General features: G+C 40.3%; 1 protein-coding gene across 1 annotated transcript; it reads left to right on the top strand.

Annotated features, from left to right (window-relative positions):
• Positions 1 to 36,169: 36,169 nt before the first annotated feature.
• On the top strand, positions 36,170 to 37,447 carry LOC147636462 (zinc finger CCCH domain-containing protein 17-like). Its single transcript, XM_086802122.1, has one exon. It carries the CDS (start codon positions 36,170 to 36,172, stop codon positions 37,445 to 37,447), a length of 1,278 nt encoding a protein of 425 aa, XP_086658248.1.
• Positions 37,448 to 58,644: the final 21,197 nt, after the last annotated feature.

Below are 58,644 nucleotides of genomic sequence, written 5' to 3' on the forward strand. Positions count from 1 at the left end.
ATGGATGGATGATGTGAATAGAGGTGATGAGATGTGAGGTGAATAGATATGATGAGATGTGATGTGAATCAAATAAATGTGAATAAATGGATGGATGTGAGATGAATAGAGGTGATGAGATGTGAGGAGAATAGATGTGATGTGACGGAATGTGAATCAGATAGATGTGAATGGATGGATAGATGTGACGTGAATAGAAGTGATGAGAATATGAGGAGGTGAATAGATGTGATGAGATAAGATGTGAGTCATATAGATGATGATTGGATGGATGGATGTGATGTGAATAGAAGTGATGAGAATATGAGGTGAATAGATGTGATGAGATAAGATGTGAATCAGATAGATGATGATTGGATGGATGGATGTGATGTGAATAGAAGTGATGAGAATATGAGGTGAATAGATGTGATGAGATAAGATGTGAATCAAATAGATGATGATTGGATGGATAGATGTGATGTTAATAGAAGTGATGAGAATATGAGGTGAATAGATGTGATGAGATAAGATGTGAATCAGATAGATGATGATTGGATGGATGGATGTGATGTGAATAGAAGTGATGAGAATATGAGGTGAGTAGAAGTGATGAGAATATGAGGTGAATAGATGTGATGAGATAAGATGTGAATCAGATAGATGATGATTGGATGGATAGATGTGATGTTAAATAGAAGTGATGAGAATATGAGGTGAATAGATGTGATGAGATAAGATGTGAATCAGATAGATGATGATTGGATGGATGGATGTGATGAGAATATGAGGTGAATAGATGTGATGAGATGTGATGTGAATCAGATAGATGGGAATGAATGGATGGATGGATGGATGTGAATAGATGCGATGGATGGATGGATGTGAATAGATGTGATGAGATGTGATGTAAATCAGATAGATGGGATGGATGTGATGTGAATAGAGGTGATGAGAATGAGAGGTAAATGGATGGATGCAATGTGAATAGAAGTGATGAGAATGTGAGGTGAATAGATGTGATGAGATGTGATATGAATTAGATAGATGTGAATGAATGGATGATGTGAATAGAGGTGATGACATGTGAGGTGAATAGATGGGATGTGATGAGATGTGATGTGAATCAGATAAATGTGAATGAATGGATGAGATGTCATGTCATGTGAATCAGAACGTAAATGAATGATATGGGATGTGAGTGAATGTATGTGATGATAATGGATGTGAATGTGTATGTGAAGAATGGATGTGAGTGTGTATGTGAAGGATGGATGTGAATGAGTATGGGAAAGAATGGATGTGGATGAATGAGATGAGATGTGTATGAATGAGATATGATGTGAATAGAAGTGATGGATATGAATGAATGTGAATGTGATGGATATCAACAATGAATGTGAATGTGATGGGATGTGAATCGGGATAGATGTGAATGAATGAGATGTGAGGTAAAATGAATGAGATGTGATGTAAGTGAATTGATGCGGTCTGAATGAGATGTGATGTGAGTGAATGTGATGTGGTCTGAATGGATAAGATGTGAATGAATGTGATGTGATGAGATGTGGATATGGGTAAATGCGAGAGAATGAGATATGGATATGGGTAAATGCGAGTGAATGGATGAGATGTGAATGAATGTGATGTGATGAGATGTGGATATGGGTAAATGCGAGTGAATGAGATCTGATGAGGTTAAATAGAGGAAAGATGTGATCAGATGAAAATGATGTGACTGGATGAGAATAGGAATAATTATGAAATGATTGTGGAATTAAATAATGTGGATTGATGACGAAACAATGTGGAAAGATGAGAATTTGTTATAGAAACTGTATTTATGACCTGTTTTTAAATGACTGTTTTATGTTAAGAATGCTGGAGAAGCATTTTGACCGTCTTGTGAATGAGGTCGTGGAGACCTAATCCGATAAAGTTGCAATAGCTGACGGAGAGTCAATGGAGGACGTCTCGCATAGCAAGGTCGACCGAGGTCTTAACCAGCCTCGGTTCGATTAAAAATGGTGAGCTTCCAGTACGGTGGATGAGGGACCAAGGAAGCGACCTATGAGTGAAGTGCTAGGTCACCTGCGAAGGATCCTAGAGGGTGCTGAACATACGGTGCTCGGGCTATGGGTCGCCGCCGATGATACCCACACGTGCATCATGGAAGATATTGGAACAAGAAGTAAGAGTTGTTTTCTGAATTCGGGCATGGATCTGGTTGATTGACCTTGCTGGTCCTCAACGGCGGATGAGTCCACCAAGGCTCTTTTATATGGATCCGTTGGTTGATCTTGCTGATCTTCAACGGAGATTCCATTATGGTTATGTGAATATATTGTCGGTTACTATGAGCTAAGAACTATGGAAAAGGCCCCTGATGAGTGGTCAGGTGTGGTGAACGTTCTGGTTGCCAATGATGCCATAGGTATACTGATGAAGGAATGATAAGAAATAAGGATTCAACCAGAGATTTTGAGGATTATTATGATCAGTGACACAAAGGTTTCATTAAAAGATTGTTTTTATAAGATGCTGATTCTGTGAAAAAGGCAATTTCATATTGGGTGTGTAAGTGGTGTGACTAGTTTTAAGTTTGCATGAATATCCGGTAAAGGGGGCCTAGGAACTCTTTTCCCTGGTACCCGAGACAAAACCTAACCAAATTCTTAATTGGATCCCATCACTACAGTGGTTGGACGGTTGACTCTAACCCATGGGTCTTAATGGGATTAGGCCTAGACTGATGGATCCCTAAATTGAGACTCAATTCTTTTATGGTATGATAGATGAAGTAAATCCTGGACAAAAATTATTCTATGGAAAAGAATCAACAGCTATGCCTCTCAATGAGGAAGAAAGCATTGGTCTTTATGATCCAAGTGCAATCTTTTCCCTGATCTGACTTGGGACTTACAGGTTTGGTCAGATCAGTTCAGTTAGTTAAGGCTTTTGACTACATTAGAGAAAAATTTATCCTCGAGGAATCGCCCATGCTTTTCGGGCAAGGGAAGTTTTTCCGGGTTCGGTTTTGGAAGAACCGATGGATTAGTCTCTTGTCCGGATATCCATGGCTGAGGCCTCGAGTGTGGGACCCTACCCCGTGTAAGAAGTACTATTTCCCCTACTAGCACCCCTGAATTTGTTGCGCGCAGTGGGGACAGGGATCTTACACAAAGTAAGTGGGCTCAACCTCTTGTATTGCTTTTACCATGTAAGCATAATGATGGGTTGTATATCCATCATATCTCAACCTGTCAACAAAGTATCTAACCCTCATAGATCTGCGTACACCTGGATCACTGCCAGGTATGCTCAAAACAGCCCTGGTTCTCCTTACACCAGGAGTAACCACAGACGAAATGCCAAGCTCCTCAATCATCAAGGCTCTTCTCAGAGCCACTAGAGTCACCATCCACATATGAGTGACCCGGTCTCACAGATCAGGCACAAAAGGTTGATCTACCTTTTCCTTCCCTTTCCATGATACATGTGTACCTGCATCATTCCTCAACCTGCCTGACCATGGGCTAACATTGGATCCACTACTCAAGGACTTCCCAAGTCCACTTAGCACCTATGATTGCTGCTCTACATGTGGTGCAATATCAACACTTCTTACATCTGCATCTTCTGTTACCTTCACTACTAGTGCATCCAGCTACTCATCTCATTGAAGACAACATCTCTGCTTACTCGCATCTCATGAGTGGTAGGGTTATAGAATCTATAACCTTTTTGCTCCATAGCATAACCAATGAAGATGTATTTCTCTGCCTTTGGATCCAACTTTGTTCTCACTTCATCAAGAAAATGTACATATGCAATACACATCCGGTCTTATGCCTGTAAACTTTTGTTCAGGAGTCATACCACATGAACAGTTGTGCAGTGATGTCCTATTTATAATGTACATAGTAATTTCTACTACTTCTACCCAAAAGTAATGTGGCATATTCTTTTCAGCCATCAAGGCATGTGCCACTTCTGCAATGTACCTGTTTTTTCTTTCTGCAACACCATTCTATTGCGGAGTGTACCTGCACACCTGTACATTCACACGACCAATGTGCTTGTACCGTATGTCAATATCTGCAAAATGACACCTGTTCCATGTGCAAACATGTATGCCTTTATCTCAGGTATGTTCACATCCAAAGTAAACATCCTGCCATTTTTGTTACCCTTTGTAACCTAGCGACACTTATTTTTGAAGTCTTCCACAAAACATCCTTGAGGATTAAACCTCACTTGCAGACCCTGCTCAACCATCTGTCCAACAGAAATCAGGCTCTTTGTAATATTAGGAACATGAAGTACATCAACCAAGTAGTTCATTTTGTCATCCTGCATAAACAATGGCACTTTACCAACATGCACAATGGGAGGCACAGTATCATCACCTGTTTCTACATAACCTAGTTTTTTCATTTTTTGCATATATGTTATATGTACATTATGTGTGCTATGTTATATACACATTATGTGTGCATATACTAGGTGGCTAACCCACATTAGGCTTGTGAGCATGGGAGCATGGAAACAAGCTCTAGTGGAGCATGGGTTAGAACTAACCTTAAGGGTTAAGGTTAGGGTCAAGCATCCAAGGGTCATACATGGGGAATGGAAAGTCAAGAGTCACCTGAGGGCTCTCCTATAAAATAGGGGCATGGGGCACACTCAAGGAAGGCTTGGAGGCTTGGGCTTATAAGCAAGGCCAAGGCTATGTTATGCTCTCTTGTGTAGAGGTTCATATCTACTCATCTACCATTTCACACTATAGCTACATGCTATTGGATTGGAGTTATACCTCTTGATGGTATGGGACATCAAGGTAGAGGTATGATGTATTTCATTTATAATTCATGTGTGCATCCCTTGGGCTCGGGGATGGTTGGGTGGTTGAGTTTATGCCTGATTTATGCATGTTTATGCATAACAATTATCTAGAGAGATCTTAGGGTTTTAGCAATATCTCTAAACCACTCAGCATGAAGGGTCATGTGGTTAGAGGCGCCAGAATCCACATACCATATATCTTGAGATCCTGACACATCCCTTGTTATGGGACTAAGCATGTGCTGCATAAAAAATAGTTGCTCACTTGTCATCAAAAATAGCTGCTCACTTATGTCATCACCTCCATGTTTACTAGATGATGCATAGTTGCCTTGCTGACTTCCCACTTTTAATGTCATCACCTCCATGTTTACTAGATGATGCATACTTGCCTTGCTGCGACTTCCCACTTTTAATGTCATTCTGCTTTTTGTAGCAGTCCTTTGCCATGTGTCATGGTTTCTTTGCCAACCACCTTAGACTCTTTGGCTCCCTTGCCTCTAGACTGGCCTCTTCCACACCTGTGTATGATTGCTGTTGTTGTCCAAAATTATGATTTTCGTGTCTGCCACCACCTTGGCCTCGACCACGGCCTCTACCTCTGCCTCTACCTGAATTAGAGTAGAAGACCTATTTCCATGTGTTCTTTCTTTGTGAAGAAGAATCCTCACCTTAAGCCTTTTCTACTATGATCAACATAGATATCAAGTCCTGAAAGTTGGGAATATTCTCCCTAAGTGCAATGGAGGTCTTGAATGGCTTGTACTCTTTGCCAAGCCCATTCAGACAGACACTCACCAAATCATCATCCTCCACACTGATACATTGATAGACCCAAGGGATTCAATAATGCCCTTGATATTTAAGGCATATTCATTGATGGACATGCTTTTCTTTTCCACAGTATGCAACTCTTGCTTTAACTGCAACTTCCTTGCCTTTGTGTTAATCTGGAACATCTGAACCAGATTCTGTCATGCAACTATTAGAGTGTTTGCATCCTGTATGTGTCCTATCATAGTGTCTGTAACACTAATTGAAAGCCAGTACATGACTTTTCTTGTACCCTGATTCTAATCCTTGAATGCCTTTATATCTGCAGGAGTGGCATTCTCCTTAGATAACTAGTGGCATTCTCCTTAGATAACTCTGGAGGCTCCTCATTGTCTCCTTCTACATAATCCCAAAATCCTTTACCCATTAGGAAATTGGTCATTTTGAAATTCCAGGCATGGAAGTTATTCTTATCCAACTTCTCATTAACAATCTTATTAATTCCGTCAAACATGTTTTCCTACAGCAATCAAATAACTTGCAAAAAACAGGCAACTTCTGTATGCAACCTGTAATACAGCAGTATCTCCTGTAGCTGCTACACAGCAGCAGTACTTCAGCATAGCCTATGTGTCACCAAATATGACCAGAGTACATGTACAAACACCTAGTAGTATCAACAATACATGTGCAAACCATGTCTATACTTCCAAAATAATGCAGTGTTGCACTGCAAATAACCAGGGTGCAAAATCCTTATCCAAATGCTTCCAAGATGATTGTGCCATGCCTAAGGAATTAATACGAGTTCAAGGCTCAATCAATGGCTCCTTATTTTATGATTTTTATAAATTTTTGAAAAGAAGGAAAAGCAAAACACCACCCTGCTCGTTCACGTTGATGATTCTGGTGATGCAAACATCAAAATTAACTAGAAAAAATAGTGGAGCTGACTTCCAAGACCACTCCACCACACAAATACACAACAAACACAATCGATTTCTCACAATTTTTCACTTTCACTCAAATCTTATCCATTCATTTCCTACACAATGCACTACCAGAATGCAAAGGCAATGATGAATCTTATATAATGGGAGGTGAAACTCAAAGAGGAAAGAAACAAAGGTGTTTCCTCAGCATCGGTGCAAAAAATGTTATGGGCTACCACACTCCAAGAGGGAACTCAATGCATTCACCTAAGGGAAGAGCAATAGAACACAACTATCATAGGGCACTTACCACCAATGCTTCGAACTTGTGTCCCTTGAGGCCTCCAAGATCACTTGAGAAGCTCCAATCCTCCAAGCTCCACCTCCACGCTGTCACCATAGAGTCGCTCGCACCACCACATAAGGCAATCACTCTCTCTCACTCCTCATCAACACAAGCATGCAACATACAAGTATAGAAGAGGCACAAGTTCTAGAATGCTCTCTCTCAATCTCTCTCTCAAGACACAAACAAGAGCTCTCAATAGCACAAAGGGGGATTGTGTCCATTCATTATGAGAAAATGCCTTATATACAATTGGCCCTTATTCACACTTGGGCACCTAAAACTTACTTAACTAAGGCCTTGGGTGGCCAATATCTCATAATGTACAACTTTTATAGTGCCTTTGCATGACACTTATTAATGTCTTCAAATGGAGGATCATATTTGTTAATCCAAAATGGGATTAACACTCTTATTTTGGGGACTTGCCTAATGCTCATATCACTATATCTCACGTCCCTATTTTTGGGGAAATTTCTACTAACCCTTATTGGAGATTTGCCTAAATCTTATCTCACTATTTTCAATTCATAGCTCACCCCAATTAGGGAGGATAATTGTCCAAATCTAACTGTAATTCATAGCTCACTCCAAATCTAACTGCAATTCATAGCTCACTCCAAATGGGGACTTTCAAAATTCTCCTCTCACTAGACTTCACCCTTATTGGAGACTTGTCTAAGGCTAACCCTTATTGGGGATTTGCCTGCTTCTCCTCTCACTAGATTTTACCACACATTACATATAGATTTGGACAATTGTCCAAATCTATATGCAACTCATAGCTCACTCCATTGGGGACTCATATAATGCTCCTCTCACTAGATTTTACCAACCATTCAATATAGGTTTAGACAATTCTCCGAATCTATAACAATTCATATCTCACTCCTATTAAGGACTTACCTAATTCTCTTCTCAATAGATTTGGCCAACCATTCAATACAAATTTAGACACTTGTCTAAATCTATTTATAATTCATAGCTTACTCCTATTAGAGACTTGTTTAATAATCCTTGACTAGACCTCACCTCCATTAAAGAATTTCATTAACCACAAACTTGGCCAATAATTCAATACAGATTTGGACAATCCAAATCTATCTACAATTTATAGCTCACTCGTATTGGTGGCTTGCCTAATACTAACCCTTATTGCAGATCCACCTAATGCTTCTCTTGTTACTTCCAATTTATAGCTCACTCCTATTGGAAATCTGCCTAATATTTCTCTCACTTATTTTAATTCATAGCTCACCCCAATTGAGGAGGGTAATTGTCTAAATCTAACTGTAAGTGATAGCTTATTTTATGATTGGGGGCTTCCAAAATGCTCCTCTCACTAGACCTCCCCCTTATTGGAGACTTATCTAAGGCTAACCCTTGTTGGGGATTTGTCTAATGCTCCTCTCACTAGATTTGACTACCCATTCAATATAGATTTGGATAATTATCCAAATCTATATACAATTCATAGCTCACTCCTACTAGGGAATCACATAATGCGGATTAACCTAATGCTCCTATCACTATATTTGGCCAACCATTAAATATAGATTTAGAAAATCCAAATCTTTCTATAATTCATAGCTCACTCATGTTGGAGACTCTCCTAATGGTCATCTCACTAGACCCCATGTCCCTATTGGGGTCTTGCCTAATAGTAACCCTTATTAGGCATTTAGCTCACCCCAAATAGGGGCTTGCCTAGTTCTAACCATGGGGGGCTTGCTTAATACTAACCCTTATTAGGGATTTATCAATGCTTCTCTCACTATTTTTTATCCATAGCTCAGTCCAATGGGGACTTGCCTAATGCTTATCTCACTAGATGTGGCCAACCATTCAATATAGACTTGGACAATTGGCTAATTGTCCAAGTCTATATTATCTATCTATAATTCATAGGTCACCTCTATTGGGGACTTCCATAATGCTCTTCTCACTTCTCACTTCTATTGGGGACTTCCATAATGCTCCTCTCACTTCACATCACCCCTTCTCACTTCTATTAGCACTTCCATAATGCTCCTCTCACTTCACATCATCCCTTTTTGGAGACTTGCTTAAGACTCACTCCTATTAATGATCTTATCAACAATTTTAGCTAGCCCCATTAAATAATTTTCCAAGCATACCTACAAAACATATATATCACCCCTATTGGGGACTTGCCTAATGCTTCTATCACTAGATTTGGCCAATCATTCAATATAGATTTAGACAATCCAAATCTATCTCTATAATTTAGAGCTCACTTATATTGGGGGCTTGCCTAATACTAACCCTTATTGGGAATTCGCCTAATGCTTCTCTTATTATTTTCAATTTATAGCTCACTCCTATGGGGGACTTGCCTAAGACCTCACTTCCCTATTGGGGGCTTGCCTAATACTAACCCTTATTGAGGATTTACCAAATTCTTCTCTCACTATTTTCAATTCATAGCTCACCCTAATTGGGGACTTGCCTAATGCTTTTCTCACTAGATGTGGCAAACCATTCAATATAGATTTGGACAATTGTCTAAATCTATCTACAATTCATAGGTCACTTCTATTGTGGGGACTTCCATAATGCTCCTCTATCTACACATCACCCCTTGGACTTGCCTAAGGCTAGTCCTTTTTGGGGACTTTCCTAATGCTCATATCACCAGATTTGGCCAACCATTCAATATAGATTTGGAAAATCTTCCAAATCTAAGTTAAACTACAACTCATAGCTCACTCCTATTGGTGGGGACTTCCAAAATGCTACTCTCACTAGACCTCACCGATATTGGAGACCTACCTAAGGCTAACCCTTATTGGGTATTTGTCTAATTCTCCTCTCACTAGATTTGACCAACCATTTAAATAGATTTAGACAATTATCCAAATCTATATACAATTCATAACCCCCTCTTATTAGGGACTCACCTAATGATCCTCTTAGAGATTCTACCAAACCGTTTAATATAAATTTAGACAATTCTCCAAATCTAGAAACAATTCATATTTTAATCCTATTAAGGACTTGCCTAATGCTCTTCCTTATAGATTTGGCCAACCATTCAATACAATTATCCAAATATATATACACTTCATAGCTCACTCCCTCTCATATCCCTTTAAAGTATTTAACTAAGTTTAATATTTTAACTTCATCCCTCTAAAGTACTCAATCATGATCTGATTAATAGATTATTTTTCTATGTAAATGTTAAATGATTAAAATTTATAAAGAGCTGAAAAATGTATGAAACTAAGTACGCTGATGACATCAAACTTTGAATAGGTTCAAAATGTCAAAGAGGAAGACATCATCCCTACTGCTAAAAGTTCCAAGGGAAGCTCAAGGTTTGAGATTTTTGATGGCATTAATGATGACAAGGCATGAACTTGGTACCTTAACTTCTACAATGAAGAGGAGAAGCTAATAAAACATGTGCAATTGTTTGCATTACAACCCAAGAAAGAGACATTCAAAAATCTTGGTGCAGTACAGGCATTATCTGAGGGGATTACAGGAAAAGAAGGAGTTCCATGCATTCGTGTGGATATAAGAGACTAATATAAATCGTACTTGTTAGATGCATTTTCTTATGGTGATGCAAAGATGAATATCGATGGTGCTCAGTCTATGTTAACAATGGATTGGTGTATACACAAGGAGGAGGATGAGCCTATGATAAAATAATATATAGATGTCTTTTACAAGGTTTAAGCCAATATTTCAAAGGATGAGAATAGAGGTAAAATAAAAATAGTGAATCGGAAACCACAAGCATCATCTACTTTGGCGAGAAATATAGCTGAAGGTTCTGCCATTGTTCCATTTGGTGATACTGCTATTGTGGTGGACTATGATCAAACAAAGAAGAAGCTTGTAAAAAAGAGTAGTGAAGGCCATTCTTGATTGGTCACTTATGAGCAATATTACCCATTTGAACTACAAGAGACTTTCCACATCCCGGTGAGAAAAATGTGTACAAGCTCCTGCAATATATGTCTATAGAAAATTGACCAAGAAGCATGTCAAAAAAATAGCTCTCAAATTTGGATTGAATTCTAGACCACCTACATCATCATGCGCGCTGATCTAATGCCTTTTGATGAGGCCACCGGCAAACCTTTGGAGATGAGACCATCTTCATTAATAGAAGTATTGGATACTTTCAGGTCCATTCGTGCAGCCAAATTTTTCACAGAGAGTGACTAATGAAGCCATGAATCAAAGAAAGAAGTATTATATGGAAAGGGCTGTGAGGATAGTGCAAAATTGCGCTCCAAAGGAGAGTGGAACTATCTCGAATGGAAAACCTAGAATCTCAAAATATAATGCGATAATCTCCACATCATGATAATCTAAAGCAAGGAAGGCATCAATGGATTACATTCAATAGACCTGCGAAGCCTCACCAAAGGAGTTGCAAAGGGAAGTGAACAACAGGTAGAATGGGATTATGTAAGTAATTATCAACCTTCAATATTTGGTCTTTTTAGAAATACCTCAGTATATTATTGGTTATCATTGATAAATTAGTTCGTAACATTGCCTAATGTTGAGATTATTATGCAGTAATTTATCGAGCTAGCACGAGTTGCATTTGGTGATAGTGTTGCAACAAAGGATGCACACATGATAATATGCCCAAATAACATGTTTGAGACATGGATGAGGATTATGGATGCATAGAGAGATGGATCACTAACCTATCACGTTGAGCATAGTAATGATATTAATAAGGGTGGGAGACAACCAACTGCTCACATGTTCAAGTGTTTACAAGTTTTAGATAAGGAAAATATTAAGATTATCCAAGAAGAAATATTGGATTCCAAGATTGTTCTAGTTAGGGAAAAGCATGATATAGACAAGATGGATATGGCAGAAAGACCACGTCAAATGAAGGAGGATAAGGTGTTGCAAGAAGAGTTTATGAAGGAGTTCAAGGAAACGTCAAGTGACAAGGTTGTGATGACAGACCATGGGATCAGTGTGTGACTTACTACAACATCCAACCAAAATACTATGAAAATATAGTTGGATCAAGTCAAATATGGCTGAAAAAGAAGCTTGCTCGTAGAGATCACAAAGATGCATTACCTCCATCGGCACACACAAGAATACATTCAATGGGTCATAAACCAAAAGGAGGAAACTAGCTTGCATTCTGATAAGTATCCTTGGAGTGTATATACTAGGTTGGACCAGATATAGAAGGGATGGAGTTCATGTACAACACATTCAAGGAACCAATTAGCATTGTCATAGTGGTGATTGATGCAGTTCATTAGGTTTGTAGCATGACATGGAGCTCAAACAGGTTTAAGATGATATTGCATGGATTGTTAAAACTAGTTGGTTGAACCTGCACAATTCGTCCTCATCACATTTGTAACATTCAAGCAACTTGTAGCCTTGGAGAGTGCTTTAGAGAAGGTAACTGGAAAATATAAGATGACAATTGGTAGCATGGATATTAACCCTCCTAATACAGATCATGTGGACGGATCAAAGAGGAGGAATTAGTGAGCAAAGAGAAGGAATTCATGGACAATTGTCGCTACCAAGATTTGGAGCATAGACCATATATTTTAGATATTGCTGACAATAGTGATAGTGATAGTGGTGAATTATTAGATGGACATGAAGAGCAAGCCAGTGCACATAGACTATTACTAAAGATGGAAGATGTTATTTCTACAACTATATGATCTTTTTGTGGGGATGATGAGTATGTTTTTGATGTATTCTCATTGGAAAGTGCATGTAGAATGGCTCTTGCAAACAAATGGAAGACATTGGCAATGGTTCCAAGTTTACAAGAATTACGTGAGATTGAATCAATGTGTTCAAGATTTGTTGAGGGGAATCTTGAAATTAGTTCATGGGCTGGAATCATAAAGCAAGGAGATAATTCTATGTTTACAAATGAGAAGCTTCTGATAGAAGGCCCCACACTAGAGCATATAACTACACTTACAAAGGAGCATGAAGAGGCAATGTTAGACTTTGTTGATCAACTTCTTCCTGATGAGCTAGACACAATAGGTGTTTAAAAATCATATTTAGTTATCATTTTATTGACAGGATAGTTTTTTCCATTGTGATATGTAAGTAAATGCTCTAGGAATATCATCAGTTAGATTTATAACTATGGTACTCATGATCTTGACTAGAAGAACTTCTATTTTATTTTGTAAGACACTATTATTGAGCTAATTTGACTTCTTCATAATTTGTTCATAATGACAGAGGGACTTTATATCATCATTTGTTCATAATGACAGAGGGACTATATCATAATTTGTTCATTTTTATAAAGTAAAACAATGCCATGCTCATTAGATCAATTAGACCCCATGTGTTTATGATTTTTTTATTGACACCCCAAACAAAGACTTGGACACTTATTTAAATTTAATCCACATATAGTTGATCATTTAGGTATATCAATAAGGCCACATAAGGTTGATAGTCATACATAAGATTTGGACAATTGGCCAAATCTATAGCATTTACACCCATGACATAGATTTGAACAAGTGACAATTTAGAAATTCACGTCCATCTATAAGATTTGACCACTAGCATTACCCACACTTAACATAGATTTGAATCTAGGTAATAACACCCATGCACAAGATGTCTACTATCATCTAATGAGATTTAGACAACGGACCAAATCCAACATTCAAATCTATCCAAATATGTGAACAACTAACTATATGATCAAATTTAATTCTATGTACTTAGAGATATATCGGGTCTTTAAGAGTAATGAAATCATGTGTTTGTGATTTTCTAATTGAGTTTTAGTCAATTGACTTAATGTCTTCTATCTTTTCTTTTCCCTATAACATGCATGCACAAGACGTTATCTAGTGAGATTTGGATAACTAACTAAATCCAACATTCAAAACCATTCACAATATGTGGAAAATTGATCATATTACCAAATTTGATTTTTTTGTAGTGAAAAATATATATAATATTGTGAGTTATATGTGTGTGATTTTTTAATTGTGTTTTGGTCGATTAACATGTCTTTCATCTTGTTTTTTTGACAGATAAAGTATATCACAAATGTGTTAACAAAGATAATGACAACATAGGATTGGATATAAGGAATATGACAAGACAAATTTCTGTAATACTGGATTTGAATGGATTATTGTTAGAATGTTGCTTCACGAAGTCAAATAAGCATACAAGCTTACGTTGTTGGAAACAATGGATTGTACTTCGTCTAGGATGCATAGAGTTTTCAGCCATTCTATTCATAAAGTTCCATGTTGGGATATGGTCCACAGCTTTGCATAGAAATGTGGTGCATATGGTGGAAACTCTAGAATTACATCTAGGGAGACAATTGCCATTTTTTATTTTGTGGGGACAAGAGCACTGTTATGTCTATGATTGTGAGAAGATATTTTGGCTAGAAAATATGGGTGTGGAGGCCATGTTCAAACCCCTCAAAAAGGCTTGGCACCATTGTAATACACAATGCTATGTAACAAGGAAAGTTCTCATTGATGATAGTCTATACAACGGATGTGCAAGTCCACCAGAGAATTGCATTTTTCCACCCAAATTTGATATTAATGCATATAACAACACATTGGAAGACATACAGATACTTGTTCCACTTGACATTCATACAATGATTTCTTTTTATAGATATGGATGGTTGCAATCCAACAAGGACATACCTTGTATGAACACTTTCAACATGTGATTATAGAGTGGGAGGAGATGTACAAGGATGAATCCAAGGAATATGTAACCTCAGCATGTGATGAAAATGACGTATTCAGTTCATGCCAAGGTGTTATTAAACATGCAGCACGTGATCCTGAAGTTACATTTTCAAGAACAATACACTCTCCTCCATCAACTCTAAGTATTGCTCAAAGATATTGAAAAAAATACCACCAGTGTCAAAACTAAGTGAAATGGTTGTAATGCACTATGCCAAACAACTAGGTTATAAGAAAAGATTCATCATAGGAGCTGTAGCTAAGGGTTTCATATCATAACTCCAAGCATACTACAAGTGTAAACACTAATTGGGTTCTTTTATATTGTTTATCCTAGTGTAAACACTAATGATTATGAAATTTTGTTATTTTTAGCAGTAAGGATATTTGAAGTTTCTCCACTTTGCCTTCGCGACCATTTACAACCATATCATTGGCCAGTTCAAAATGGTGAAGTATTTTACATTAATGAGGTTTCTTTCATGGTTAAGAACTCGACAATTGTGGGTGCTAGTCAAGGGCTATTCATCCAATCAAGTGTTCCTCTTGGGGCCGAGCGTTGTTGCACTATTGTGGATCTAAATTTATTCATGAGATGAATGGAATTTGTCGTGTTCCATGCACCCCAGATCAAGGAGATACTCCATTCTTGAGGACCCAACAATTGACATTGAAGAGGAGGATTGAGTTTATATAGTAGATGATGTTCAAGATAGAAATGTGGCAGGTTACATAAATAGTTGTAGGGGTTCCAATGAGAAAGGAAATGTGAGATACGTGTTTTCTCCATCTTTGCCACCTTGGCATAAATAAACTCACATGTCAATCAATAACCTTGAATATGGATATGTTTATGTTGAATCTATATGTAACCTCAAGGCAGGAGATGAGCTCTTTGTCGACTATGAGTTTTGATTGCAATGTGTTATCAATATTAAGTTTCCATCATTTGTCATTATGTTTCATTAAATCTATTTTGCAAAATGAGAATTGGTCCTTTATGGTTATGGCAATTTGTAAGTGTTATTGTTAAGGCATTATCTTTAATAATTGGTCTATCTACAACTATATTTGTATGACCGTTGGTCCTTTATAGTCATGGCAATTTGTAAGTATCATTGTTAAGGCCTTATCTTTAATGATCAATCATTTTTTCTATCTCCATTATTAACTTTGGCTCACTTACAAACAAATATGATAATTGATACCATATTGGTAATTATATAAATGGACATAAGGATGTAATCAAGTTGACACACTCAATGATTAGTAATGTTCATAGATGTAATGTTGAGTTCATGGAAGTGAAGATATTTGTGAACTAAGGATATTGGTAGCTATATGAATAGACATAAGGATTGCATCAAGTTGACACACTCAATGATTGAGTAATGTTCGTGGATGTAATGTTGAGTTCATGGAAATGAAGATATTTATGAACTTTGAGTTTGGAGTAGGGCATGTTCTCCTTGTTTTTGCAAAGGGTTTGTCATTAATTAATAACTTTGATGAATTAATCAAAAAGTCATTTTCTATATTTTTTGCTGTATTGTTGAGGCAACATGATGAATGTGATCACAAAATTTGTGGTATACAATGTGCATTTTAAATAAAGCATTCCTATAAGATTGTCACCTTAAATATGATATAATTTGAGTATTGTAAGCCTCACTATCACAAATATACACTTTGGAGAAAATAAGTTAATACATTTTATTAACCTATTATTGGCTAATTTATCCTAAACATATGAAAATGAAAATTGGGATTTTTCCAAATTTCACGTTTTTGCTCCTTGACAATTGCCATGCCTGTATAGAGAGGGAACTTGTTGGGAAAAGCTAACCCCATAACAATATGGCTTGCACCAACATGTACAACAAGATAGCTCATATACACAAAACAAAAAATAAATAAAAAGGAAAAAAAAGACGATGAGAAAACAAAAATTAAATAAAGAGAGAGAGAGAGAGAGAGAGAGAGAGAGAGAGAGAGAGAGAGAGAGAATACATGTAAGTCTATCTTATATTACTTTTATTACAATAAGCCTTGAGCATGGAATTTTTATCATGGATTGATACGGATGCCCCTATCCTAGACACGGATTGTATAGATTGGTACTATAGGACTTAAGTATTCCCCTGTTCTCCAAACTCGCTCGTATTATTTTTATGCATATTAGGATTGTGATGTTGTGGAACTACCTTTGTTGACTTATTTTTCATACAGTTTCACTGCATTGCACCATGTCTTTCTTGTGAGTGTCACATGGTCTCTCCACCATGTCCTACTTATGATGGCATTATAGAACTTACTTTAGGTTCTATGGGACGGGACTCCTTCAGTCCTTGGTAGGAGAAACCCTATAACAACATGATGATTTAAGTGTGCTCTACCCAGTCCATGGGCCGTATCAAGTAAGGACTACCAAGATGAACATAGACAAAGGAAATATATTATACACTCACACCATCATTCTATGAAATAATGTTGCCAACCATTTGTCCCTTTTGGAGCATAGTGGGTGATTTCCTTGATAGCTTAGAAAGAGGTAGCTACTTAGATCACTTTCCTATAATACCCATGCTATTTATAGTCAGCATGCACTCAAACCGTTGCCCCATACCCCAAGGAGGCATATCTATTAAATACAGTCCATGATAAGGAGGGTGACCCTAGTGAAGCTGATTCGGACCTAGTGCATGAGTTATAGCTATCTGAGGAACGAACTGTTATGATGAGATTGACGATTTTTACAGGTTCAGCAGGATGCAACCACAAAAAAAGTCTACATAATACACGATGCAATTCTACAAGAGCAACTCCAAACCATATGATCAACCAGCTGCATTTAAAACCAATCCTCACATGTCACTATTTTTTTGTGTGTTTAATTAAGTGCCTATTTGTGTTTCATATGATTGGTTCAAATTTCCTCTAGTTATTATTTGAATGAACATTAGTGCTTGATTCCTCTCTTAGAAATGGTTCTATTTCAATCTTTACCTAGACTGATCTTAAGGTATGCCAAAGGAGTATGCCGAGTACTCCACCTTCTTTTAGTGTGTCTTCTCTAGTTAGAGTGTAGCCTTCTAGATGAGTTACGAAGATGAGGATAATTTTATTTGAAAAAAATACAAATCTAGAGTCTAAGAAAAAGGAAAAAAAAGAAGAAATAAAAGAGAAGAACCAAGAAGATAACCATCACCATGTTAGATCTTGGTAGGTCTTTTGGTTCTTAGTACTGGTGCCTCGGGGCCATAGCCTTGACCTTCATGGGATGGGACCTTGTGTCCAAAAAGTGATAATAAAAGACTAAGGCCATCATCATAATCAGGAGATACTTAGCAGTTCTTAGATACTCTTGAAACGAAGGTCTCTGGGCCATTACTTTGGTCTCTCTACAAGGTGGTGCCTTATTACTACTTATTTATTTTGGATTTTTTAAGACTTTATAAATAAATCACTTAGGAATTTTACTTATAAGGATAGACTCTAGCTTGAGATGGGTTCACGTAAGTGATAATGTGTTGAGACTAAGGCCATAATCATAGCTGTATTCTTAAATAAGTTTTAGTTTGATAGAATTTGGACCAACTTTAATATTAATGCTTGTAATACTTAAGGAAATTCGAGAAATCATAAACAAAGTTTCATGCATGTTTAAGTATTATATCATTCTTAAAGTTGTATTATTTTCAATAAGAACACTTTATTAGTTGTTGCCATGTTATGCAAATCTTGCCAAACTTCTCGACACATTCCGACAAGATCCACCTATCCTGCATGCAATGTCAACTCATCTTCATCGACACATTTTGAGGATGGAATTTACATCAAGAAGAGGGGGATGTTAACCCTCATTGGAGACCTCTTTTGATGCCAGCCACACTCCATCATTTTCACCTCTTTTAACCATGAATGTTAGAAGGTCAAATTCACATAAAACAATTGTAATGTATTATTTTACGTGCATGATCACCCATTTGTATATGAAAGGCGCACCATGGGATAGCTTAATGAAGGGTACCAATGAGTATAAGGTTTACACTAGTGTAAACGGTCTAGGAAGGCCTCGTACCTAATTTTTAGCTTTGGCAACCTAAATGGTGTAAACCCAAAAAACCAAGGAGATAAGGCAAAATGCAACCGGAACTCCTCATTCTCTCTTGCATTCTGTCGTTCTATGTGCCTTTGTCCCATATGCAAACAACTTCAAATCAAATGTTTCTTTAAGGGGCATTACAAAGGGTCTAGTAATGTAAGCCATTTCAAAAAGGAACATCATCACAGGGAAAGTATGTTGAGATTCAAGCTCGATGTCAGTGTGAGCCAGCTATGCTATGTGCTGGCATGTTAGGTAGGAACATGTGTGAGACATAAATGACCGCGTGTCTAGCTAGTCATAGTGTGTGGACATTAGCTAGGGTTAGATGTGTGTGGACACAACTCATAGTGTTGTGTGTATTATGGATTATGGCTTTGTGCATTGTGTGAGAAGGGAGATGGCTTCCCTCTATGGTTAGGGTTTGCAATATACATTAGGGTTTGCTCCTGTGTGTGTGTCTCCTCCCCCTCTACCGTTCTTTCAACATGGTATCAGAGCCTTGTGCTGTTTATTAGGGTTTATGAGTGAGTGAGTGAAGAGGGAGAAGAAGCTGTGAAGCTTGCCATTGAAGCTGTGAAGCTTGGAGCACACCGAATACTATCAGATCTGAGAGCTTGGCCTACCGGGTAAGGTCTTCTAAACATCCTTGAGCGGATTGCAGGTGATTCAGGCAAAAACAAAGCAAATCAAAGCAAAGCAAATTTCTGGTTTTTGAAACTTTCCATTAAAGCTTGGAAGCATTGATGTATGGTAGAAATACATGTAAATCTGGCAAAACAAACATGTATCTGACAAGGAGATATGTATTGGCAACCCCTATGCAAGCCCTATACTGATTTTGGAGCAATTTGAATGCATTTGAATGAGTGGATTTACTGGTTTTTGAGCTCTCACAAAACAGAGAAAAAGGAGTCAAGATTTGATGCATTTGGAGCGTGGTTTTGGCTAAAATCCAACCATTGATTGGTTGCACACATACCCAAGTGTGTTGGGCACCTATATTCATCTTCAATTAACACTTTAACAACTCCCAAACCCTCCTACAGCAAGCAGCGCAGCTCCAACAGAGAAACAGGGCAGAAAATTGATCATTTTGGTACGAGGAGGTCGATTCCCACTTAGTTGCTTGGTATATTTCACAATTTCTTTAGCAATTGGTTGCTATACACATTGGAGAAGAGGGCTACATGGTTGGTTTGATCAATTATGCTTAATTGAGCTGGAAATGAGCTGATTAAACAAGTTGTCCACTGGTTGCAGAGAAACAGAGCAATTTTAATTGAGCAATTAATCTTTGGTCTTATACAATTGGACAAATTCCTCTTACATGGAGTTAGTGGACACTATTACTAAGCTAATGAATGCCTGGTTGCTCAACTTGGACAAATATTGAAGAAATTAGAGCCATTTTACTACTGGTTTTTCTGGTTTTTTTTCAAAACAGAGAAAGGGGTTTTCAAAAATTGATATGTACACATGTCAAATGGTGTTGATACTCTACATTGAGATTGTTTAGGTGTCAATACAAGTTACCCATACTTGATTGTACCACTACATTGTGATTTGGAGCCTCGGAAGGCGCATCAAAGCAGGGTATCTCGAACTGCGTGAGCCAGTTCATCTTGGATGCATACAAGTTGATTTTCTACATCAAATTTGAAGATTGGTGGTTACTTTGGAGTATCTGGAACACTCATTGGAGTGTGGTTGAGCTAAGGAAGGCTCATTTACAGATTTGGAATTGTGCAGAAGGTGTTTTGCATTGAGCAAACATGTCGGATAATCCAGTACAGATTATTGGTGAAAAGCTGGATAGGAAGAACTTCCAGGCATGGAAGTACAGGATAAAAAGTTTCTTGAAAGGAAAAGGATTTTGGAACCTCATTACAGGTGCTGAGCCAGAGCCTGAGCTACCCCAACAACCTACAAAGCAGCAGGTTATTGCTCATAAGCAATGGTCAGAAAGAGAATTCAAAGTGTTGCATTATCTGTCTATATGTATTTCTGATGCTATGCTCATACACATACAGGATGCTGAGAATCCCAAAGATCCATGGGATACTTTAGTAAAGATGTTTGATACAGACATGAGTGCTCGCAAGTCTCAGTTGCGACAGCAGATACATATTGTGAAGAGGAATAGAAGGAGCATACATGATTATGTGCAAGAAATAAAGAAGTTTGCAGATGCATTGGCAACAATAAATGCCCCCATGCCTGATGATGATTTGGTGGATATTACCTTGCGTGGTCTTGGCAAGGAATATAAATCTTTTGCCCCATCTATCTTAGTGAGGAGTACAGGTTTACCAGACTTTGATGAGTTGGTTTCACTCTTACTTGTTGAGGAAATCAAACTCAGTGATTCCTTTCTGGATGCATCTACTAGCCATGATGATAATGGCAGAAATCAGGCTTTCTATTCTCAGAGAGGCTTTAGAGGCAGGGGGAGATTTGCATCACGTGGCCGTGGTGGTAATGGTCGTGGATGGCAGGACAGGTCATCACAACAGAATTTTCAGCCCACATATGGTGCTAGAGGTGGTCGTGGATATGCACCTCAGAGAGGCAGAGGTAACCCCCGTGGTGGTAGAGGACGTTGGCAAGGCCAACAAACATCTATGCAAGATGTTGAATGCCATTATTGTGGGAAATATGGTCATATGGCGAGAGATTGTTTTCGCAAACAGAATGATTTGAGAGGGGGTAGAGCACAACGTGGTGGTCATTATGGTGGAAATTATGCACAACATGGTGGTGGAAATTATGCATCAAGCAGTAATGATGGCACTGCAAATCATTTGTTCGCCATGAAACATGTTGGATCGATGATGACAAATGCTGAAAATGATGATACTTGGTATATGGATTCTGGAGCATCAAACCATATGACATGTCATGGTGAATGGTTTGAGCATATGAAGCCTATGGATGTGAAAGGCTATGTGGAGACAGGTGATGATACCCAGCATGCCATTACACATGTTGGAAGTGTACCATTGGTTATGCACAATGGTCAAACAAAATCTATGTCTGATGTATTGTATATGCCTTCTATCACAAAGAGCTTGGCCTCAGTTGGTCAAATGGTGGAACAGGGATTACAGGTTCGTTTCAACGAGCATGGTTGCTTCGTTGAGGATTTCAAACATGGATGTAGAGTCATTGCTAAAGGCAAGAAAGAAGGCAGGTTGTTTAAGCTGGATGCTGGAATTCCTGAGTTAAAATCAGCCATGTTCTCCAAAAGCAGAAATGTGGTACAGGACATTGATATGTGGCATAAGAGGATTGGACATGTCAATATTCAAAGGTTAAAGAACATGCAGACAAGAGGCATTGTCAGTGGATTGCCCAGATTCAAGTATGATGGGCATGTGCATGTTTGTGAAGCCTGTCAGTTTGTGAAGCCTGTCAGTTTGGAAAGCATGCAAGGATGCGGTTTCCTAGAGAAGGAAATATGAGTAGCAGGCCACTTGAGATAGTACATAGTGATGTATGGGGTCCTGCACAAAACCCATCTATCAAAGGCAGTTTATACTATGTAACATTCATTGATGATTTCAGCAGGATGACATGGATATACTTTCTCAGAGAGAAGAGTGAAGTATTGGAAAAGTTCGTGGATTTCAAAGCTTTTGCAGAAAAGCAATATGGCTGTTGGATTAAATGTTTAAGGACAGATGGAGGTGGTGAATACACCTCAAAGGCTTTTGAGCATTTCTTGAGGAAGCATGGAATAAGAAGACAATTAACTTGCAAGTATACACCTCAGCAGAATGGTGTGGCTGAGAGAAAGAATAGAGTCATATGTGAAGTGGCTAGGGCGATGCTCAATGAAAAGAGCATGCCAGATTATTATTGGGCAGAAGCTTGTGCTACTGCAATGTATATACTGAACAAAACACCTACAGCAGCCATTCATGGAAGCACGCCAGAGATGCGGCTTACAGGTTATAGGCCAGACATTGGACACCTCAAAGTTTTTGGATGCATAGCTTATGTACATGTGCCTGATGAAAGAAGAAGAAGGAAGTTGGATCCTAAGGCAGAAAAATGTGTATTTGTTGGATATGCACAGGATCAAAAGGCATACAAATATTACAACCCACAAACTAGACAAGTGGTCATCTCACGAGATGTGGTGTTTGATGAGCTTGCTAGTTGGTACAAAGCAAAGGATGAGGGTGTCATTGAGTCACTTGAAGCAGATGTGCCTGTGAACTTGCCACAAGCAAGTTCTAGTTCTACTACTATGTCTGGGCCAGCAGCAGCAGCAGAAGCTGAGAGTAGTACTGTACGTCCATGGTCAAGACGTTTGAGGCATGAGAGTGTGAGCACTGGGAGTAGTGCTATGGATAAAGGAAAGAAGAAGGTCGAAGGAATTGGAATCACAGGCTATGAGTCATCTAGTTCAGAGAGTTTGGATGAGGAGCTTGGCATACCTGTCTTACGCACACCTGGTGCTAGACAGGATAGATATGTGCCACCACATGCTAGAGTTACAGGTGTACAGAGTGACCCGCATGCATTGCGGAGATCCCAGAGAGTCAGATATCCAGTTGACAGATTGACATATCGAGATTTTGCTATGCACTATGCATATATGACATCTATGGTGAAGCATGTGGAACCTACATGCTATACAGAAGCTATTAGAGAGCATGAATGGGAGAAAGCAATGGATGTTGAGATGGACGCATTGGTCCATAATGACACATGGGACTTGGTTGCATTACCAAAGGACAAGAATGTTATTGGATGTAAATGGGTTTACAAAGTGAAGTGCAAATCTGATGGTTCTATTGAGAGACATAAAGCAAGATTGGTAGCAAAGGGTTATGCACAGACCCAAGGTTTGGACTATGATGAAACCTTTAGTCCAGTGGCTAAGATGGGCACAGTGAGAGCAGTCATTGCTATGGCTGCAGCTAATGGCTGGGAAATGCATCAAATGGATGTCAAGAATGCATTTCTAAATGGAGATCTACAAGAGGAAGTGTATATGGCATAGCCAGAAGGGTATATACACCCAAGATATCCCACTCATGTATGCAGATTGAAAAAGGCATTATATGGTTTGAAGCAAGCACCTCGTGCTTGGAGTGATAAGATGAGCAGATATCTTATCTCACTTGGTTTTCAGATTTCTACAGCAGATTCTTCACTCTATGTGAAGAAGACAGAGCATGGGATTGTTTTACTTGTCATCTATGTGGATGATTTGATTATCACAGGTGATCATGGTGCAGATGTGATGCATGTCAAGAAAGCTTTGAGTGGGCTATTTGACATGAAAGATCTTGGTGAGTTGAGATACTTCCTTGGAATTGAAGTGGTCAAAGATCATGCAGGTACATGGTTAGTACAACGCCAATATGCATTGGATATGTTGGCAAAGTATGGCATGACAGGGTGTAAGCCTATGAGTACACCTTTAGAGCAAAATGTGAAGTTGCGGGCTGATTATGGTGATGAATTGGATGATCCATCTATGTACAGAAAGATGGTTGGTGGTCTCATTTATATGACTATCACATGCCCAGATTTGAGTTATGCTGTGGGGCTAGTAAGCCAGTTTATGTAGAGCCCCAGGAAACCACATTTGGATGCAGTGAGACGCATCATGCGATATGTGAAGACCACTGCACATTATGGTCTACTTTATGAGAGTGGTAAAAGCTTGGATATATATGGCTACACAGATGCTGATTGGGCAGGTAGCTCATATGACAGGAGATCTACTAGTGGTTATGCTTTTACACTTCGAAGTACTGTGGTGAGTTGGAGTAGCAAGAAGCAACCTACAGTTGCTTTATCTAGTACACAGAGGCTGAATACAGGGGTGCAGCCATTGCTACTTGTGAGGCAGTATGGTTAAAGAGTCTCTTGACAGATTTGTGTGAGCCTATTGATGGCAAAGTTGTCATTCATTGTGACAACATGAGTAGTATACAGTTGGCAAAGAATCCAGTGTTTCATGCGAGGACCAAACACATAGAGGTCCATTATCACTTTGTAAGAGAAAAGGTGCTGGAAGGTACAGTTGATCTATAGTATGTGAAGACTGATGAGTAGGTGGCAAACATCTCTACAAAGCCACTTAGCAGGGAGAAGTTTGAGTACTTCCGTACTATGTTGGGAGTACATGGGATGAGCTTGAAGGGGAGTGTTGAGAGTCTTGATATCCCAAGCTCATCTACATCTTCATCGGCAGTACATCATGAGCTTGAGAGGGGCTGTTGAGATTCAAGCTCGATGTCAGTGTGAGCCAGCTATGCTATGTGCTGGCATGTTAGGTAGGAACATGTGTGAGACATAAATGACCGCGTGTCCAGCTGGTCATAGTGCTGGTCATAGTGTGTGGACATTAGCTAGGGTTAGATGTGTGTGGACACAACTCATAGTGTTGTGTATATTATGGATTATGGCTTTGTGCATTGTGTGAGAAGGGAGATGGCTTCCCTCTATGGTTAGGGTTTACAATATACATTAGGGTTTGCTCCTGTGTGTGTGTCTCCTCCCCCTCTACCGTTCTTTCAACAAAGTAAAGGCATCATGATGAGAAAGAATGTATTAAACATTTGATTAATATGATCATGAGTGTGTCCCACACAAGAAAGTCATCTTTCACCTTTTCAAATATCCCAAGATGAACCAACATAATCAGTACCCTAGAACAATTTGATTTTTGTTTTCCCACACTGTGTTGTCAAGCTAAACATATAGCACCTTTGGCAACACCTTCCCAAGATGAAATTACCAAATGAATTATCGTAATTGGAAAATTGAGATCATTGTGCACATTGGGGTATGTAAAAGGCAAGACCTTGGCATGCACTCGACCACAAGGCAACCAACCAAATGCATTTGTACAAGAGCCTCCAGATGACTAACATTATTTGATAGCCTTGATGAGAAATGACGCAAGTAGGATTTCTTTTGGTCCATTCCATCAATAACCAACCTGATGTACATAGGTGGAAGATGAGGCACACTACATGCTTAGCTGCATGACGTACTATGAGATACGGAGGATTCCCCTACCTCTTCCATGAGGGGTCTCGTCCACTCACACAAAGTGATGCAATTTGATGATCACAAATTCTGGACATGTACTTACTAGAGCTCATACGTCATATATAGCAATTATCACAGATGATGCAAACCCCAAGCTGGAGGATTTCGAAATACAACCAGATTGGAGAAAAGAGTACCTCACAATCCTGAAATATAGCCATGAATATATGTGTGCACCACCAACTCAAAGAGTAGATCCCTTGTACATGCCACTGAAGAGAAGATGGACACCTTTGGAGTTTCAAGAGGCAAAGAAATGAGATTCACATGTATGTTATAACTTCCCCATCTTCATGCCCGCCACATTTACAGATATAGGAGAGAAAAGGAAGCAAATGCTGAATTGGGCATGGCGCCGTATCCAAGACCCAGCAATAGTGGCTAGCATTCGATTCCTAAAATTGCTCGTGGTCTTGATAGATCAACCCAAGGGGAGGTATGATGGATATGGTGCTAATCAACTACAGTTCAACATGAATCAAGGACCATGTAACAGAGGCATGATGTTGTATTATCATCGCCTAAGGTGTTTACTAGCCTATATGCATGTCACATTCGAAGACATGGTTAACACTGGGTTCTCGAGATCACATGCTGCATTCAGAAGAACCCTAAAAAAGCTTCAGTCACACCGTAACTTCTATTGTCATGAGTTCGGCGACCAGGTCTTTCAACCTCGGTAATAGGTTTTGGGAACAGAACCTACATCAAGTAGGGGAGGATGTTAATCCCATCTTGGATTAACAAATATGCTCCTTCATTTAAGGACATTAATAAGTATCATGCAAAGGCACTATAAAAGTTGTCCATTATGAAATATTGGCCACCCAAGCCTTAGTTAAGTAAGTTTTAGGCACCCAAGTGTAAATAAGGGCCAATTGTATATTAGGGATTTTCTCATAATGAATGAATACAATTCCCCTTTGTGCTATAGAGAGCTCTTGCTTTTGTCTTGGGAGAGAGATTGAGAGGGAGCATTCTAGCACTTGTGCCTCCTCTAGACTTGTATGTTGCATGCTTGTATTGAGGAGTGAGAGAGAGTGATTTCCTTATGTGGTGGTGTGAGCAACTCTACGGTGACAGCGTGGAGGTGGAGCTTGGAGGATTGGAGCTTCTCAAGTGAGCTTGGAGACCTCAAAGGACACAAGTTCAAAGCATTGGTAAGTTCCCTATGACAGTTGTGTTCTATTGCTCTTCCCTAAGGTGAATTCATTGAGTTCCCTCTTGGAGGTGTGGTAGCCCATAACAGCATTGTTGCTATAGGATTTTCCTTTCTTTAGCTTCTTGTTGATCTTGAGCTTTCTTTAATTCTACTTTATCCTTGGCTGCCTTTTTATCATGTGCGACCCAAAAGGCTTCCTTGGTAAGAGGACCATAATACTTTTTGAATTTACTACCACTAAGGAAGCTAATGGTTTCAACCTTGTCAAGGTTTTCGACATGCATTGTACCTTGAGGTGTTATTTCACAAACTCGAAATGGTCATTTTCTGGTATATTTTAGTTTCTTTTTTACATTGCAAACTCCATACACAAGTACAAGGTCTCCCTCATTTCCTTATCCTTGAGATTATTATCAAACCACTTTTTTCATAGATCCTTTTCTGTTAATATGTTTTGCATAGTAATTTGTCTTTCTTCCTCTAGTTGTTCAAGAATGAATAGTTGATTGGGCAACATGTTACCCTCAAGTCTCACTACTACCCTTAAGCTGGGTATCATGAATTCTCAGGGCATTATCACTTCAATCCCGTACACCATCTTAAATCGTGTGCAACCAATTTCAGCTTTGTAAGAGGTTTGGTAAGCCCATAAAGCTGTTGTGAGCTTGAATTCCCAATCATTGCATTGAACTTCAACGGTTTTTGTCAATATGGAAATGAGGACTTTGTTGGTGCTCTGAGCTTCACCATTTGGCGGGTAGTATGGAGTAGACTTGTAGTGTGAGATCATGAACGTTGTGGTGAGATGTTGGATTACATCATTTATAAAGTGTTTTCCTTGGTCACTCACTAGCTCAAAAGGACAACCAAAGAGGATAATGATATTCTCATAAAGAAACTTAGTTGTGGCCACAACATCCACTTTTTGTGAGCTCTTGCTTTAGCCCATTTAGTGACATAGCCTGTAGCTATTGAAATGTACCTTGCTTGGGTACTACTACGTACAGCTGAACTTGTACAACTGAACTTATGGGTCCCACAAAGTCAATGCCCCATTTCATAAAGGATTCTAGAACTTTAATAGGATGCAAGGACATTATGTTCTTCTTTTATGGTTTAGCCATCATGGGCACTCATCACATCCTCTGACCATACAGAAGGGTACCATTTAAAGGGGGTGTTCACAATTTAATAGATAAAGGGTATGTTTTATGCATGAAAAATTTACATATAAGGGATTTTCAAAATAGGCCTTGAACACATGTGATACATAGGATTTACTTATAGTGAACCCCCCGAGAATAAAGAAAACAAATTAATTGGGATTTGGTAGTAAGGTTTGGGTGGGGTTTTGCACTACAGCCACTATCAGGTTATTGGTCAGGATGTGCACATGGATTTCCACATGCATAGGGCTCGTGTGTACGGCAACACTAGGTGGTGTGGCCTTGGAGCTAACTTCCACTCCCTCAACCCCAAATTGATATGCCGCTTGGTTAGGTGCAAAGGTTGCAATCAAAGCCGAAGCCCTGAAGTAATTAGTCGTATGACCTATTAAGCTAGTGGAGGGTCTAGTGTTTAATGTTTAGGTGCAGATTTATCCCCCATTGTCTAGTACCCCTTCTATTGATTCCAGATTAGAGGAAGTGTCATTGCTTGTTGAGAGTCTCAGGCCATGTACCACATTGAACCTCATTCTTGAAGAGGGTCCCGAGATAAAGGTGGTTGATAAGAGCCTACTTGGGTCGATGCGATTTCCTCTAAATCCATATCTAAAATGTGCCCAAATTGTAGGGTGAAAGCGTGGAATATTGGCTCAAAAGTTCTGTCCATAGACACCAACTATTGAGCTATCACTAGAAACATAGTTAACATATTTGTGTGTGAAAGCATGGAATGGTGGTTCAATAGTTGTCGTCCATGGACACCAACTATTGAGCTATCACTAGAAACATAGTTAAAATATTAGTGTGTCAAAAGGACTTGAAAAAGTAGTAAAACTAAAGGAAAATGGGAAAAAAGAAACGAACTAAAATGGTCTCACGACTTCACCACTCTGAGAAGTGATTACGGGCCTCTCTCTCTCTCTCTCTCCCTCTATTCTCTATGTTGCTAATAAGTCTCCATGTGACTTTCTGTGTGGTCCTCTCTCTCTCTCTCTCTCTCTCTCTCTCTCTCTCTCTCTCTCTCTCTCTCTCTCTCTCTCTCTCTCTCTCTCAATTCTTTGTGCTGCTGTAGAGAAGTGCTAAGAGGTTCAGAGAATTACTATTGAAGCACCTTATATTGGTAGTCTAGGTACTCTCTCTCTCTCTCTCTCTCTCTCTCTCTCTAAATTCTTTATACAGAGAAGTGCTAAGCGGTGAAGAGAATTCCTATTGAAGCACCTTATATTAGTAGTCTAGGTACTCTCTCTCTCTCTCTCTCTCTCTCTCTCTCTCTCTCTCTCTCTCTCTCTCTCTCTCTCTCTCTCTCTCACATACACACACACACACACACACACACACATTGATTTTTATCTATGGAAGGACTACATTTAGTGGAAGCTAGCAACTCACAACAATAAGGGATGCACATTATGGAAGTTGATTATTCATAACATATCCATGCTATTAAAGCAAGTTCATTACTGGAATAGGAATTAGATAATTATTCACAAGGATACCTTTTTGGAGACTTTCCAAATTAGCCATTGGTCAGGGAAGGATTTTCAACTGAGCCACATGGAACACAAATCTTTGAGGCAACACTTGTGCACGCACAAGAGAATTCTAAAAGAAAACAATATCTTAACAAGGATGAAGTTGGCTCAATGAGGAAGTATGAAACACATGTCAAGCGAAAGACATATGTTGGTAGCGACTTGGCTACAAGCAATACATTGAGCATCCGGTGCACTTACTTGGTTAATCTCAGGTATAAACATATCTCATACCATATCTTCAGTTTTATTCATTGTAGACACAATATTGTACATACCACATGGTATTGCCTATGAGCTATCTAGCTGTATCTGTCATATATAGCATTGTCAGTGCTAGTGCACAAACATTGAGGAATAGCTCTATTGGTGCATGTCTTTGTGCTATATAGCCCAAAAACTTTTGCTAAAATGTGCTATGAGCTACACATAATACATATAGCATGCATATTTGCTTCATTGGACAACCTTTATGGTGCATATGTCCTTGTGATATATAGGAGAGATAGTCTCCCATATATAGCTATGCTGCTAAAGCTCTGTGGGCTATACAATAAATAAACTAGCTATATAGCATATTGACTTTGAATATAGAGGTGTTATAATTATTACCAATGAGTTAATAACCATTAGGGGAAATTTGGACTCAACTTTGGGCCTTTTTCCTCTAGAGAGAGAAAGGTATTCAACTAATAGGAAGAGAACCACCATAACGGAACTTTTGATAGTTAGATGTTTTTCATATATTCTTTATTGAATATATTGTTATTAAAGAAATACTAAATGCATTTGACCACACTTTATAATGTCATTTCTTTAATATATATGAAAATTAGAGTGTTGTCAGCTCATTTAATAAATCTCAACTCATTTAATGAACGGTTTTCAATCTAAAAATTTCCCTTGTTCAGCTCATTTAATAAAAGTTCTTTTTTCCTCTAAAAATTTGAAATGTTCTCTTCGAAATTCCTAGCTTATTTAATGAATGGATTTCCCTCTAAAAATTTTACATGTTTTGGAGGTTATCTCTTCTTCCATCTCATCTTCTTCCATCTTCTTACATCTGCTTTTATTTTCTATATGCTTCCATGGAAACCAAACGTTCCAGGTGTTCTTGCTGCTCTACTAGAGCTATTATAGTATACAATAGTTTTGATATGGATAATCAAAGGTGGATTCCCACGACAATCTCTATTGGTAGTTGGATTATGTTGCAGACGAGGAAGCGAGTTCATCAATACTTACAAAGGCATAGTTCAAGATTTCAAACTCTTTGACACAGGTAGGTGCATTAAGGAAGTCCTTATACAACATGCCTACATGCACTTAGAAGTGCATCTACAACGTTTGCCTAACGGAATCCCACTCCATAGACCAAAATTGTAAGTAAAGTGTTTCATTTCTATAATTATGCTTCTCTTGTATTTGTCTGTATAGATATATATCCTTCAAACTTGGTTGACTGGCAGCCTATAGATAGTATTGTGGGAATCTTCGATGTTTTTCATGCATCTATTGGGTGGTGAGAAACTATACAAAGAAACATCAAGCAAGTCTTTGTTGGCAGAGAGAGGAGTTTTCTTTTATAATGAATTTTACACGGCACCTCATAGTGTTACAGGTTATGGATCTTTGAAAGTTATACCATTGCCTTCATTCGATATTCCAAAATGGCCAATATGAACAGCAGAAACAAGTGAGTGCTTTAGATTAAAGATATACCAAGACGTGCAGAGGTGTATAAGACCAAATGTAGCAAGTCATCAGATGAAAATCGTTGTCTTTATGCCATTGCATGTTTTTGTCGACTTTTTTTATGACGAGGGGGTCAAAAAAATAGCGTCAATGTTTATCTGTAAATCAGAGAAATGTTTGGATTTCTTAGGTCAAAATTGGGATGTGAAAGAATTAAATGGGGTTACCTGCAAAATCCATAGGAAATCTATTGTCTGTAAATATACGATTGGCTCCCAGAATTTTATTTTGGCCTTTCATTATATGAGATGGCATTATGTCAATGGAAAACTTGTAGCAATTAATCAGGACTTGGAGGATGACATTGAAAATACATTGATGTTATTAGAGGTATGATTTGAACATGAGCTCTTGACAGCACTCAATATGAGGTCAAACATCTCACTACATCAAGTGAGAACAGACTTGGCAAATGAGGATGACCTACAAGTTCTTGATGATTATGTGTTCAAGTAAAACGACCATAAGGTATGTTTTTCAATCTAACCTCGAAAAAGTATTCATTTCATAACTATGCCATAATCATTATTACTTATATACATTACTTTGATTTTTGGAAATATGTACCAAGGAGAAAAGAAAGGACCATTCAATGTAAAGACATTACAAGGAAGCAAGTTTTTGTGGTGCAAACGGCCATCACATAGAGATAAATGAAGATAAATGTATTTTTGACTAGTTACATCAATCATGACAACATTTTGTATTTCTCAGAGCAATAGAAACTAAGACAAATATTCTACATTTTCTTATTGGATGTTTAAAATATTGATAGCATGTTCTTATTTTTTTCTACAAGGCGTGCTATTGGGTGTGGGAAGATTCTTGTTGTTGGGGCAGTGAAGCTTGTCGTTGAGCGGGTGCTTGCTCTTCGGGACACTCTTGAGGTGGTTGCTCTGCCAAATGCTCTTGGGGGACGGGAAGGCTGCTCTTCTCTCGAACAGAAGCTTGCTGTCGTTATGGGATTGAAGCTTGACTTTGCGTAGTTTGCTATTATTGGGAACTCGAAGCTTCCAAATTGACGTCTTCAGATCCATCAAATTCTGGAAGCTCGACAACCAACCTGTGGACTTGTGTTCGGGGGTATTGCCATGGCGGTGGTCCTGGTCCCGCGGCCGTGGTGGAGGGGGCACAAACGCAATAGGGATATTGGGCGGTCTACTATGAATGTTGATAATAATATGCTCAATGGTCTCTTCCCTGAACAACCCTAAATCCACATCGGAGTATTCTGATAATCGTGGATTCTACAAAAAGCCAAAAAAAAAAGACGTGTGCCGTCAAAGAATGAGGAAGGAAAGTAAGATGTCATTTAAAAAAAAGGAGCATGCCTACATTTTTTGCGGGCAATGAGAGAACTAAGTGTAGCAACAACTTTGCGTTGTAGCACACCCTCCAACCGCAACTATGGCCATCAGTTATTCTAACTGATCTGCACGAAACAATACTGTTGTCAATACTAAAAGTTCTCTAGCTAATTCTCCTTCTCTCTCTCTCTCTCTCTCTCTCTCTCTCTCTCCCCAACTCGTTACGATATATAAATAATGATTGTGTGGCCTTACTGTCTCACGGTGCCATGGAATTCTTCACCTGAATTGGCCAAGTAACAAGTCTTGGATTCCATATCGTAAAGGATCAAACTCCAGTGTGAACTGCAATTAGGAGTATCAGAAGTAACATCAAAAATATATAGTAAATTTAGGTCATAATACTAAGACTATAAATGAGATTGCATGTCACTTACTCTTCATTGTATGTCATTAGAATTATTTGAGCTACATCAAAATTTATCGGACTAAACCATGGACATACATCAACCAATGAAGTATGTTATGCAGTAAGAACTGAAGAAAGGAGGGAATCTACAATATATACACGATTTTAAACATCGAATGGGAGATTTGATATAATGAAACTGCACAAGAAAATTACATTATATTAGTTACTTTGGACAAGCAAGCCACTTTACAATTAAGATGATGACAAGGACGTAGGAAACCTTAGAACTGCTATGATAATTCTATCGTTGATCTCCCTTGAAACATTGGATAAAACATCAATCTCCTCTGCATTGAAAGAGAAAAATTACACGGTGTCTTGCACCGAAGTCTAACTTGAAACGAGGGGACAAAATAACTTAAAGCTCTAACATTCGACTTATGCATTTCCTGAATAGCCGCTTTCTTCAACCGCAATTCTTGGAGCTCCTGCATCCTGGCTTGGTCTCCAATCCTTTGTGCGTTGAGCCTTGTGTCACGAGAATGACTAGGCTCTGTCACTTCTATGAGCTTAACTTTCTTCGTCAAAGGAGGGATTTCCAAAATTCATTTCATTCTCGTCTCACTAAAGTAGGACGGGCTCCAACGTACGGTCATATCTGAACCTGAGCAAACGAAGCGAGTTCATGTCTTTCGGCATCAGTGATTCTGTGTGCATGCGCGGCAAGGACGTAGCTATCCTGAAAAAACTCGACAAGCCAGTCTTCCATAGCCTCTTGCAAACATCCTAGAGCAGAGGCCTGCCAACGCATATTAATGCCAAAATCTTCCCATATCGACTGGACTACGCACTGGAATGGTAACTTTGGAACCACGCAATGCATATGTTTCTCCACCTTCTTTAGTTTAAGAAGGACGGATCTATGTTGGTCGTATCTGCGTCTCTTCATTGAGCACAATGCAAACATTTTCTTTCCCGAACTAGCTTCTTTACCTACTTTAGGATCATTTGTAGATGAGTCTTCTTCGTATGCGCCATCTGAAAAAATAGTCATAATGTTACATGATAAGTTTCTCAATAAATACATAGGACAATAAAATAGCAACAAATCACTACAACGCGATTTGGGCATATTAGATACAATCACAACACAATCCTCACGTTGTAGTGATTTATCACGCTTAGCGCTTCAAAACACAAAATAATACAAAAACTATTGAAAAAGTTAACTTGGATAACGATTTCTCAAATAGACCCTTTCATTTGACAAAATAACACATGAACAATACACCTAACAATATCTAGACGATAAAATAGGTTCAAATCACTACAATGCAATACAGGCACATCAGACCTAATCGTCATACCCTCCTCACGCTGTAGTGATTTCTTGCACAAAGCATTTCATTTCACAAAGTAAGTCATAAAAATAAGTCATCGATAACATACACGACACAAAACAATGTATAGGACAAGAAAGTATGTCCAAAACATGGTTTGGACATAAGGGAAGCCCATGGGCATGGACATGATCGGGCAAGTGTGGGAGCCCAATCTTAATAAAGTGTGAAAAGGTGGGTAAGTATATAAGTGAACTAATTGTAATTAGGATCAGCTAATCATTTTTACTAATAAAATCATACTTTCTTGGAGCTTCAAGCTTTCCATGGCTATGGCGGTACTCCCTTGGTACATTATGAGTGGATCTTTCTTTCTCTCTTTCTCCATCACTACATCTGCATAGTATATAAAAATTCAATTAAGCTTTAACTTTAAGAGTGGAAATTTTTTATATTTGCAAAGACATCATTAAAGTAGAAAATACAAAGAGCCATAAACTAGTGTTGAAAAGTATTCACTTCAAAGCTTCATACAAATAGAAGATGAAATACACACCATTAAACACCATTAAACATGAAAATAGTTGTATTCATTATCGATGAAATACAAATAGAAGATGAAATACACACCATTAAACATGAAAATAGTTGTATTCATTATTGATGCATACAATTTCTTCATGCATCATTAGGACGTATGCCCCGCAGTCCACCTTTGGGACATAAAAACTCCATGAACCAAAGCATGAAAGAGGGACTTCTCTCCTATGCCCCTCTCCAAATTCAATCAGGATGAAGAGGGAAGGTAATAATGAGAGAGAATATTTATGGCATGTGCACTAACACGATTTTCAAAGCATAGTTTAGAGATGGACACTTGAAATGGTAACTTAAGTGTATCTAAGATGTCCCATGATCTGCGACACTCATTTTAAAAATGATCGTCTACAACTTATCTAAGTACTTTGGGTTTTTTTGATGCGAGCAAATCCTTCATTGCGTATAGTGATCAACAAGTTGGAGAAGCTTTACTTGCTCACAAAAGCAAGGAGTTTTACACTTTATAGGATACATTACAATGTATGTAAACGTTAGAGCTCAGGCCCCACTAACACGAAATTTCAAAGCATAATTTAGAGAAGAGTTCAATGTCTTAATTGAAAATCTAGGAAAAACAAACATTCAATGCATTTTTTAAAGAAGAGTAGTTTATAAATGTCGATCCCGATGATAGGACACAATTTAACATACTAGCTAAAATGTTTATGTAATCATTTTTAATAATTTCTTTAAATAACACAAAAATATTTTTAGATACAAAAGACTTTTTGACAGCTAGCATATATTTTTAAAATGTTATTATAGGGGACGGGTACCACAAAATGAACCCATGTAATTTTAAGATTTAATACTTGTGGTGTCCGAAACAAGTAGTTTCCGGAACATTCTTTTTTTCTTTTTCTTTTTGGGGAGTATAAAGATTTACCAGTTCGTGCAAACTGTAACGCGCCTGGACGCGCAGCTTTTGTGCTATAAAACCCCAGTCCTGTCCTCCTTGTACCTTCGTCATCGCGCCATTGCTCTCCCTCGTTTTTTTCTTGCCCTCATCGCCGCCTGTTTTGCTTGCTTTCATAACCATAGCTCTCAGCTTTTTACCTCATCGCCGCCGAGCTTCCTTCCATAGCCATGGCTGTCGCCGTTAGGCATCACCACCACCACCAGCAGCATCGTCATCCCTTTGCTCCGCCATCCGCAACAGTAGCACCCAGAAGGCACCGCCCACGCGACGTTCCTGTCTGCAGTTTCTGGTTGCAAGGTCGCTGCACTAGGTCGCCTTGCAAGTTCGCCCACGCTCTGCCCGCCGGTTCTTCTCCTCCCGCACCAGCAGCAGCAGAGGTGGCTGCCACAGCACAGCTTCAGCAACAGCTGGGCCCTCGAGTCTGGCGCAGGCCCTCACCAGCAGCGAAAGAGGTCGACTCCGGGAAGCAGCGGCAGAAGACCCTGGATTTCACCAGCACCACGAAAGACGCAGTTTTCCTCACCTGCCTGGCCGGCCACCAGCACTGCGTGACGGGGATCGCCCTCCCGCGGGGCTCCACAAAACTCTACACTGCGGGGCAAGATTCCATGGTGCGTGCATGGGATTGCAGCACAGGCCAATGCACAGAGGCGCTCCCCATGAGGGGCACCGTGGGTTGCCTCTTCAACAGCTACTGTGACCCCGACTGGCTTTTCCTGGGCCTCAGGGACGAGGTGAGGGCCTGGAACCTTCGCAGCAATACCCATCAGAGCCTCCAAGCTGCCGACGGTGGCCAAGTCCTCTCCCTGGCTTCTTGCGGTGATGTTCTTTTGGCGGGCATGGAGAAGGGCGCCATCTTGATGTGGAGGTTTGACCCTGCCACGGTCTCCTTCCTTCCCACTGCCTCCCTCTCCGGTCACAGTGCTTCCGTCGTAACCTTGGAGCCTTCCTGCGACGGCACCAAACTCTTCTACTCCGGCTCTACGGATGGCACAATCAGAGTGTGGGACCTCAATACGGGCAAGTGCTTGCAAGCGCTTCAAAGCCACACGGGGCCTGTCACCAAACTCCTGGCTTGGGAGCAGTATGTGTTCTCTACCTCCCTGGATGGCATCCTTAAGGTGTGGGGGCTCAACACATCTTCTTCCACCCACTCATCACCAGTCTTGCAGCTCCAGTACACCTATCCGCCTGAAGCTGCAAAAGAAGGATGCTCCTCGGTGCTGGCTCTCTGCGGGGTCATTGATCAAGACGACAAACCCATACTCTTCTGTGCCTACAGTGACAGCACAGTCCGCATTTTGGAATTGCCCTCATTCACAGAGAGGGGTGTCTTGTTCACTGCCGATCCCATCCGGGCGATGGACACAGGATCTGCGGGCTTGCTCTTCTTGGGTGGCAGTGATGGGGGAATCACCGTCTGGAGATGGCAGCCAGCCCACTGAACTGATAATGTGGGGCACCTGAGCTCCCTTTGAAAGATTCCAACAACAATTGAGCACACTGCTCCTCCAAAATCTTGTAAAAAAGCGAATGTGAGGCTGATATTAATATAGCAGACAGAATTTCTGCATTTCTTTTGTTACTATTGCCCTGCAATTTGTATTTCTGAGAGAGTGTGCGCGCGCACGTGTGTGTGTGTGTGTGTGTAAGAGAGAGAGAGTAGAATGTTATGCACCTCAGGTCATCATCTTGCTATGCCCTCACTCTTGCATATGAGTCGAATAAGATCTTGACATGGTACTTTTGTGCAGCATGTAGTATAAAATGCATCATTAAAGCCTTGTTTTACTGACTTAACACGTTAGTCCCCCATGACTCATTCTCTTCTGTTATGATGATCCAAGAACCGGCAATAGCCATACAACACTCCGCTCGGGGCATGATCAGGTCATACGAGCCTTGAAGATGTTCTTAAGGATTTCCAGCAGAATCTCAAGGGACATGAACTTCTTGTAGTTATCTGGGGTGATGACAACAGTTCGCTAAATGGTGAGTGGCACACACAGCATGTGATTGAGATAATGCTGCACATGATGGACTGGAGTGCTGGAACTGGATTGAAAAAGATTTTGATGTTGGCACTGCTCTTGATGTGTATACCAAATGCGGCTCAAGCCTCACTTTGCAAAAGTAGACTCTGTTTGACGAGCTTTGAGTTCAAGATGTGGTCTTATGGAATACTTTAATTGCAGGATTTGACCAGTATAGGTGTGGTAAGGAGGCCTTGAACTGTCATGAATGGATGCAAGTTGAGGGTGTCTCACTAGATGCTGTCACCTTTGTTTGTAGCTTGAAAGCTTGTGCCACAGGCAAGGGCCAAGAAATACACGCCGATATTTCTAAGAAAGTATTGGAGAGAGACCTTGTTGGCAACATATTGGTCGATATGTATGCCAAATGCTGCTTTCTTGCGAAAGCATAAGAAGTGTTTGACACGTGTTCAGTCAAGATGCAGGTGCAGTCTCATGGAATGCACTTCTTGCAGGATATGCCCAGCATGGGCATGGTAATAAGGAAGCACTGATTTGTTTTGAACATATGCAACTGCAGGCTGTCTGTCCATATGCTTTCACTTTTACTTGCTGCAGGGTGCCTGTCCATATGTTTTCACTTTTGCTTGTGCTTGAGAGCTTGTGGCAGCATAGGAACCACAGACAAGAAGCTGAAATACATGTTGGGATTTGCAGGAAAAATGGAGCTTGTTGGAAATGTGTCAGTTGACATGTATGCCAAATGTGGCTCACTTGCAGGTTATTAACTGGTTTAACAGGTAGCTATCGAAATGCGTGTTCTTATCATAGGTGACTTGCAATGTGGAAAGACACAACATGGTCTCACCCAGATTTGTGGTCCTGCTAGTTTGCAGTTGTGGCACTGTGGGAGTCGTACATACAACAAGGGTTAATGAATGCGTGATGCGACTACCAAAAAATTGTTCTTGGAAAGCTCTGAGATAGGCATATCCAAAGCTGTACCAATTCAGGTAAACACATCCACATCCACATCCGGTTACACATCCATATCCATTAGTACTTCATATCTGTATCCACATTAATATCCATAGCCATAACCATACTTCTACCCATGTTCATATCCATAATATGTCGTGGGGATCAAGGATGTCTATTGAGACCAGAATGCGGTGCATTTGGTGATGGAGTTGTGCTAGTGGAGAGATCATTGACAGAACAACTACCAAGGGTAATTACACCGACTGGGCAGTGGCAGGCATGTGCAGGACCATTTTCTGTACTTTCCATTGCCTTGGGGCCACACACATCTCTTTACCCAAGAATTCACCCAAATGGACTGGACTGTACTTATATTTGTGGTTTTCCTTAAGGAAGCAGCATGCTTATTGTTGACGCATGGGCTGGTGGACTGTTTGCCAGATTTTCTGCCTATGTGGAGACCTCTAGCTACTCGAGTTTGCCTTCATACCTTGCGTATTCACTATAATAAGACGGAATGAGTGAGGCCCAGCCCCCACTTCTATAGGGCTGGCGGTCCAAATTACAAGTAGACAGTTAGCTAGCTAACATGAACCAAATCAAATTAAGATAAGCAACGCATCTTTAAATTCGCGCCAACTTCAAATGGTGAAGCTCCAAACTTTGTGAGGATGATATTTTTTAATACCAAGAATTTTCTCATGATAATACCAGAAAATATCATAATTTACGACCTTGAGAATATTATAATTTACGACCTTTCAATCCTTTGTCGAGGTAGGGGCCTTGATAGGGTCCCCCATACATGGTTGCTAGGCTATCTATCAATCCTGAGAATGGATTTGGTGACATTGTCTGTCATATCCTAGAAGGAAAGCACATGTCTTAGGAAGGGAAGCTTCAACAGCCTTTGTCATGGTAAAGCGTGGGGCCGAACTGTTTTTACCCTCAAGGTATTTGTAGGAGTCACACCGCATTTATTGTTATATAGAATATGTCCAATGTTCATTCTACACCTAGAGATATGAAAAGATCATATCCTTGGTCTTCTAAGACATGGTATTTACTTACATTTCCACATGACAAGGCCATATGTTGTGAGTAGGTGTATAAGATAAAGCGTAACTGGGATGGTTGTATAATCAAGTACAAGGCAAGGTCACTTGCTAAATGGTTTGTGAACTTATGGGATACACTTTGGAGTGACTCTCTCAACATGGAAATTGTAAGGTCCATGATAGCTTTGGTTGCATCTCGTGGGGGTGGTATCTTCACTAGATGAACGTGAAGAATTCATTTATGAATGTGGATTTTTAGGAAGAGGTCTCGTTTGCAAGATTTTGAATTTTCTCCCTTGCAGGCTTTGATACCAGTGACATGATCTTGGTGTACAAGGAGTAATCTCTCACCACACTTAGCCTTCAAACTAGAATTGAATGACCATGTACAAATAAATCAAATTGTAGAATAACATATGATAGCACATAAAAGCATGAAGAAAAATAACACAAGACAACCATTGGGTGCAATCTTCCCTCTCGACGCGAGTGGCTCCACTTCCACACGTATGCATTTTTGATATTTTCTCACAATCAGAACAAGGAGCCATAATTAGATTTCCTTACAAAATTGGGCTTGTCTTTTACAAAAATAACCATAAGTCATTCAACTAAGGTACAACTATAAATAATTGCACCCACATATGTACAAATTATAGCATGTCCCAACTATACAAAATGGGTGGCGAACATAATAACAAAATGTTGGCACGTGCCCAAATAACTCTGCATGATATTATAAACGTTAAATATGCGCTATGTACAAGCTTGCATCCATATGATATTCTCATCAAATAAATGAAATAACTATGCACGATACTGTAAATGTTAAATATGCACTATCTATAAGCCTACAACCATATGGCGTCCTCATCAACTATTACTCACAATAATCTTAATCATGTTAGTTACACGCAATCAATTGCACTCCTCACAATCAATCCCAACATGACAACATAAAACAGATCATCTCCTTGGTCTTCTAAGAAATGGTATTTACTTACATTTCTAGTTGACAAGGCCTTACGTTGTGAGTAGGTGTATAAGATAAAGCATAACTTCGATGGTTCTATAATTAAGTATAAGGTAAGATCACTTGCTAAATAATTTATAGACTTATGGGATAGACTATGGAGAGACTTTGTAAGATGGAAACTTTAAGATCCATGATGGCTTTGGTTGCATCTCGTGAATGGCATCTTCATTAGATGAATATGAAGAATGCATTTATGAATGGGGATTTTTAGGAAGAGGTTTGTCCAAAGGTCCTTACTTTTGGTTTCCTTTGTCTAAGGGTCAAGCCTTTCTTTGAAGTTTGGCTTCTCATTTTGTAAGATTTTGAATTTTCTCTCTTGGCTTTGATACTAGTGACATGATCTTGGTACAAGGAGTAATCTCTCACCACACACTTATCCTTTCAACTAGAATTGAACGACCATGTGTACATAAAGCAAACTATGAAAAAACATATGATAGCACATAAAAGCATGAAAAAAATAACGGAGGACCATTGGGTGTAATCTCCCCTCCTGACATGAGTGTCTCCACTTCCACACACGGGTATTTTTGACATTTTCTCACAATTAAATCAAAGAGTCATAATGAGATTTCCTTACAAAATTGGTTTTGTCTTTTATAAAAATAATCATAAGTTATATAACTAAGGCTATAACCATTTTCAAAGTTTGCATTATTTGCCCTGTTATTTTATCCAAATGTTTAGCACACATCTTATTATCAAGAGGAAGTGTAAGACCAGCTTTTGCGGTCGACATCAAAGATAGAATTACATATGATGCTAAAGGCTATTATACCACATGCCACAAATGGATGTGTCCACTTTAGATGTAACTATAAATTACTATGTGAAGAATATTTTTGGATTTCTTTGACCTGCATTTTTTCGCTATCACATGGTACATCTCCATCACGTGGACATTACGAGATTGTGAGCCTACACTTACATTAGATAATTTTTCCTCTTTGGCTAAAGACTCTTTATGTGATACATGTGGTGAAGATAACATAGAAATCCTTTTGTTTTAAAAAAACTTAGTAACATCATGTTGTTTAATAAACTTATAAAAGCTATTTTTACATCATGAGGTGAATTTGAACATTTATATGTATTTACAACCAATGGCACATAAATTATCTTTAATGTGGTTGGCTCCACTAGTAAATTCATTTTACATTGCAACTTAGATGTTGTTGTGACGTAATTTCTACATTTGGAAAAGAATTTATTTTATTTAACTTGATTAAAAATTTAAAAAACGTAACAATATTAAAATTTACTATTATTTATTAAGTTCTAAAAGTTATTATCATTCTAAAACTTTATGAAGTAACATAATGTTTTTACTATTATAATTTTTAATTTATATTTTATTTACCATAAGTTTGAAGTTTTACCTCTTTTGTTCAGGAGGGAAAAAAATTCAATGAAGATGTTTGAAAAGCATTTGCTCAATGTTGCACCCTCGTATTATTAATATGGTGGGATGTGCTCCATTTTGAAAGTCCTCTTATATGAAGAGTAGTGTTGTGGGTAGCACTTGGGCAATCGACAGTTCCTAGTTTAGACACTAGATGATGGTGGCCAAATGTGGATAGATGGTTAGGGGACGACTTATGTAGATTTGGCAATTGGCAAGTAGGATGTATGCTTATGTAATCTATTTGACCAAGTAATTATGACCAAACTTTGCAAACATGTGGGGGTGGGCCCCTTCCACATGGTTGCAAAGTTTGGTTCCCATCGGAGCATGTTTGGGTACGATGGTATGGGGAAGGCCCGGATTTTCCATGGCCTCTTAAGCACCAAGAGACTTGAAAAATCCGCACTGGACACTAATTACCAATCCAAACATGCTCCGATTATGACTAAATTTTGCATGCATGTGGGGGTGGGCTCCTCCCACATTCTTGCAAAGTTTGGTTCCCATCGGAGCATGTTTGTGTACGATGGTATGGGGAAGGCCCGGATTTTCCATGCCCTCTTAAGCACCAAGAGACTTGAAAAATCCGCACTGGGCACTAATTACCAATCCAAACATGCTTCGATTGTTGTGACCAAACTTTGCAAACATGTGGGAGTGGGCCCCTCCCACATGCTTGCAAAGTTTGGTTCCCATCGGAGCATGTTTGGGTATGATGGTATGGGGAAGGCCCGGATTTTCCATGGCCTCTTAAGCACCAAGAGACTTGAAAAATTCGCACTGGCCGCTAATTACAAATCCAAATATGCTCTGATTATGACTAAACTTTGCATGCATGTGGGGGTGGGCTCCCCCCACATGCTTGCAAAGTTTGGTTCCCATCGGAGCATGTTTGGGTACGATGGTATGGCGAAGGCCCGGATTTTCCATGGCCTCTTAAGCACCGAGACTCAAAAAATCCACACTGGCCGCTAATTACCAATCTAAACATGCTTCGATTGTCACCAAACTTTGCAAACATGTGGGGGTAGGCCCTTCCCACATGCTTGCAAAGTTTGGTTCCCATTGGAGCATGTTTGGGTACGATGGTATGGGGAAGGCCCGGATTTTCCATGGCCTCTTAAGCACCAAGAGACTTGAAAAATCCACACTGGGCACTAATTACCAATCCAAACATGCTTTGATTGTGACCAAACTTTGCAAACATGTGGGAGTGGGCCCCTCCCACATGCTTGCAAAGTTTGGTTCCCATCAGAGCATGTTTGGGTACGATGGTATGGGGAAGGCCCGGATTTTCCATGGCCTCTTAAGCACCAAGAGACTTGAAAAATCCGCACTGGGCACTAATTACCAATCCAAACATGCTTTGATTGTGACCAAACTTTGCAAACATGTGGGGGTGGGCCCCTCCCACATTCTTGCAAAGTTTGGTTCCCATCGGAGCATGTTTGGGTACGATGGTATGGAGAAGGCCCGGATTTTCCATGGCCTCTTAAGCACCAAGAGACTTGCAAAATCCACACTAGCCGCTAATTAACAATCCAAACATACTCCGATTATGACCAAACTTTGCAAACATGTGGGGATGGGCCCCTTCCACATTGTTGCAAAGTTTGGTTCCCATCAGAGCATGTTTGGGTACGATGGTATGGGGAAGGCTCGGATTTTCCATGGCCTCTTAAGCACCAAGAGACTTGAAAAAACCGCACTGAACACTAATTATCAATCCAAACATGCTCCGATTATGACTAAACTTTGCATGCATGTGGGGGTGGGCTCCCCCCACATGCTTGCAAAGTTTGGTTCCCATTGGAGCATGTTTGGGTACGATGGTATGGCGAAGGCCCGGATTTTCCATGGCCTCTTAAGCACCAAGAGACTTGAAAAATCCGCACTGGGCACTAATTACCAATCCAAACATGCTTCTATTGTGACCAAACTTTGTAAACATGTGGGAGTGGGCCCCTCCCACATGCTTACAAAGTTTGGTTCCCATCGGAGCATGTTTGGGTATGATGGTATGGGGAAGGCCCGGATTTTCCATGGCCTCTTAAGCGCCAAGAGACTTGAAAAATTTGCACTGGCCGCTGATTACCAATCCAAACATGCTCTGATTATGACTAAACTTTGCATGCATGTGGGGGTGGGCTCCCCCCACATGCTTGCAAAGTTTGGTTCCCATCGGAGCATGTTTGGGTACGATGGTATGGGGAAGGCCCGGATTTTCCATGGCCTCTTAAGCACCAAGAGACTCAAAAAATCCACACTGGCCGCTAATTACCAATCTAAACATGCTTCGATTGTCACCAAACTTTGCAAACATGTGCGGGTGGGCCCCTCCCACATGCTTGCAAAGATTGGTTCCCATCGGAGCATGTGGGGGTGGGCCCCTCCCACATGCTTGCAAAGTTTGGTTCCCATCGGAGCATATTTGGGTATGATGTTATGGGGAAGGCCCGGATTTTCCATGGCCTCTTAAGCACCAAGAGACTCAAAAAATCCACACTGGCCGCTAATTACCGATTCAAACATGCTCCGATTGTGACCAAACTTTGCAAACATGTGGGGGTGGGCCCCTCCCACATGCATGCAAAGTTTGGTTCCCATCGGAGCATGTTTGTGTATGATGGTATGGGGAAGGCCCGGATTTTCCATGGCCTCTTAAGTACCAAGAGACTTGAAAAATCCACACTGGGCACTAATTACCAATCCAAACATGCTTTGATTGTGACCAAACTTTGCAAACATGTGGGAGTGGGCCCCTCCCACATGCTTGCAAAGTTTGGTTCCCATCGGAGCATGTTTGGGTACGATGGTATGGGGAAGGCCCAGATTTTCCATGGCCTCTTAAGCACCAAGAGACTTGAAAAATCCATGCTGGCCGCTAATTACCAATCCAAACATGCTCTGATTATGACTAAAATTTGTATGCATGTGGGGGTTGGCTCCCCCCACATGCTTGTAAAGTTTGGTTCCCATCGGAGCATGTTTGGGTGCGATGGTATGGGGAAGGCTCGGATTTTCCATGGCCTCTTAAGCACTAAGAGACTCGAAAAATCCACACTGGCTGCTAATTACCAATCCAAATATGCTCTGATCGTGACCAAACTTTGCAAGCATGTGGGGGTGGGTCCCCCCCACATGCTTGCAAAGTTTGGTTTCCATCGGAGCATGTTTGAGTACGATGGGATGGGAAAGGCCCAGATTTTCCATGGCCTCTTAAGCACCAAGAGACTTGAAATATCCACAGTGGGCACTAATTACTAACCCAATCATGCTCCGATGGGAACCAAACTTTGCAAACATGTGGGAGTGGGCTCCCCCCAAAGTGTGGTTCCCCCCATTGGAGCATGTTTGGGTACGATGGTATGGAGATTTTCAACAAACAATATGATAGCCAAACTGTTAAAATTTTTAAAAAAATCAACAACATCAACTAAAATGTAATGATACTCAATAATGAAAAAACTCATAATGATATAAACATCAAATAAGTACATTAGAATGAAAATGAGCTACCCCAGCTAGTCTGAGGTTAGTCATTGTTCATAAATCTAAGTACAATGTAAGTGAGCTAACCCAGCTAGTCTGAGCTTAGTTACTATCAACGGCAACCCAATCAAAATCGTCATCTCTAACTGATGGTGCCCTCGATGTGCACGTCGAGGGCTGCTGTGCACGTCGAGGAGGCTGTGCCGGCTGCGGGGGTCGTCGAACGTCTGCGGAGAGGTCTGCCTCAAAGGCATGATCATGAGCTGGTGCCGGTGTACTCGGGAGCTCACAAGTCCCATAAGCTGCTATAGTCCTCTCCCTCTCTCTACGTCGTGCTACTGCAAGATGTCTCTCTCTGTAAATCCAAAATCTATAATCAACAATGGTACGTGTCTGCCACTCTGCTCGTGTAAGCTCCTCTGCTGCTGTAAGGACATGTTGCTCATGAGAAGCAGCACTGCTGCTAGCACCATCACCCGAGGTGCCACTAGGACCAGCACCACCCACATGCTTGTATGCTGTGATCTGGCTCTCGTGAAGGACTCTCTGGTATGCATCAAACTCATGTGCACTCCACAATCTCTGGAGGCACCTCAAGCTCCTGATCTCTATCATCGAAGGCGTCGAGTTCCAAGTCAGTAGTAGCTGAGGTAAAATCAATAGGCCTGCCAATCCTGGCATCTACTCGAACGAGGACTGGGTGAAGATCATCAATGCCCAAAACTCTATATGTCGCTAGGTCGACACGTGCATGGCAAGAGGGACATGCTGAGAAGCGTACTAGCTCTTGGGTGATGCAAGACAAATGGAAAAAATGTCCACATCCCATGGCATATCCACCAGTACTATCAATGTCCTCGATACATAGAGCGCAGCAGACATCACGTAGGAATGGTGGTGCATCCTGAGGGAGAGGTCATCGAAAAACCTCTATAACACGCCGTGGATATAAAGGCAAGTAAGGCACTGTCACGTCTGAGGATCCACGGAACTCTCGAACATGCAGCATCAACTGCTCAGTCCTATGCTGTGCAATCCACTCCATAATCTGGTGATGCTGTGCCTTAGTTTGAGCCTACACAAAAAAGTAAAGCATAAAAATAATTGATTAGTCTCTCTCATCAGGTATTACTTAAAGAAATTTATAACTTAGGATCTTAATTATAACTCTTTTACCTACCTACTGGATGTCAGATTCTCTCACATGTCTTGCCTCTGCAGCAGTAGCTGCCTCTGCCGTCTGTAATGTAGCTCTAAGGCGGTCAATCTCCGCTCTCGCCTCTACCAACTCCTGAGTGAGTCTCTCAGTGGTAGGTGTGGGACCCTACGTGACACAATCAACCATGCCGCTCATGTGAAAATATAGAAAAGTACATATAAACATTAAATAAATGACCAAAAAAACTTAAGAAGTAATAAATATGTAAATACCTTGACATTTGTCATCGGTATCGATCGTGAGAACAAGCGCACCATGTGCTGGATGCTCTCCGTGGTACTCCGTACATCGAGATGCCAACCTGGGTGCCAAGAGCCTCGACTGTCGACATAGGCACAAATGAAGGATCTGTAGGAGCTACACGAAGGGCTGGTGCACCACCACACCCGACGGATGGCTAGTGTAATCCACCTCCTCCCCTAAGACAAACTCCGCATATAATTGCTTTGCGAAGTATATGGAAATTTGGCGGTTGTTCGGCATCCTCCCATATGCGACAACATATCGACTATAGATATGTGCCGCCATACGAGGATGCGAACACTGCGAAATAGTAAGGGGCTTGCCCGCCCCAGGCCTCATCCCACGACTATCGAGGAAAAGATCTAAGTAGGCTCCATCCCTAATCGGACCAAGATCATAGACCTGACGATATGTCAGGCCATGTGACACGAGCAGTGCGATGGTGGGCTATCCACTCATCTACATAAACAATATCATGAAGGCTACGAAGGGACGAAAGCATCGTCTCCGAGTCTGCCACAATATGTAATGTAGACGGTGTGTCTCTAGCACTCCTACGATAGTTGCTAACTCGCGGTCTATCTCCACGATGAGGTCCACAATAGACGAGCGGCCCTCCTTGTGTGACTCCATGCTAAAACCTAAGCCTAAGACAAAGGTCCAATGTGAAAGGTCCAATGTGAAGGGTCCAATGTTTAGTGCTAAGTAGCACTAATGAAGCTATAAAACAATGCTAATGGGCCCACTAATGCTAATCCAAATCAAGAGAGCAAGGAGAGTGCAAACGACTTCTGACAATGAGGCAAAAAAAAAGTTTTTCGATTTTATAACCTTGAACAAGGTTCAGTGGCATCATGCACTTTAGGGTTTGCAAGGTGTACGCTCTCGATTTTAGGGTTAGTGAAACAAACGGCCAAGATACACACTTAATTTTAGGGTTGGTGAAGGATCGACGACTGAGATTTGATATTAGTATCTAGTTTGAGGTACATGGAAAGCTTAGATTTTAAGTCATTACCACGACCGGGTATGTCGACGGTCGAGATTCATTAAATACCTCGATCGAGATATTTAAACGGCTGGGATCGCATCTTCTAATGTGCATGAATGGACGGTGGAGATTGCATCTCTGTACCTCGAACGAGATATTTGGACGGTGGAGATTGCATCTCTGTACCTCGAATGAGATATTTGGATGATGGAAATTGCATCTCTTTACCTCGAACGAGGTATTTCAATGCTCAAGATTTGATCTCAATATCTCGTTCGAGATATGTGGACGGTGGAGATTGTATCCCTATACCTCGAACAATGAATGGTCGAGATTTTATTTCAGTATCTCGTTCAAGATACGTGGACGGTGGAGATGGGCTAGTCAAATATGCCTAGGGGGATACATCGTGGCATTGATGTGGATCCGAGTGGCATGAATATCTCGATCGAGATAATGTGGTGGCAGTGACCTGTATTGGTGACATGGAGGATGATTGGAAACCCGGACCTGCTAGCGCGGCATTAGTTGGTATCTCGTTTGAGATATGTCGCTTTAGGCTTGGGAGGCACATGTCGTGTTTTAATTCATGGCAATATCACGATTGAGGTACTCCGCTCAAGATGCGTGGATGTCCCAATTTTAGAGAGAGTGAACGAAAGTGAGTACCCTCATCTTGCAACCGCCCTTGGGTATTCCGGGATTCCTGAGGAAGATTGGGTCCTTAACCTCCAGGGGTCAGTCCCTGGGATGATTCCTAGGCAGAAATCCCCTCATGACCCAGCATCCCCCATCATCTCCCTGGATGCCAGCACTTTGGTGTCAGCAGAATCGCTTCACCTCTCATATTTTTTTTATCTATTATCTCCTCACCCGGAGTACTTCGCCTCCCCTTGTTTGATGCATTTCTCTCCAGGAGTACTTCGCCTCCCCTTGTTTGATGCATTTCTCTCTTTACACACCACTCGCCCCTTTTACTGGGCTGCACTCATCTCCACTGTTCTTCGCTCCACCGTTGCCCATCTCACATCTACACGCACACCAGCTTTATGCTTTGCTGGTTCATTATTCACACACAGGCACGTTACTTTTACACTCACTCAATGGCCCATCCTAAGCGCCATCCCTCACCCGACACTGGTTCCCCCTCATGACCTCGCACCCGAGCCTGCCTCCTTAGAGAGCAGCCATCATTGCCATCCATCCCACGGCCACCCTTGTCACATCGACATCCACTCCACCCCCACCCTCATCATCAACAGCTTGCCCACCATCGACATCCATCCCACGGCCACCCTTGTCATCGACATCCATCCCATGGCCACCCTCGTCATCGACATCCATTCCACCCCCACCCTCATCATCATCGACACCTTGCCCACCATCGACATCCATCCCATCCCCGCCCACGTCATCGACATCCACTCCACCCCCACCCTTGTCATCCATGGACACTTTGCTCATCATCGACATCCCCCCACTACCACCTTCCAGCAGAGCGGAAGCAGCTCCCTCTTACGCGGGGCAGGGTTTCCCACTGGGGGCCTCGCCCTCGAATGTCTGGGCACGAGATAAGCTGGTGGTCATTCTGAAAATCGAAACCGGGAAAATTTTCCATGCCCGAAAAATGGGGACAATTCCACCATTTTGAATTTCTTAACGAATTTTTCTAACGAGGTCAAGATACTGAACTAATTTTCATCTGATTAAACCAAAGTATTACAGACTTAACTTGAAGGAATCAATGCTTTTTTCCTAATTGAATCAGGCACAGCCGTTGATCTATTCATTTGAGAAGTCTTCAGGTTATTATTTAACTATTCGAGTTCTTGGCTTTCCGTGTTCTTGCTTGACCATTGTCTGCATGGTCTACTACTGCATTGTGAACACACTTCCATCTGTTGTATTTATGATGATTTGCACTGATCGTCTTCTTCTACGACCTTCTAGTGTTGGTTCAAATAGAAACCTTCTTGCTTTAACACCCCCAATGGAAGGTTTCTTAGGTACATTCTTCCCATCCTTTGACCTTTTTTCATCTTGTTCAATTTTTGCATGTCCACGATGCAAACCAATGTCTGATAGAACTTTCTCTAGTGCTTTGATGGATGTAACCTTTGTTGTATGGAATGTAGAGTCCATTCAAAACATATGTATAAAAATAAGAGTTTTTCAATGATTGTGCAAAGATCATGCATTGTACAAATGTGGACACTTGACAATGGAATATCGAGAATTGGCTTGAAGTTTGGGTCTTTCAAGTGCCTATCCGGTTATGCTGATAGGGGATGCTCACCTCGGTCTTTTGAGCCAGAAGAGTTGGTTTATTTGAAAGTTCCTAAAGATTCTCAAACTTTGTCAATAGGAAAGTGCTTAAAATTTTCTCCTAGATATTGTGGTCCATAGAGGTCAGATTGGCATGGTTGCGTATAAATTAAAACTACCTCCACATGTCAAATTTCATCCAGTCTTTCATGTCAGTAGACTGAAAGAGAAGTTGGGAGGTGAGGTAGCTACAGAGATCTTTAGGGTTTTTAACAATGAGTAGCATATAGTTAGCCAGTAACCCAATATGCCACTCTAGAACGAAGCACATTGAGCTGCATTATCACTTTGTGAGGGAGAAGGTTCTAGCAACAGCAGAGGTGATGTAGATCTGGTGTATGTCGACAGAGAGGATCAGGTGGATGACATCTTCATGAAGGCATTGGGCATAGAGAAGCTCCACAAGTTTAGGAGTGTACTTAGAGTGTAGTGTATGGAGTTAAGCTCGAGAGGGAGTGTTGAGATATCAAGATCAACTTGTGCTATAGCAGACATTGATGACCCGCCTGGGTGATAGCTTCCACGCTTATTATCACTTTGTGAGGAAGAAGGTTCTAGCAACAGCAGGTGATGTAGATCTGGTGTATGTCAACACAAAGGATCAAGTGGCTGACATCATGAAGACATTGGGCATATAGAAACTCCATAAGTCTAGGAGCTTACTTAGAGTGTAGTGTGTGGAGTTGAGCTCGAGAGGGAGTGTTGAGATATCAAGATCAACTAGTGCTATAGGAAACATTGATGACCTGCCTGGGTGATAGCTTCCACACTTATTATCCCTTTGTGAGGAAGAAGGTTCTAGCAACAGCCAGTGATGTAGATCTCGTGTATATCAACACAGAGGATCAAGTGATTGACATCTTCATGAAGGTATTGGGCATAGAGAAGCTTCACAAAGTTTAGGAGCTTACTTAGAGTGTAGTGTGCAGAGTTGAGCTCGAGAGGGAGTGTTAAGATATCAAGCTCAACTAGTGCTATAGAAAACATTGATGACTTGCTTGGGTGATAGCTTTCACACTTATGCCACTAGCATGGTTGGTGAGATTATGGTTGATATGTCACCAGTGGGATGACAAGTTGTGTGATAGCCACTTTGGAGTACTAGAGTTATGGCATAGTTATAACGCCAGCTCATATAGTTGGGTTCACACTATGGACATACCATTGGTATTTTATTGTAGGTACTATCCCTTTATGTATGTACTCTTATCTTTTAGTTATATGGTTTTAGAGAAGAGAAGAAGATAGAAGAAAATTCAGCCATCCATCTCTCTCTTGTGTCTTGCACTCTATGTGTGTGTGTGTGTGTTTTCTTGCAAGGAACTCAAGCTCTCCCTCTCCCCCACGTTCTCTTCAACATTATCTCATAACACGATATCTCCACAGATCCTAGCAAGGTATGACTCATTCTTGAGCTACCACCCCCTACTAACATCATCAAGGGATTCTAGCGATTCATGGGGCATGTATTTTATTACTGGTGTTTCATCTTTATGTATGCCAATATAGCTCATCCCCTTTACGTACTCCGCTGATTTTTGAATAGATAGAAGAATGCCAATAAGCGTACGATACTCTCAAAAAAGAATTGGCAAGCGCTCCCATTTTAAGATCCCCTAATTGTGGGAAATCATATTCTATGTCCACATAGATGCCTCTGCTTTCTCAATTGGTTGTGTGCTGGCTCAACCTAGAGAACACAACAGGGATTTCCCTGTTAGCTTCGCTAGTCACCAATTGAATGAACCAAAACAAAATTATACCACCACGGAAAAAGAAGGGTTGGCCATGGTCTATACAATTAAAAAGTTTCATCATTACCTTCTGGCAACCAAATTTGTTTTCTTTGTAGACCATCACGCTCTTCTTTATCTAGTGAATAAACCTTGCACCACAGGCAAGATCACCAGATGGCTCCTAATCCTACTAGATTTTGATTTTACTATCATGGTATGTAAAGGCTCCCAACATGTATTTGCTAACCATATGTCGTGTATCCCTAACGGAGAGCCACCGGTGGGTGTGGATGATGACTTGCCACAAATGCCCCCCTATTCCAACTATGCTTGATTCCTAAATGGGGAGAGAAAGTTGCACACTTCCCAGCTAATGGTCTAACCCACCGAAGCATTAATCAACAAGGATCGGGCAAGACATCTCATGAAGAAATCCACCCCCTATCAATTGATCGCAGGGAAACTCTACAAATAAGGAAAAGATGGAATAATGAGACGCAGTGTCCGCGAGGATGAATACGTCTTTATTTTGGAACAAGCCCACTCTTAAGTCGTAGGTGGACACTTCGTAGCAGATACCACTAGTCGAAATATCATTCTAGTAGGCTTATGGGGCCAACTTTATTTGGGAGATGGTTGGAAGCCATCTGCATGACTCTCATCTCTTAGATGTTGATCTTCATTAGCTTGTTGACTCCTCATCCAATCACCTTTGACACATTCATGGAGATTACAATAGCTTCACCTTGATGAGTAAAGTGGTGCGCTCATATGAGCCTGCTATAGCTAAAGAGGCTCTTGCTCTTCCTAAGTGGCAGGCAGCCATGGAGGCCGAGATTGATTCCATTGAAAGGAATGGTACATGGGAGCTTTTGCATAGCTAGGTCATTGGGGTCAAGTGGGTCTTTAAGACCAAGTTTCATGCCGAGGTTCTTTGGACAAACACAAAGCTAGATTGGTTACAAAGGGGTATTCTCAAATTGAGGATATTGACTAATGAGGAAACTTTTTCCCCTATAGCTAGACACACCACTATCTAGACAGTTCTTGCTCTCTCCGCTCATCCTTACTAGCCAGTTTTTAGATGGATGTCCCTTTCTCAATGGTGACTTGCATGAGGAGGTCTATATTGGAACAACCTCTAGGTTTTCAAGTTCCTAGGCACAAGGGTAAGGTGTACAGATTGGACAAAGCCCTTTATGGTTTGAACAAACACCCAAGGCATGGTATGACAAGATTGATGCATTCTTTCTTTCCTTTGGTTTCCAAAGATGCTTTGCATACAGCAATTTCTATGTCTTTGCTCAGGATGCTTTGATCTATTTGAGCGTCTTATATGTTGATGATTTGTTGATCCCTCATCACTGATTGAATAGCTCTGATCAAATTTAGATGATTGATATAGTACTTCTCCACTCCTTTCTTGGTATGGAGGTCTATCAGAATCCTAATGGAGTTTTCCTTAACTAGTACAAATATCTACAATTGCGCCTTATGTTGAAATATGCAAGTGAATAGGGTGTGTGCGGGAACAAGCCCTTGGTTAGAGGCTGTAAAAGAGGATGTGTAAATGTGAAAGAACCTGTGAAGAGGTGAGAAGAATCTACTGGGAGAGAGAATAAAGGGTAGCATGAGAAGATTTAGGAAGTGTGGAGATATTCTGAGAAGTGTGGAGATATTCTGGGAGATATTCTGGGAAAAGTGAAGAGGTGGAGAGAATCAGGGAAAAGAGGTGGAGTGAATCATGGAGAAATCAGTGGGATTTGATGCTTGATGTAAACTCTATAAATTGAGGCATTTCCCTAATGAGAATTTGCTGGTTTTTGAGTATCCATGCCTACATTAATCTATTTGTTAATTACCCACTAATTACATCTTAATTATTTACTAATCACTTTGTTAATGATGTTGATTCTAGTGTTTGATCCACCATAGCTCATCACATTGCTCAAATTTCAACATGGTATCAAAGCCATGCCTAGAATCCATCAGATTTATGAGCCCATTATCTAATTAATTAGGATTAGTAGATAATTAAAAAATAATCAAAATTTTAGTTATTTTTCACTTCATCTCTATACCCCCAGCCAGTGGAGGATCTCATTCACCTTGTACACTCACAATTAGCTTAAACCCTTCTAGCATATGGTAGCCAACCCACTTGCCTTCAAGCTCATCAAATCGGCACAGCAAACCGCCAAGCAACGAAGGAGAAATCGTGAAATTTGCTGGCGTCTTTTTTCTGAGGAGTTTTTGACATTACAACTTCCACAAATCAAAGGTCTCTAATTCCTCCTAGCCCAAGGTGTTTTCAAGCATGCTCTACAAGCTGGTGAAGACAGAATTCAATTTCATCAAGTCTACAGTGAGATCCAAGCTCTTCATCAAATCTGCAGGTGACTTCGGTAAAACAGAGATTAACCTTTCAATATTTGGTCAAATCTTATGTTTCTTGGCTTAATCCTCTACTAGACTCATTGCTATTGATGCCTTTGAAAGCATTTGAGCTCATTTGAAGTCTAAGGCACTAGATCTGGACTCCCCGCATACTCTATTTTTTGCACACAAAACAGAGCATTAATTTACTAATCAGTGATTAATTAGTACTAATCACTGTATTTTGGTACAATTGAGGATTCAAATTAACCATTAGGTATCTGATACAGATCCCTATAACTTCAGATTGCGATTCGGAGTTGGTTTGATACTCCAACCATCCCGTACAAATTGGTTACCCTTGATTTAATGTAATTTATGGTGATTTTATGCTGATAAATTTGTTGTAATCATCTATTAAACACCAGATTGAGTTGTAAAAGGGTAGACACTGCCCTTGAATCTTGAAATTGGATCAAGAGGTAAGACGCCCTTCACATCATCATGAGTACAACACAGGAAATAGCCAAATTTAATGGGGAGCAGTTTTACACATGGCAGACAAAAACCATGTATTTGCTCATGAGGAAGAATCTCTCGGGATTAGTTGAAGGGAGAGATGAATGCCCAGAGAGAGGGAAAAATGAGTGGAAGAGCAAGAATGAAAAAGCATTGGGACTTATTGCACTCAGTTTAAATGATGAAATCATTCATCACATCACAGGGATACAATGGGCAAAAGATGCATGGGATGAACTCAATAAATTATTTGGTACACAAGCAAAAAAATTCAAAGATAAATCTGTTAATGCAATTCTACAAATTGGACATGAAGGAAAGTGAACCTTTAATCACACACTTGAACAAATATAAAAGCATTAAGCAATAGCTGGCAGCTATTGGCAAAAAGGTAGAAGATGATGAGGCACTAGCAGTGTTTTTATAGAGTGTGGACAAAGGTGATTATCAAAACATTGTAGCAACACTAAAGAATGTACCTGAATTGAAGCTACACGAGATAGAAGCAGCTCTACTAGAGCAAGAGAGCAGAGGAAAAGAGAAGAAATGGCTCGACTCAATAGCAAGAGAAGAAAAAGCATTCTTCACCCGAGGAGGATTCTCTCGAGGACGAGGACGAGGAAGAGGCAGAGTAGGAGGAAGGACCTTCACTTGCCAAACAAATGTGGAAAGCCAGGACATATGGCGAGAGACTGCTACAGCAAACCCAGTGGAGAAGGAACGACATCGGCAAACTTCATGGAGGCTGGAGTCGGATCATCTTTTCTGAGAGAGAGAGAGAGAGAGAAACCCCACAACCCAATGTAACCTGCCCCAATAAAGTAAAACCACCTCTGAGCCACCGATGATGTAGGCCACGTGGTAGATGTATGTGTGTGTCAGCACTTTAGTCAAGGTCGCGGGCACTTATAGTAGCCTTGGACACATAGAGAGAGAGAGAGTGTGTCAAGGATTATGAAGTTTAGGGACTTGAGGCACTGGTCTCGCGGGCTATCAAGTAAGAGGGAAACTTGGTATAGGGTCCAGGTGTGCTAGAGAGTATTCACTTGAGGGGAGGTGTGCTAGAGAGTATTCACTTGAGGGGAGGTGTTGAAATATACAAGTGAATAGGGTGTGTGCGGGAACAAGCCCTTGGTTAGAGGCTGTAAAAGAGGATGTGTAAATGTGAAAGAACATGTGAAAAGGTGAGAAGAATCTAGTGGGAGAGAATAAAGGATAGCATGAGAAGATTTAGGAAGTGTGGAGATATTCTGGGAAGTGTGGAGATATTCTGGGAAAAGTGAAGAGGTGGAGAGAATCAGGGAAAAGAGGTGGAGTGAATCATGGAGAAATCAGTGGGATTTGATGCTTGATATAAACTCTATAAATTGAGGCATTGCCCTAATGAGAATTTGCTGGTTTTTGAGTATCCATGCCTACATTAATCCACTAACGTCTTAATTATTTGCTAATTTGTTAATGATGTTGATTCTAGTGTTTGATCCACCATAGCTCATCACATTGCTCAAATCTCAACACCTTAGCCAGTACAGGTATCTAAAATATAACTCCTGGAGACATTTGGGATGATAGAGTGACATCCTCTTTCTTGTTTAATGGATCCTAACTCCAAGCTTTCCCAAGAAGATTATACTCTCATCTTTGAGGACAGTATGTAGTACCGAAGGCTTGTGGGTTCTCTTATTCACTTAACTTACGAAGACCGACATTTCTTACAGTGTTAGTGTTCTCAGTCAGTTCTCTTCCACTCCTTGACATTCTCATTGGTAGGTTTCCCTTAGGGTTCTTTGATACTTTTCTGGTACCTTGGACTATGGTCTCTCATTTAGAGGGAGGCGCTGAGCTTGTTGGTGGATACTTAGATACTAGTCGGTCCACTTCTGGTTATCGCTTCACTTTAGGTTTTGGCCACATTCTTTGGCGATCTAAGAAGTAGGATATAGTCTCAATTTCTTCTATTGAGGCTAATTTCAGACTCCTCTATTCGCATTGAGTGCCTTGGTGTTGGCTTGAACTTCATCTTTTCATGGCAAGACCAAACACATTAAGCTCCATTTTCACTTTTTTCGTGAGTTGGTCGTTGATGGCATCATTTTTCTAGAGGATTGTCCCTCTCAAGACAACCTAGTTGACCTCTTTGTGCTAAACCTCTTCCTCGAGATTCTATTGATCAAATCCTGGCCCGTATATGGGAGTCAATCCACCATGCTAGAGCTTACAATAAGTGTTGGCATGTGTTCATCTCTAGCATTCATCCCATTTATTACACTATTTATGTAACATATTTATGTGATGTATATTACCTAGTCATACGTATTTTTCACTAGTCATGGGTTTCTTCCACTGGCCGACTTGGCTATTTGTATTGTATATAAGAACACGCTTTTTTCCATTTAATTCATTCATCATTTTTCTCAAGTGTTGGATCATTGTTGGCTATCTCCTCTGCTTCCACTTGCTACCTTCAACCATTCTCTCAAATCCTGGTTAATGGTTGTTATGTAACTAATTAAACATTTTTAATTATTTTTTAATGGTTTAGCATACTTCTAATCGATAATTCATACAATGCATTTGGAGTGAATTCCACTACTAATCACAATTGCTGAGCTATACCTTGGATCAAACCAATGAAATCTAAGCCTCCTGGGCTCCAATTTCATGCAAATCACCAATTGCCAAGCTATACCTTGGATCAAAGCAATGAAATATAAGCCTCTTGGGCTTCAATTCATGCAAATCACCAATGAGCCAAGGTTTTTCACTACAAGTAGATGAAAAAAGAATGCCCTAATACAACTAACCTTCAAATCAAAATCAAACACAACAAACAAACACATTCAATGGCTTCAAAACTATTACTTTTGGAGTGTGACCTCCTAGTCAACACCGGGCTTCAAAAAAAAATCAAACACAACAAACAAACACATACAATGGCTCCAAAAGTGCATAGTCCCAGCAGTAGGGTGGCAGGCTAGATCTAGGCGATTGCATGGGGTCTAGGCTATGCCTATGGATCTGGTTGAAGTAGAAATAATTACACCAGTAGAAATAAGATGGAAAGGTGGACCTAAATAAATGTACGTTTTTTGAAGTGTGACCTCCTAATCAACACCAAGAAATATTGGGTAATCCAATAGCTTGGAATGGATGGAAAAGTGGAGCTAAGCCTTAGGTTATTGTCCCAATATAGCGACACCAAATATGTTTAAGTCAAGAGCTTATCTTAGCCTTGTCAAAGCATGTGTCATTGGGTCTTGTCTTAGAGCCACAAATGCAACTTTCCAA

The sequence above is a fragment of the Cibotium barometz genome, chromosome 8 (genome assembly GCF_041138505.1).
Source record: "Cibotium barometz isolate CiBa-2024 chromosome 8, ASM4113850v1, whole genome shotgun sequence".
Taxonomy (NCBI): domain Eukaryota; kingdom Viridiplantae; phylum Streptophyta; class Polypodiopsida; order Cyatheales; family Cibotiaceae; genus Cibotium; species Cibotium barometz.

What these genes read in the sequence shown, in the direction of transcription:
- LOC147636462 (XM_086802122.1), top strand. Translation starts at nt 36,170, where the DNA reads ATGGCTGTCGCCGTTAGGCATCACCACCACCACCAGCAGCATCGTCAT.